Source organism: Xenopus tropicalis, chromosome 4, assembly GCF_000004195.4.
Source record: "Xenopus tropicalis strain Nigerian chromosome 4, UCB_Xtro_10.0, whole genome shotgun sequence".
Classification (NCBI taxonomy): Eukaryota; Metazoa; Chordata; class Amphibia; order Anura; family Pipidae; genus Xenopus; species Xenopus tropicalis.
The window spans coordinates 40,070,788-40,142,876 of NC_030680.2; the positions used below are offsets into that span (position 1 = coordinate 40,070,788).

General features: G+C 38.7%; 2 protein-coding genes across 3 annotated transcripts in view; one reads left to right on the forward strand and one right to left on the reverse strand.

Annotated features, from left to right (window-relative positions):
* Positions 1-11,213: 11,213 nt before the first annotated feature.
* Positions 11,214-31,494, reverse strand: sf3b2 (splicing factor 3b subunit 2). The gene is made up of 21 exons (XM_002935353.4): positions 30,894-31,494; positions 23,077-23,114; positions 22,245-22,292; positions 21,921-22,070; positions 21,190-21,244; positions 20,856-20,947; positions 20,581-20,686; positions 18,087-18,172; positions 17,519-17,722; positions 17,071-17,196; positions 16,680-16,760; positions 15,986-16,213; positions 15,563-15,712; positions 15,209-15,298; positions 14,739-14,846; positions 14,508-14,615; positions 13,753-13,895; positions 13,150-13,251; positions 12,722-12,821; positions 12,272-12,457; positions 11,214-11,356 (listed from the first exon to the last, which is right to left on the reverse strand). Exons 1-21 carry the CDS (start codon positions 30,910-30,912, stop codon positions 11,285-11,287), a joined length of 2,292 nt encoding a protein of 763 aa, XP_002935399.1. The 5' UTR covers positions 30,913-31,494; the 3' UTR covers positions 11,214-11,284.
* A 7,430-nt stretch (positions 31,495-38,924) lies between these two features.
* Positions 38,925-72,089, forward strand: part of cnih2 (cornichon family AMPA receptor auxiliary protein 2) — a 36,908-nt gene continuing 3,743 nt past the window's right edge. Inside the window, exons 1-4 of one of the 2 annotated variants that reach the window (XM_012961290.3) lie at positions 38,925-39,987; positions 54,694-54,762; positions 55,589-55,636; positions 70,597-70,709. In XM_012961290.3, the coding sequence (XP_012816744.1) occupies positions 39,907-39,987; positions 54,694-54,762; positions 55,589-55,636; positions 70,597-70,709 (311 nt within the window). In that variant the 5' untranslated portion in view covers positions 38,925-39,906. The remainder of the gene's footprint in view (positions 39,988-54,693; positions 54,763-55,588; positions 55,637-70,596; positions 70,710-72,089) is intronic. The other variant, NM_001078751.1, reaches the window with a different exon arrangement.

Below are 72,089 nucleotides of genomic sequence, written 5' to 3' on the forward strand. Positions count from 1 at the left end.
CCACTATACATGGTCGGCTGTTTGCGTAGAAGGGTGGGAGGGGTAGAAACACCCGTTTGTTTAGAGGGGCAGTTGTTTGTTTGTGTAGTGGGGTGGGCGTTGATTGTAAAGATAGGTGTGTAGTTTGTGCACAGGATTGGGTTTGTGTCTGTAAACATAGGTAGATGTTTATGTAAAGAGTTTTGTGGGGTGTTGTGTAAAAGGGTGGGTGGTTGTTGAGAGAGTTGGTAGGTTTTTGATTGGGAAGCATAGGTGTCATTTGAAGAGGTCTAATATACCCATTACGGAGACGGGGGAGGGCAATGGCAGCAGAGTGCCTTGAACTCTCTTCTAGTGGAGCGCTGAAAAAAAAAGAGAAAGCAGAGGAAATTTAGAAATTGTTGAAATAAGAATAAATTACAGACAAATACGTGTTTTTTTATGAAATACAAGGTTTAGCCTGGGTCTACAGCATCAGTTACCGGGAATGGCACCTTTAATTTTTGTTTCACACTGGAAACTAGATTGGTGCCAATCTAATTGCTCTGCCTGATTTTCTGTTGTTTGATAATTTGGGCAGACCTCACAAATAACTGAAATGGCACTAGGTGATGTGGAACTGAAAAAAAAGGGATTGGCAGAAAAAAGATATATTACCCAAATCTGTTGGATGAATTTTCTAAACCTTGCACTCCGTGTTTGGCTAGCCACTTCTACAGCTGGAGCTGCCTCTTTGGAGGTCATTTCCTCCTCTGCAGCAGGAGGTTCTTCTAGAGTTGTAAATTCTTCCTCTGGAGCAGAAGTTTCTGTGCTGGCCATTTCCTCCTCTGCAGCAGGAGATTCTTCTAGAGTTGTAAATTCTTCCTCTGGAGCAGAAGTTTCTGTGCTGGCCATTTCCTCCTCTGCAGCAGGAGGTTCTTCTAGAGTTGTAAATTCTTCCTCTGGAGCAGAAGTTTCTGTGCTGGCCATTTCCTCCTCTGCAGCAGGAGGTTCTTCTAGAGTTGTAAATTCTTCCTCTGGAGCAGAAGGTTCTGTGCTGGCCATTTCCTCCTCTGCAGCAGGAGGTTCTTCTAGAGTTGTAAATTCTTCCTCTGGAGCAGAAGGTTCTTTGCTGGCCATTTCCTCCTCTGCAGCAGGATGTTCTTCTAGAGGTGTGATTTCTTCTTCTGCAGCAGAAGGTTCTGTGCTGGTCATTTCCTCCTCTGCTGCAGGATGTTCTTCTAGAGGTGTGATTTCTTCTTCTGCAGCAGAAGGTTCTGTGCTGGTCATTTCCTCCTCTGCTGCAGGATGTTCTTCTAGAGGTGTGGTTTCTTCTTCTGGAGTAGAAGGTTCTGTGCTGGTCATTTCCTCTGCAGCAGGAGGGTTTTCCTGAAGTTCACTGGTCCTGAAGGGATAAAATATGAGTTAATACTGTAATTTGCTTCCAAAGCATTGAGACTACAGCTATGGTCACTGGAGGAATAATATTCCTTGAGTACTTGCTACAAACCTGCCCACTGTAACAAATGTGGGCTTTTCCTGAGCTAAGTAGGCTATAGGCTATAGCTATAGGTATAGGCTTCACCCCAATAAGGGTGGAGCTTCCAAGTTTGGAAAATACCTACTGTCCCTTTGAATGGGTGGGCGTGGTGTGGGCTTTGGGTATATAGTATGGGAAAAGGGATGTGGTTATTTGTGCAAGATGCTTCAATTTATGCTCCACCTGTGCATCCCCCTTAGTATGCATATAATCTAGATATTTTCTTTTTGCTTTTCCCTTAATATGTTCATAAGTAGAATAAAACAATGTATTGTTGGCAACAACTGAGATGAATGCTATGGCTGTTATTACCTAAAAAAGGTAATTCATAAAGATTGAATGGTTGTTATTATCTATCTGACCAAAGCTCCCATACTTCTTATAACGCACAAAAAAGACATATTTGATATATTGATCTTGTGCTATAGTAACTTAACTGAATTGATTTGTGTGAAGTGTGATTTGCAAAATACATACCCAGGAACTTCCTGCAACTCCATTTCCTTCTCCCAGATCTTGCGTGTTAGATGAAGAAGGTTTGATCTCACCACCTGTGAGTGCAGGGGGAGGCACACGGATAGGAGTGAAGGGAAAAGAAAGGATGATTATGATTATGCATATATAGATTGTGCCAATAGTTCCTTTATATAGTGAGGGTAAGGAATTCCCTGCTGGGTAATTTATAAACACTGACATATGACGCAGTGTTGTGATGGCAGATTCTATTAATGCCTGTAAGAATGGCTTGGTTGACTTCCTGGACAAGTAAAATAGTAGTAGATACTTATCTTGGCTACAAAAATAGACAATTCTGATTATTTACTGATAATTGTCTCTGTGTGTTTTAGTATTGTATATGGCAGGGTATTTTCTGGTATCTATTAGCTGTGACAACTAGCTGCTACAAAGTAGCTCTGACCCAAAGCTAATTATTAAGTGGCTACTAGGGGTCAATGTATTATCTCTATATATTTCATTAAATATTTGGATCTAATCCTAATGGACAGAATACAAATTTTTTAGCAATGACATATTGGCACAAACCCACAATACAGGTAAATGTCCCCTATAGTCTAAAAAACACTGAGTGTATCCTGCAGAATTTGCCAATACATATACCCAAAAAAGCACCAGGGACAGTGATCAGGGAACTTACATTTTGGATTCGCAGATATGCCAAATGCCGCCTCCGTATCAGATGCTGTGTATTCTGTGGGAGAAGAGACTCAGTGTTAAGCATTGCTTTGTACCAATGACTATGTGGCCCCTTATAACAAAAATCTATATGTCTGTGCATAACCCATTGCATTGCAACAGTTTTGGTAAACAGTTGGTAAAAATTGTGGGTGACTTTAGAAGCTCCCCAGGGAAGCAAGAGATACAGTGAATTATAATGTTCCTAAATATTATAAAGACGCACATTATAGAGACTCTCCTATAAGAATAATGACAACACTTACAAGACTCAGAGACAATTCACTGCAGAGGATGGAATGTTCCCTCTCCAGCACTTCTAGGTCTTCCTGTAACATTTAAAGAAAGTAGCGGCGTGAGAAAGGAATCTACAGATCAGTGCTATTCCATCTTGTAACCACGACTGCCTCCTATTGGCTCATTTACAATGAAAGTGCAGCAGCAATATTATGTCAGTGGTAGCTGTGAAGCAGAAATATGAGGCTGCGCCCCTGTACAATCACCATTCAGCTGCAGTTTTCCTATAGGCCACTTCATTATTCCCAATGTATTTTAGGCCCATGCATTGTAGTCTTCCCAGTTCCTTTTGTAGCCACAAGAACTCTATATCATATATTCCCTATTAATCTAAACATAATTTTTCAATTCCTTACCAGGTAGCTGAGCATTATTAAGTAGTGGGCCATGTTGTTCTTGTCGGTGCTCCTATAGTCAGCCGCATACCAAAAAACGAAGTGTTCACTGTAAACAAATTAAATTTGCATTAATAAAGTTGCAATTTTCCCCCTTACTGCTCTTGTACTTACCACTATGGTAATGGCAAACAATTCCCGACATGTAATTAGACAATATTTGTTTAACTTACAGGTCGATCATCTTCCCATAGCGGCCCCGGTAGTGATGTTCTGCAGGGGAAAAATAAATTTCCATTTAAAAAGAAGAAAAATAATTCATTTGTATATAATAAACTAATGCTGCACCCTTTGCCAATTTTGAACACCATGTTTGCACTTTCTCATCTGTTTTGGGCTATGGTGCCATGTTTTGTAGATTACATGCCAATAATGGGGTTGTACTGGAGCTTACAGAAGATGGACAGTCTAAAACCCTTCTGATCCAAGCTGGGTATATAGGCAGTCAGGTACCAGGAAAGTGCCTTGGGTGGATCAAGGTGCAGCAAAATAAAGCAACTGTCCAATTGCCTTTTTGGAGCCAGGAAGGATTTTTTTCCCCCTCTGTGGCAAATTAGAGAGGCTTCAGAAGGGTTTTTTCCTTTCTCATTTTTCAACTTAACTTACTATGTTATTATTATTAACACTTATTTATAAAACACTGCGGTTCCACCAATGCATAATGCATTTCCCTACATTTTCCCTGATTTTACACCATTTTTTTTTAATCCCTAAAAAACATAAAACGGGCTTCTTCTTATATAAGATTTTACCATAATAAGTGAAAAGGGCATCAAAGTTGGTATTGTCCGCCTGGAAGTCCTCAAGGACAGCAAAAAGCAGCTGTAAGTGAAAGGAAAGAGCATTAGAAAATTTCACTCACAATCTGTTATGCTTTAAGGAAATAACAGGCCAAAAAGGAGCACCGACCCCAAGAAAAAACAAAAAGATTGGATTTGCTGGGTGGGTGCCTAAAATATTGTCTCTCGCTATCTCAGTAAATTAGCCTTTACTTATACTTTAATGCAATTCTATATCTGCAAAGAGGAAAAAGAAATGGCAGATTCCACCTATAGGTATAAAAGAAAGCAGTGACGGAAGTAGGATGCTGTGCAGACAGAGAGCTGCTTAAGGAGAGTTTACATAGAATAGTAAAAAGTTCAGATGAGGCGAGAGTATTTTGTACAAAAGAAACAGTGACTGCATTCTCGTCACGCTCAGTGACCTAAAGGCACAAATACAATTGGGCATTATATTAGGAACATCAATAAAAGAAATTTCAATTTATTCTATAATAATACAAGAGAAATTATTGCTTGCAGTCGCAGTATTTACTATCCCAAGAGCAGCTCAGGAAAGGGGTCAATGACTCTCAAAATATTGAAATTAATTCATTAGTTCATCTATTTCTCAACTTATGTGCTACCGAGCAACAGGCCTAAGCTTTATTGTTATCAGCTGTTACACTGATATATTAGTTGCTGATATTACTCAGATGTGCCGTTAATATGTCACCTACTGTAGCAAAGTGGAACAGTTTAGTGTGATGCCCAGGGTAGTGTTGTGCAGGGCGGGCTGCCAACATCTTCCCCCAGATTCCTATCATCCCCTGCACCCCTTCAAGTGTGGCACACGTGCAATAAGAACCTATTTGGAAAACCAAGTGTGACTAACGCACAGGGGATGCTGGGAAGCTTGGGAAGATGGCGGCAGTCTGAGCTGAACATAGCTACCCTGGGCTGCATGCTAAGATGTTGCACTATTCTACATTAGGTACTTCAGACAGAAGGGGAATGTGGTTTATGAAGATGAGTGCAGACTTGGGAAAGATATTTAACAAATTGGCAACCCCAGTGAATTTAGGGCAATTTTCTGTTAATTAAATCATGAACTAAATCAATAGATTTGCAAGATTACCTCTTAAAAGAAGCACGAGAGATGTTTGTTAAAGAACCAAAAGCCTCAGATGTTGTGGCTTTTGGCCTAAAAAGAGGGCCCGGCACAAGGCCGGGGGACCCCCAAGGGGTTTCCCTCAGAAAACTCTGGCTCTCCTTAACAGTGGTTCAAAAAGGAATGGATTAATTGAACTGTGGAGAAGCCAGAAAAATATCCAGGTAAAAAAGCCTGTAGCGCTCTGAATCACACCGATCAGCCAAGCACCGCAGCGATATCTGTAAAGAGAAGATAAAGAAAGAAAAAGGACAAGTCAGCTGCAGGGATACTGTATTTAGCACTTAACATTTCCTTTAAAATACAGAGAAAGGCAGAGATCTGAATATTTTACCCTAAAGTTTAGCTATGCATCACTTCCAGCTGGTACTGACCCTCAGTTTATACAATACTGTACATTTGCTCACAGTAGCCAATGCGAAGTGAGCATTGGTACAGTCAGAATTAGGCCATTTTATACTGGTTCCATTTACTCCATGTTAGTAAGAAAGGCCCAGTTACACCCATTGGGTAAAAGACGTGCAGCACTTATTGAAACCCATAACAAATTGTTTTCATTAGTCTGGAGCAAGTTACTATTTGAGTGCAATGGGTAACAAAACTTTTGTACTTATGTCAACAAGTCATTCTTGTCCCATCTGTATCACAATAGCCTTGGATATTCTGCTTGTTCAAAAACTTATCCAGGCCCCTCTTAAAGGCAGGTTAGGTTTTTAAGCCCAACATAAGTAAATGCAAAAGTGCTAGTAACAACAAGAGCTAGTAACAACTGTGATAGGAAACATTTAATGCAGAGTAGCAATTAAACATTGTTTTAGTCAATTCTGGACATGCTATTTGCCCCACAGCCAGGGCATTTGAAGGTGCATGAGATTTACTAATACATTTTCCAAAAATTCTGTAACAGAAAAAAGTATTGGCATTTATTCAGTTATATGTTAAGGTTGTTACATAAAAACAGGGCAGATACCTAGGGGTAAAGGGGCAAAATTTGAAGGAGCCTGTCAATACTCAAACTAAAATTTAGTTTTTTATGGCGTGGCACAGGGATCTGCAAATGTAAACCCCAGTGTATATTTGATGGCAGTGCTGCATAAGAGCCAAATCCTGGGTCTGTGTCTCCCAACCAGCGCTTAAACATTAAAGGAAAATTCTCCAAACTCACTAAAATCAGTGAAAGGTGCAATATCCACTAGCCTGGGGGCATCACTGAACTATTTCTCCTCATTTTTTCACTAAAATAAGGGATATTTGGCAATATGGCCTATGGAGTCAGTGAAGTTACTGTGCTGCCATAAGTATTGGAAAGATTCATTAGTCAAGGCTTCAGTCCCTGCTGCTGTTTCTAAGTCTGGTGTAAAATGGGATGGGGTCCTTAGCTTGTAGGCTGTCCCTTCCTTAACCTGGTGGGTTGAGATGGGGTTACACTCAGCCTCAGCAATAGGAAGGGCTCTGTCCTTAGTTGGTGAAACGGTATATGCAAGGTATGTATGGGGGGCCGGTTACTTCTAACAAGGGGCAGATGGGTGGGGGGCAGCTGCACAAATCATTCATTACTCGGGCACTGAGCAGGCTGCTTGACTGCTGGGTCCCGATGATTAAAATGAGCAGGGCAAGCTGGAACCCTACTTGTTTGTGTTGTGATGGCGTCCCATAGACAAAACAGCAGTTTTGGTGGTGGTGCTGATGTTCCCTGGATACCTGGCATGGTATTACTAGAGTCACACAAATGTAAAATAGGAACTACACACACAGCTTGACTTGAATTTTGTCTCATTAGCAGGTTCAAGCAAGAAGTTAAATGTTGGGGCCTGGGGACTCAATATCCAGCAGTCTTCCAAGTGAACCCAGAAATGGAGTAGCATGATTGGCCTCCTCATTTTCATTGATTTTATCAAGAGGCTGGATGTTCAGATCCACTTTCTGCAAACTGCAGAGGTAAAGAAGAGAGAGCTGTCAGATGGCTGCCTGTGTGGTACATTTAGATTGGATAATGTTATATAGAAAACTATGTACTACGGTGGAAACAGCAACATATTGTTCCTTATTATGACTGAATGTACAGAGATTCTGGAACTACAGGTACAGGGCCTGTCATTCAGGGTTTTCTGGGTAAGGGTCTACAAAAAATTAATTTAAACATATTAAAAACCCAATAAGATTGCATTGCCTCCAGTAAGGATTAATTCTATCTTCGGTAGCATTCAGTAGATTCAGACATACATGGCACTGTTTTATTAATACTGAGAAAAAAAAAAAAACTGTAAAAAAGATTTGTATTATTTGGACTCTGTATGAGATGGCCTTCAGGATATAAATGCTTTAACCTGAAGAGGTGATGCAGTATGGTACATGCTATTTGATCTCTCCTATGGTTGATGATGGAAACTGCTCTATTAATATAAGCAAAGATATTGGTAAAATCTGCTTTTTTATCAGTGACTCATAACAAGTCAGGGCTTTTGATCTCCTTGTCCATTCTGGATTACATTGGCTTACTGATCCTGGAAGCATATTATCTATGGAAGGCTTTGTGCAATAATGACTGGCTGTGCTTAATGGAAAATTTCTTGATGATTACAGTGGCATTAGAAAATTTGTTTAGCAATGGTGCTAAAATGAAATATGGATATTTACTATTCTGGTGTGTGTGGGGAGCTTTCTCTTGCACCAGATCAATATGAACCTTCCAATTATGTAAGGAATTAAACTCTCACCTATTATCAGACGCAGATCCCTGGTAAGATGCCCTGTGGGTTACCACAGTGTGTGCCTTGTGGCAGGGGGTCAGAATCATTCCAGTAGATATCCTTTTCCATAGGAGGGTCATCTTGGTGCATCTCATCCACAGCATATCATAGTCCTGCATGCAGAGTACAATCAAGTGTCTAGCAGGTTCTCTGGACCTGTCAAGTCTATATTCCTTCCAGTAATATGCCTATTATAGGGAACCAATAAATCCAAGTTCAATAAATTGGGTCTTACAAATCATTTTGAAGCTATCTAAGGGAAGAACTTCAAGTCTCCAAATTCCTAAGGTTGTTGTGGAATGGAGGGGACAAAAAAAGGCACAATGGGTGCATTTTCTCTGTAGAAAGGAAATACAATACAATGTAATTCCAATTTAGGAAGTTTAATCTGGCCATACCATTTTAAGGAAGCTAATTATGTTATCTCCCAGCATCCTCTGAGGCTCTCAGGCAGGGAATGCCAGGACTTTAACTTTGTAGGCCAGAGAACAGCAGAAAGAAACAATTAATTTTAAATATAATTGTCATTTCTTTCCTTTTTCATGTTCATTACTTGTAATGTTAGAGCATGTACCCACAGGTACAAGCATAGTACATTCTAGAGAGGGTAACTGAACCTGTAATGAGCAGTGAGTAAGGGGTGGATGGTGGGTGTTATATCCTACCCACAGTACCTGCACCCCTTGTGATAACATGGCAAGCTGCATTTCCTATAATGATAGTGCTGAATTCCCTTTCTAAAGATCTATCAGGCAAACCTAAAGGGGCTTAAAGGCAAAGAGGAATTACATAAAAGGCTATTCAGTGAGAAGGACCCAACAAGAGAAAGATGGTTCTTTGATGAACTGGATAAATGTACCAAGTGAAAACGTTAAGACATTTGATTGGATCCCTGCCACTACTGTCTCATCAGCCATGTTTGTTACTATGCAGAGTAGAAGCTGGCATATTCTGGCAAGTATAACTATAAGGCTCATTTTAGCTGGTGGAGAAGCACCTGGGCCTGCCCATGCAGCTTGTCATTTACTTGAACGGAACCCACCTGCCACCACTACTGGTTCATTTGGTATCTTACGTGGTTATATACCAGTGGGACACAATTGTAGTCAAAGCCATACAGCCAGTTACAGTGTGTTCTCAAAACTCCTCAAAAAGCAAACAAAGTTCACACAGCGTTAAAGGGGTAGTTCACTTTTTAATTATTAATATTCTGCCTATTTGCAGCCTGCAACTGAAAATGCTGTCTGGTTGTTGGGGGTTTAACATTATTCTTATTTTTTGTTTATCCATTTCGGGCCCTCTACTTTTCATGTTATAAAATGTTGCTGGTGTACATCTCCTTCCACGCTTTAACTCTTTATAATATGTTGGGATATACTGGAAGTTGATGTTGAACTAAAGTGAAAGACCCTGCAATTACTTGGGTCTCACTGCTAACCAATTTCACAAAAGATGTCTTATTCACAAATTTTGGGGGGGCCTGTAACCTTGAGTAACACCATGGGTTGAAAGTTGCACTCCAGATACATTTGGGTGGAGCAAAATGTTTGTGGAAAGTTTATATTCTTTTAAAACCAGAGTGTTTTATAAACCTGCAGTGTTGTTCAGAACCATAAAAAGTCAGATGTGGAATTTGGAGGCTGCAAGTAATCTTCATTGTACAAATAATTTACCTCTTCTTGCTCCACCCATACCCAACAACCCCCCTAAGCATGGCTTCTCTTACTTTGAGTATAAGCCGGAGCACAAGAACGGCAGGAACATTTCTGTACTCTGTTGAGAGAGATGCAAGCATTGGTACTTTCCCGTACTAACCACACTCCACCAGGAAGAGTCCCCCCTATGTTTGATCGTATCTGTACAGAGTGGTACTCTGAAAGTCATCAGAGATATTCCCCTTTACTAACTGCAATGCAGAAGGAACAGCCTCCTGGAATTATTCATATCCTATACAAAGATACACCATAAAACTATGCTAGCATAGTTATTCCCTTGTACTAAACAGAATTCAGCAAGAATGTTTGCTCATAGCCTATAAAGAGAGATACCATTAATCTGCTCAGCACAATTCAGCACTAACAACCCCTAAATTTAAATGTAGCCTATACATAAACATATCTCACTGTCCTAAGCTCAATTCAGCAGGAAAAGCTATCTAAGTTTGCTCATAGCCTATACAGAGGTACACTAAAAGTAATCATAGATATTGCCCTATACGAACTGCAATTCAAAAGGAACACCTTCCCAGATTTACCCATTAAAGGGGTGGTTTGCCTTTATTAAACTTTAAGTATGTTAAAGAATGATCGGTCCTAAGCTACTTTTGAATTGGTCTTATTTATTTCTTATAGTTTCAGAATGATTTGCCTTTTTTTTCAAACTCTTTGTAGTTTTCAAATGGAAGTCACTGACCCCGGCAGCCAAAAAACTATTGCTCTGTGGAATCCCCCACTGGATTCCCAGGATATATTCGTACATTTCCTTTTAAGCAGGCTATCTGTCAGTAATAACCTCCTTACAACTGATTGGCAGAACCCACAGGTTTTGTACATAGGTAAAAGAGCAGAAGGTAATGTCCCTACATTACCTTCATTAACTATGCTAGTATGGTGTTGACAATTTCCTGCCCCACGCATCACTTGTGCCAATATCAATAAAATGGATCATAGCATTATATGGCTATATATGGCTTACTTGTGAGCCACAGTCAAATGTAGAAAGACTTGGGAGAGCAACACAAGCACCATAAAAGTTAATGGAGGAGCCAAATAAAGGCTAAGATTGGCTATTAGGCAGCCTCTATGCACACTATCAGCTTACAGGGGCTTTATTTGGTAGTAAATCTTGTTTTTATTCAACCAAAACTTGCCACCAAGTCAGGAATTCAAATATAACTACCTGGTTTGGGGGCACTGAGAGCAACATCTAAGGGGTTGGTTAGCAACATGTTGCCCCCGAGCCACTGGTTGGGAATCACTGCTATGATGGACACCAGCATGGAAACTAAATTACAATGAACACCCCTAGCAATTTATCTTACCTCCTACAGTTACACCGCCATTAAATATTAAAATTTATTTAAAATTAATTCCTAAACAAACAATTACACCTATATAATAAATGTGAAAATAAAGAAAAGACCAAACCCAGTTAATTTAACAGTTTTATTAGAAATAAAAGAATGTAAAAGGAACAGAGAAAAAACTGGGTGTGGAATAGACTCAGAACTTGAACTCTTTGTATTTCTTGCCACCTGCTCGGGAATCCTGTGGTTGCCCCTTCCGCTTCTTTTGCTGGTTGTACAACGGATAAGAAAAGAGAAATAAAATGAATATATTTTATAGGTGTAACAAAGGAATGCATATATTATTATGTATATCCATAAAAATAATACAAATAAGGACACTTCACTTGCTGTGGAGTGAATATTGTAACCGAGTGGTTCCTTAACCATCGAACAGCATGAGGTTGCAGTGCTTTCATTTCATGTAACTGCTTAGTGAAGCCTAATGTACTTTATTTTTAAAAATAGTTGCATTATATCTCAATATATAGCAGGTTTGTTACACGAAATGTCAAGAGGTATGATATACAGGGAGAAAAGGAGCTGTGTTGTGTGTCTGGGAAGCATAAATGAGGACCAGCTCCTTCTCTGAAATATTTTGTTTATATTGAAGCCAGGAGTTTGGGTCCATCTTTCTAATCAGTGGTGAAAATGCTACGGATTATCTGCCCTATGGCAAGAAAATGCTACTGATTATCTGCCCTATGGCAGGAAAATGCTACCTGTCTGGACTCGTAAAGTTTATTGTAAAGGAGAAATAAAGGTTTGGGGCTGTACTCCATAGCTTGGGCTAGGGCCCCTAGTTCCCATGAAAGCAAACCTTAACACTATAGCATATTATGACATTTTAGACAATGCCAAGATTCCAGGAGTTTGGGAAAGGCTTTAATACTGTTTTAGCCCAATGATGCACTAAGCACAACTTTTGTTCAACCCAGAACTCATTTGCTGAGATGGGAGTAAAGGAACTTAAACGGTCTGAACAGTGTCCTGACCTCAAGCTAACAGAATACCTGTGGGATGAAGCAGACTGTAACATAGGTCTAATAGTCACTAATGTTTTGGGATAATCTCTTACTTGTAAAAACTAACACTACAGATGCATATACATATATTTATTTTGGGTTGTACAATTTCAACATACCTTTTGTTTCGCTGCATGCTCTGCCACCATGTCACTAAAGTCTTCTTTCTGTACCTGCTCCTGAGCTTCCCTTACACGTTCCTCATATTTCTGAGTCATTGCCGACGGATCCAATTCCAATTCTTCAGGGGCCAGAGCAATTTCTACGCCCTGTGGCTCAGTGGCGGTACCTCTGCGAGACATGGCCTGTAGAAGATTTAAAAATACATTAATATCTCTTTGCCCAGAGCTAGAAGAGACTTGGTTAAATTATGTCTCCCTGTTGTTTGTTATAAGCTCACTGTTTATCCCACCCAAAATATAACCTTGTAAGTAAATCATTCCAATCTGTTCTGTACAACCACCAACTGCCTCTCAGGCGTTAATTTTTGTCCTTCCTCTAAAACTATTTTCTTTTCTCCTGTCTCCTCTGCTAATAAGATTTTGACAACATCGGGATTCCCTTCTCACCGTGGCCATATCGTAGATGTGGGTGGAGCCCATCATAGCTCCACCCACAGTAGCAGTCCTCTTTTCTGGAAGTACTGTAAAGAGTTGTGGCGTCTCCGTTCTAAGAGAAAACATTTTAAGTGAGGATTAAAAAAAAATTAAACACACAACAGGACATTTTTTGGAAAAAACACAATGTAATAGGCCATATTGCCTTTATCTATAGCTTTACAGAGAAATACAAAAAGTAAAGCTTCTTAGTGTAGGCAGCTTTGAATTACTTTACATTTCAACACCTTACACAAAAATCCTTTTGGTAATGTAGGTACTGTACCTAGTTCCATCACTCCCACGCACAAAATTACTGCTTAAATTTAGCAAAGTAATAAAAATTGTTTTTGAGTGTGGAAGACAAAAATAATAGATTTATCAGATTCAACAATTCTTACCCATCCATGGCTTCCTCAATCTTCTTTTTCCTCAGCTCAATCAGCTCAGGCGTCTCCATGCCGGCAGGGACAGAAGAAAAGCCTCCCGGGGTAATTAAACCACTGCCAGAATTAACAAAACAATAATACTTTAAAATATTAAATTAATTAAAAAAATATTAACTAAAGACTGAGCAGTTGTGACAAAAATCTCTAGTACTGTTTATATAGCTAACTACTATGTCGCTGCTTAGCTATGGGGGTTGCTAATGGTCAATAGAGCTGTAGGGCTAGTTTTTGCAAACCAGATTAGTTTTTCAGAATACTATTGGTTTTATTACCCAAATGCTAATTTAAAAAGAAAAAAAAAAGTCAAGCATCCATTGTTCTCTATGCACACATAGAACAAAAACCTCTCTCATACTGCCAATACACACTATATTGGCTGATGGTGAATAGATATAGTTATATTAGATATTGTTAAATGTTCAATTGCTGGTAGAACCTTTAAGGATTTAACAAAGATCTCAGTTTGAATACAGCCAAGAAAAGGATGACCAGAAAGACCCAAAAATTCTACTTGTACATAGCATCTATGTAAAAATATGAAAGCTAGCAGCGCACCTGTCTGCTGGGGTAATAAATCCAGTTTCATCAGGTTTATCTTCATCACTCTCATCCTCTTCTTCCTCTGAAGATGATTCATCATCGGATAGTTCCAGCTCTCCCCACGGGGTTCTGTCTATATCTTCTTCTTCATTCTTGCTCTATAGAAGCAGAAAAAAAAGTGAGAGCTGGTTTTGTATTCATGGATCTGGAGGACTTGTACAGAAATTAACACTGGCCAAAGAATACAGATTAACCCTCTGAAGGTTATGGCAGCAATTCAACATCTTTCTGCATCAAAAATTTGAATGGGGGCAAAATAAACACCCATATAAAGTATAAGCCCAATTAATAGGCCTTATGTTATATATACCCCTGAGCTACCTTTGTACTGAATGGAAGGTTTTTTTGTTCATTTTTGTTTTTGGATCTGGAATAGTACATTTTTATAGAATGCTCTCTTCGTTACCATTGCTAGGGGAATGCTCCTTTCCTAGCATTTCATTCAGGAATACATTTCTTTTTATATGCTCCCTTCAACAGAAACAATATCCATTTTGATTGTTAAACAGGAGTGTGTACTGGACCATTAAACTGAAATTTACATTTTCATTTATTTAAATTTGTTGTGAAGTAAATGATTTGCATGAAAGTAGTAGCATATTTCCACATGAAAATTGGACCCATATGATGCAAATCCAGATAAGAGAATATGTTTGGAAAAGGAAGCTGTGGAAGAAGAAGCCATAAAAGGGCAATAGATAAATACATACCTGGAAATCTGAGGCATTGGTCCCAAACACATCACCATAAAGAGGTTTTCCCATTTCATCCACAGGGGGTTTTCCCCAACCTCCAGCATGATATCCAAAGGAACAGCCCTGTGGGAATGAATTAAAAAAAAAGTGAATAGTGAGAAAGGATGTGGAAAAAAGGTAGAAACAACAAAAACAGTAGAAAAGGAAAAAGACGCATACAGCTGAGTGAGAAAAGAAATGACTTACCTCTGGTATGGGGGAGTTAAGCCCTGGTATTTTAAGGTTGGGGTAAGAGGGGGGTGGTCCATATCTTTGCATTGCAATAAGCCAGGGAGGGGGCACTTTATGGGCATTCTGAGGAACAAAAAAGAAAACTGAGTACTGTTTTATGCATATTACTATCCCATACAATAAATATTAACCCCATGGACAAGAATGTTTTGAAATATAAGTATACTTAACTATCTTATCTATATTGTAAATGGCACATAAAATGAACAAGGATGTTATCAGCATGGACACTATATATACATACCAGCCACTCAAACAGCCCTAAATGAATGCATGGTGAAATGAAACATGTAGCATGAGAGCACTATGGCAATGAGTATGAGAATATGTTTTTTCAAATTAAAGCTACTTTATTGTCTATATTACTAAACCTTGGCATTTCTCATTATGGCACAAAAAAAATGTCAGGGATAAATTGAACTCACTGGACCCACAGGCATTCCTAGCGTAATCCTTAGCTCATCAGAGAGATCACCTGGTTTTTTCTCCTTCAGGCGGGTCTCAAACTCCTTCCCCTGTGAGTTAGTAAAAAAAAAAAAAAAAAAAAAAAAAAAGAAACAAAAACACGTGGAATGTTGATTAAGACTGCTCGCTGTATACACAGCATAATAAAATTTTGTATGATAGAATTTTACACACATTTATGGTATTTCCTATGAAAAAAATTAGCACACCATTTACACCCAATATCTTACCAGCTAGTTTAACGAGTATCAGTGAGTATCAGTGGGTATCAGTGGGTATCAGTCCCCCCCCCCCCACAAACACACACAACTTACCTCATAATATAAATCTCCATGAATAGTAAGCTTGGGTTTGCTCTGCCATTTGAAAAACGCATCATGCAACTTTTGATAGTCAATGTCAATTTTTCCCATCTTCGGCCTCACCTTCTCCCTCATTTTAGATTTCATGGTTTTTTGCTCTTCCTAGGGCGAAAAAAATATAAAACAATGTAATACATAAATACGTAATAGGATGCAGTTCTAAATGTGCTGCTTTGCTGAAGGTGACCTAGCTATCTTACTGTAACTGCTACCCACTTATTATTTAGTAATACCATTGCTAAATGATTTTTAAATGTCAAAATACAAACAATTTTATTAAGTAGAGTGGTCTGTTCACTTAACTACCTTTACCATAAACACCACCAAAAAGTTACCTAATTTGCTGTTTTTTTTTTTTTTTTTACCATTTCCTACCTTTTCCTGTAGTGCTTCCCTCATCTCCTGTATGCCTGTTCTCTTGATGAAATCAGGGAGTTGGAAAGGAGGTTTTTCAATACCCCTTTTTCCTTGAAGATATTTTCGTTTGAAACACCAGTGACGTGGAACAGGGACCGAATTTCGAGTTCCTTTTAGATGAACTAGTAGTTTGGGATCTGGAGCAGTGACATCGTGCATTTCTACCACATCTGGTCGTGATACCAACTGATATGAGAAAGATGGATTAGTGAGGAAGATACCAGAGGGCACTAAGAAATTCACACAGGCAACAATTTTAATGTTGAAAAAATGTTCCTGGGATAAACTAATTTTCCCTTTTTACAAATGTTTCATACAAAACAGCAAATATACCAAATCTATCAAGACAAGGTATCATGTTGTATGATAAACATAGTGGTTCATTAATGCATAATACATTATATAGACGTTATTGTGCCAGGATCTGGTGTTTGCTCTTCCCCACAGCTACTTTTCTTGGTTTTTGAATTTAACAGAGCAGATTTAATAAGGGTGGAGCTGCTATCAATTGTCTTATACCACAATTACAGAACTGAGTGAACTTTTCTTCAGTAATGCAGAAACTAACTAATTAAAAGCACTAAATTGAAATAACAGTTTGTTTTGAAATTCCATGCATTCATTATCCCTCCTTACACCCATCAGCCCTTACCTGTTTTAGTTCGGCTACTGTAAATCTGTTCATTCTTCTCAATTTTTTTTTAGACAATTTGGGAGCATCTTGCTTTTTATCCTAGTAATACAATTAGAAAAAGTGTGTTACACATCATAGGAAACCATAATATGAGCAACACAAGATTTAAGCACAATCTGAACAGGAAGCAGTTAAGCAAATACAGGTGTTTCTAAGATAGAGCAAGGCTATTCTGTATGTGAGAATAATAACAGTTCTTCATGTTTGCAAAACTGTATAAACAGTTTTCTAATCTGTAATCTGTTATGTTAGCTATACCCATTTATATCAATTATAGCTAAAAAACAGGATTAGTATAAGCACTTGCTAAGAACTGTACACATATTAACATAAAGAGTGCAATTTTCACCTCTTCATCACTGTCGCTGTCATTGTCCATCTGTTCCTCCTCAAATCGTTTTCTCGGAGCTGCTGGTTCAATTTTCTCCACCTTTTCAGGCTCCTTCTCTTTCTCCCGTTTCACATCATCTGTCAGCTGTATAATTTAAAAATGTTAGTAACTGGAGGACTGCGTGCCCCAAGCCTTCAGGGCTTTTATATAGTGGCTCAAATAAGCTAGATAGTCATAGGTAACATAAAAAGGAACCCACCAAAGTGGGTCCTACATGAACAAGCACACCATGGTAGAAGCTTTGCAAGACCTATAAGTGAAATAATTACCCTTTCATTAATTCAGTTAATAAACTCCCTGAAATTATGGAATATGACCTGTAAAGACATATTCTTACATTCAAACCATCAGCCATAAGGTTAGAATGTGCCTGAAAGATGTCTGGCCACAAACACCTTGCATTTACCTTAAAGGCCTGGAATATTCTCTTGAAGAAGATAAAGTTGGGATCATAGATATCAGGTTCTTCTGTCACATATTCTATCTCCAGTTTTCCACCTGCAAGATCAGGTTCGGCAGCTTCATTAAGCTCATCAACTACTGCAGATTCTGAGCCAACCATTCTCTTACGTGTTCGCTTCTTTCGGTTTCTCCTTCTTCGATTTTTTTTCTTTAGACACAAATCAACAAATATATATATATAAAACCTTCTGCAAACATAATTAATTTGAAAAACACAAACATGGAAACAGACACTGCAGCAGCAAATTCTGCCTTTCTGTAAACAAAAACCTTACAGGTCACTCTTTTGCATATCAGTCTTAAAAAAACTACAAGAGTGAACAGTATTATGAATACACAATAATAACATATAGGAAGTTCAGGCTACTACTATTGCCTGTGTGTGAATCATGCCCTCAGAGGCTTTATGGTAAATTCTTACCAAAACAAATAAAAATTATTTATAATGTTAACAAAACAATATAAATTATACAATATACAAAGACATGTTTGATTTCAGAATAATGTCTGACCTCTTTTTTACTTAGGACATTATTATCCTCTTCTGCCTCTGAAGCTGTATTAACGTAACGGGAGTCTGCATCAATGTCTTCCTCCTCTGAAAAAAAGAAACCAAGTGGTTGAAAAGCAATACCGAAACTACATGCATGTGAATATATAAAGGGAAATTATATATTTTTTATAGTTGAGAATTGCTTGTCTTCTTTTTCTGCCTCTCTCTGGCTTTTGGATGGGGTTCACTGACCTCAGCAGCCTAAAAGCTATTGATTTGTAAGGCTAAAGTTTTATTGTAGTTACTTTTAATTACTTGTCTTTCTATTCATGCCTTCTTCTATTTATCTTCAAGCCTATCACTTACTCCACTGCCTGGTTGCTACGGTTAACCGGACCCTAGCGACCAGATAGCTGGTAAAATTAAAAACTGGAAAGCTGCAGAACTATAAGCTAAAGAATTCAAAAGCCACAAAAAATAAACAAAGATAAATCTCAGATTATTACTGCGTACATCATAGCATATAGCATAGCATGTTCAGCAATACTCTAAGCAGCATCACAAAACAGAACTTTTTGGACTGGCAACAAATCAACTAACAGTTGTTTTACCTAGTAAACCATATCATTTTTGGTAGTAAAGCAATCAAAGCCCGCCAGAAAAAAAAAAAAAAAAAAAGCAGTAGGTTCACTATCTGCATATTTTTTAAAAGCCTCACTCTTTAGGCCAAGGGCACACTGGGATGATTCTCAACACGGGAATAAATGCAGACTGAGAATCAGTACTCTTCTATGCTTGCACCTAGAACCACTGCTTCTGCCTGAGTCCAGGCACAGAAGAGTGCTGATTTAAGGGTAAGAGCTGATTCTCTGCCAGCATTTGTCTATAGGCTGAGCCTTACATAAAGGGGAATGTAGAGATAAAATATTAGGAGATATTTAAAATGAAATGGTCAAACTGTTGGTATGAAAGAAGAGTACACTCACAACCTAACATTAAAGGCCTTACTGGGTGTTGTCTGTTTGGTTCTTAACGATTTAGCATATACAGCTAAAAAAGGAGGAGGCTGCTATTAGTGACAAAACTAGCATACATTTAAAGGACATGTAAAGCCTACATTTGCCTATATGCAAATATCAGTTGGGCATGTCTCCCCCACCCAAATGGCATCATTTGTACTGCATATATCCCCTCTGTTTGCCAGCACCATCACATTTTCCTAAAGAAAATAGAAGCTTTCACCTGGTGGCCATTTTTCCTCTGATACATAATCAGTTACATTTAAATCTGCAAACAGCATACACACACACACACACAAAGACCTTTATTCAGCATACATTTCAGCTAAGGGAGGAGGTTAGAAAAAAAACCTGAAGCAGACAGCTAGAGCTGAGTTTCTATGGAAACCAGCAATGCCATCTCTTCACTGGCTGCTAGACTGGAGGGCATGTTTAGTAATCTGAGTTTAGAACAACTGAGCATGCCCACAAGCCAACAGCCAAAGCAAATTCCTGAGGGAGGGGGACAAGTGGGTAACAGGAGGAGAAGGCAATCTAACTGATTAAGGGGATGCTGCAGCCTTACTATTAACCTCTGGACAACCAGTGTGGCAGGTATTGAAAGATTTCAAAGAGGCTGTTCACTGATTACATTTTTTCGTGTGGGGTTTACATGTCCTTTAAGGGTCCTTAATGTTTTAAGAAGCAAAAGCATTTATAATTTGTCGGAAAATGGCTGACAGGTATAGATCAGTATAGAAGAGTAATAATTCAACACATTTCAGTTACATATTTCAGCTCAGATGAGCTGAAGGTGGATTGTCATCTGAATAAGCACTTCTCGTTTCTCTTAAAGGGGTAGTATATACCTATATACAGCTCTGATAAACATAACCACAATGAATATGACCTGTCTATTCTTTAATGATAAAAATGCATATTTTCCTAATATTTTTGTAGAACTCAACCTGTCTCCTGTAAACAATTTAAGTTGTTCAAAGGGAGCTCTCTATAAACAATTTTTTTTGTTTAATGCAAGAAACAATTTATATTTCTCACTTAAAACAATAGGAAAAATATATGTTCAGCACAAGCCCTATTACTTGACTTTATTATGAAAGAGAGTATATACTTCCCTGTTAAATGCAGATATTCTAGAAAGTTTACTGTAGTTCTTTTTGCAGATTGTGCTGCAGTTGTTAAATGTAGACCTGGATAATTGCCGTCATAGAAACAAACTCAGGCACACATATATCAAAGTAAAAATGCCATAAACTGAATATGCTTTCAGTGGCATCTAAATGACATGAGCAATCAGGGAGTAAATTAACATGCATTCAAAGGTTATTTTTGAAGTGAGGATTCAAACAGGCATATAAGGGGAATGCATAGGTGCATATACTGGGTTTTGTATTAGGTCCTCTAATAAGAAACCATGACAAGAGGACCAAATAGTTATTTGGTAACAGCAATAATTACTTCCTGGGCACTGTTATAAGTTTTAGGAGAGATTACCAGTAGTTGCTGGCAAAGATACAAGCTCTTCTTGCCGGAGCTCCTTAAGCTGAAGAATCTTTTCAAGGACCTGAGGGATTTTAGGTCCTGTTGAGCTGTCATCTGCCTGTTTTAAGAAAAACAGAAACAATCAGAACATGATAAAAAGGTTGCAGTGCAGAAAATATGCAGCACATAAAATAATAAACAAAAGAGGAAAACTGAGGAAAATGGAAAGAGACAATGCCATGAACAAAACGTAAAAAGCAAATAAATTAGCAAAAATTTGGACTTACTTCCTTGGAATCCTCTCCAGAAGGTTGTGATTGGACTCGAGGGCGGCTTGTGGAGGACATCAATGGTGGGATTGAGCTTATGGGGAGGGTACCTACAATTAAGATATACTTCAATACATATAGCAGGTACTCACAGATCCCACGAGCAGGCAAGAGTAGAAAAAATCAAAGAAGCTTTATTGTAGACAATTAGACCACATAATAGCTTTACTCATTTCGTGCACTTGACACTTAATCATAGGCTAGCTTTACCTACTTTTTGATTGCGAATGTACACCAATTTCCCCCCCAGAGGACAGAAATTATTCTAGTGTAGAAATATATAAATATTTACCTCTAGGAAGAAGGGGTGACCGTGTCGTGGAGACTTCCTGATCGATAAGTGTCACCTAGAAGAACAACAATGTAAATATATGGTTGTGTTAAGTGAAACATTTCAAAAGGCAATACATACACCATTTAGACAGTTAACTTTAATTTTTTTCCCCCTTACTAATATTTACTAAAACATATGGGCCAGAGTTATTTAGAGCCATTAATTTATATTCTGTGTTAGTTATGCATTCATCCTTTCCTCTCTATGTATTTATCCGCTATGTCCCCAATTATACCCCCACCTCAGCCTTTATACTTGTACAAGACAACTTCCCATACAGTTTCTCAATAGCCCCGAGTCAGAACATAAAATACATTTTCTCTAATTGCCTCTTGCTCCTAGTAAGGAAGCAGAGAGAATATACCAAATCTAGTACTGAATATAAAACCTGGGCTTCACATGAAGATGAACCAAAATCCAGGGGTCACAGTGTTCTTTTCTCTTCTCCAACCCTGCTATATCTCTCCAATGGGACACAGCAGCATTTGTATTAAAGACTTCAAAATTTGGTTTCATTAAGTATGGTGTTGTGATACTACCTGACATAATAAAAATATCCCTGGAACCCTGTGGCTAACAAATCACTCAGTTTTGCACATAAAGACTTGCAGAATCATTTGCGAGACTGATACTTAAATAAATGACACATTTTTGAGTCTGATCATTTAGGACAGGAAATACATTTTTACCTTTGGCTGCAGTGAAAGAGTTGGACCTTGTGACTGCTTTACCCCATCAGTGTCAGTAGTTATGCGAGGAGGCAAACCTATTGGAAAACCTCTTCCGAGACCAGGAGGTGGGGGAGGAGCCTGAAGTGTGGGTAGAGGCATCCCAGCCATCTATAAAAAGGACAAGAAAGCACTTATTTAGGGTGAATAAGACAAATAGAATTAGTATGGTCAGGCAGAGTAGACTGAGTAACAGAAAAAAAAAGACTCAATAAGCAAGAAGGCAAAGTTTATAAAAAGTAAAAATACTGTTTTATTTGATCCTAATTTAGCCAGCACACCCACCTGTGCCAATCTAACAGCAGTAGAGGATATTTCAGCATCATCTCGAACCTAAAATAAAAGAAAACATAGATACAATAAAGCTTTTATATAAAACAGGGTTATCTGCAAAAGAAACTATGTCTGGCCCACTGATCTGTGCAAATAGGGTTCTTTACTCAACAGGAAGGAATCATATTAGCATTTTCAAATCACTTGACCAGCACATTCAAATACCTATCTCAGTATAAACAAAAAATCAAAGATGCCCACTCACTGAAGATTGCCTTGCCCATGAGAAAAATAATGGATTTTGCTAAAGTAAACGTATGAAAAGGGTTTTTCATAGAGATTTCATAGAGAGCTTTTGCTTAAAATTTGAATGAAGCAAAGCAGAAAAAGCTGGGTTCTGGTGATCCTAAAGACTTAAAGGCTCATTTACTAACATAGTTGCTAAATTACACAAAAATGCAGTTGCCAACAGCAAACAATCAGCAAATAACTTGAAAATGAAAGCAAAGACATGACTGGTTGCTATCAGTACCTACACTAATGTAATCTAGCACCCATGTGTGTAAAGCCCATAACTGTATGGGAGTTATGGGACTTCTTAGTAAAGCTATTGCCACATGGGACTGATTCTTTTCATGTGTATAAACACTGCCTGAGAATCAACTGATCCTCTATCCTCTTGCTCCTTGGTGTACTTAGTGCCTGTGAGTGCAAACACAGAGTGGATTATAAATGCCCTGTTATTGGGTCAGTTAACCAGTCTGTAAAGTGAAAATTAAAAAAAGGGGTAAGGATTGACTGTAAGACATTCCAGACAAATATATAGTAACACACAGTAAATTACCTGTGGAGAAGCAAGATCCATAATATCCTCTCTGCTTCCTGTGGGAAAGAGACATTATTAATAAGATGTACTAGTAACTCAATATTACATAGAATACACTTTCTGAAAAGTACTATGCTCTACAATTTAAGGAGGAAATATCCTTCATAATACTTCACAGGAATAACACCTTCCAGCAAAAGACCTTGTGGAGAATAATTATTTACAAACACTTTCTTTTTAATAAAGTATACTGTAACCACTCAGGAAATATACAAGAGGCTGATTCTATATCCAGCCTTACCACATGATACCTTTGCATCCCTTCTGTACTCCTTGCCAGTCAACATGTGGTCATTGCTGCCTTTTATATCACAAAAAGGTGCTGTGAAATGTTGCCAACAAGTTTTCAGTTTTCCAGTTGTTAAGTTCTATATCATTGTGTATCTCTGGTCCTAAGAATGTCATTATAAAAATACTTAAACTAATAACAGAAAACTAGAAGAAAATCCCCTAGCCCTGATATGGAGTTACACAAAGCATAATCAGATTTCAATTCCAACTCTCATAAAGGACAGGGTTTTGGAAAAGAAAATTCTAAGGAAAAAGTTCACCCTGTTTCTAGAATGGTCTTGATAGAGGCAGGTTTGAGACCAGCAATACAGCTGATGAAAAAATTGCTGTAGTTTTCTGGCAACACACATAGTCTAATGTGATGGTGCACAAATTTCTACCTACCCCTGTTAAATTAATTTGTCATATAGGGCAGTGCTGTCCAACTGGCGGCCCGCGACCCCCCTCTGTGTGAGTAAGCATTAAATGGTATCAGTACTGAGATTAACTGGCCCCCTGCATGGTTCTCACCTCAGATTCAGGCTGTAATCCCTCTGTATTGTTTAAAAATGTAGTTCCCTGTGTTTTTCACACCTTTTAATACCTGCATTGTTCACCCCCAGCAGTGTTCACACCTCAGGCTCAGACTGTAATCACTCCAATTGTTTACTTCTTCACACCTCAGACATAGGTACTGTAGGCAGAGTATGGCACATACAGCCAGCATAGGGCAGGTAGAGTATGGCACATACAGTCACGGTAGGGCAGGCAGAGTATGGCATACACAGGCAGGGTAGGGCAGGCAGAGTATGGCACACACAGTCAGGGTAGGGCAGGCAGAGTATGGCACACACAGTCAGGGTAGGGCAGGCAGGAAATGGCACACACAGGAAGGGTAGGGCAGGCAGAGTATGGCACACACAGTCAGGGTAGGGCAGGCAGAGTATGGCACACACAGTCAGGGTAGGGCAGGCAGAGTACGGCACACACAGTCAGGGTAGGGCAGGCAGAGTATGGCACACACAGTCAGGGTAGGGCAGGCAGAGTATGGCACACACAGTCAGGGTAGGGCAGGCAGAGTATGGCACACAGAGGCAGCATAGGGAAGGCAGAGTATGGCACACACAGGCAGGGTATGGCACACACAGAAAGCATAGGACAGGCAGAGTGCTGCCTGTGTGTGCCATACTCTGCTTGCCCTATGCTGCTTGTGGGAGGTGAACCTGGCAGGGGTTTGTTGTGGGAGTTTGTTAGCAGTTGGAAATAGCCATTAAATCGTTCCTAAGGTGTGTAATTATGTACTGGGGGTTGCTCTGCTATCCACAGGGGAGGAGGAGGCATATGGAATTTAAGGGTATATCTTAATATGACATAATTCTTTCACATATGAATGATGGTTGATATCCCCACAGTAAGGACCAAGCATTTGGGATTTTGCTGTGCTACCACCATTGTGATAAAATAGGTGTGGTTTGAAGTGGGTGTGGTTTCAAAAAGGGGAGTGGTCAAAACTGGCTACAATTAGCGGCCCTCCACCATGTATGCTAGAGAAATTCCGGCCCTCGGCACCGTAGAAGTTGGACAGCACTGATATAGGGGAATGCTAGTATTTGTGCATTATGTAAGGGGGTCAATTCTTTCATTTAAAGCCAGATGTGCATGCTGCATGGCTAATTAGCAATTCACCCTGATGTGTGAAATAGTTTATACATCAACCTAAAAGGCTGGTAACTCCATCTCTTTAGGGTATATGCCTATCATGGGGCTGTACTGGTTTTTATACAACCTGGCAGACACAAGGGCGCAGACTTTGAGCCTTCAACAAAATGTGGGTAGATTAGATGTATAGAAACCTTCAATGAGATACCTGTGCAGGCTGCAGTACAAATCTCTGCAAATTTCTAAAGCTGGCTATACACAAGCCGACAAAAGCTGCTGACAATTATCCGTCCGTGTACGTGACCCCAAGACAATTCTTCTGATACTAATTGCACTGGTTTTAGAGCTGCCATGCTGTAATCTGTATTTACTAATCAGCCTGCTCAAGCCGGCCAGCTTAAAGGACAAGGAAAGGCTAAGTCACTCAGGGGTGCTAAAATGTTAGGCACCCCCAAGTGGCTTTAATCGCTTACCTTGTACCCCGGGCTGGTGCCCCTGTTAGGAGAAAACAGCACCAGCCCGGGGTACCTGTAGCAAGCGCTTCCTCCTTCCTGCATCGTTTTGCCGGACCCCACGACCGGCGCATGAGCAGTAACCTAACATTTTGGCACCCCAAGTGACTTTGCCTTTCCTTGTCCTTTAAAGGAAAACTATACCCCCCAAACAATGTAGGTCTCTATAAAAATATATTGCATAAACAAGCTCATATGCAAAACCCTGATTCATCTAAATAAACCTTTTTTGATATAAATATACTTTTTTAGTAGTATGGGCTACTGGGTACTCCGAAATAGAAAATTGCCATTTTAAGAATAAAGAGTCGTCTCCTGCAAACACAGGATTCAGAGTGCACACAAACAAGCCAACACATACATGCTAGGCCCCATAAGCCAACTAATAGACATAGTTCTGCCTTTTGCGTCTATACTTCTTCCTGGTCATGTGATCTCTGAGGCAGCACACAGCCCATTACTAAATGGTGGATCAAGGGAAAAGATGTAAAAGGGCAATATTTATTTTCTCTATATTATTTGTTTGGCGAGATTCTTTAATAGGTCACTTAACATAATATAAACTATCTGTTGGTTAAGTATTCATTCTGGGGGTATAGTTTTCTTTTAAGTGACCTTATCATCCAGGCATTTATTTGAATGGAATGCCCTGCTAGGTGAAGTTGTAATGCAGATTCTATTAATGCCTTAGGGCTCTGGCACACGGGGAGATTAGTCGCCCGCGTCAAAACTCCCTGTTCGCGGGCGACTAATCTCCCCGAGTTGCTTTCACCTGCCATCCCACCGGCGACAATGTAAGTCACCGGTGGGATGGCACATGCGGCAGCGCGATTTCGGGAAATCGCCGAAAAAGACTTGCGAGGCTTTTCCGGTGATTTGCGCGAAATCACGCAGCCGCATATGCCATCCCACCGGCGATTTCCATTTTCGCCGGTGGTGATGGCAATCCGGTGAGATTAGTCACACGCGAACAGGGAGATTTGTCGTGGGCGACTAATCTCACCGTGTGCCAGAGCCCTTAGTAATGGCTATTTTGATCTTGTAATCTACAATTAGTAGGGATGCACTGAATTCAGGATTTGGTTTGTGATTTGGCCAAGGTTCTGCCTTGTTCAGCAGGATTCAGACAAATCCATGCCTCTGGCCAAACCGAATACTTGAAATCGTGACTTTTTGACACAAACACTGAATTTAAATTTTTTTTATGTGCTTCGCAAGTGGTTCTTTATCTTTTGTTTTTCCTAATTTACATTTCCCAATCATGGTTTGGATTCGATATCAGGCCAAATCTTTCACAAAGGATTCGGCGTTTGACCAGATCCTAAGATAGTGGATTCTGTGCATCCTTAACAGTTAGCATAGGCATTGCTATATATAAAATATATACATGTGAGTGTATAGATAGGTCTGTGTAAATGTATATTATGCACTTTGGTTAGTTTGGAAGCGTTGAACTTTATGAACTTTTTTCAACCCAATTTAACTATGTTAGACTTAGGAAGAGCGAGGTAAGATATGAAGTAAAAGTCCAGTATAAAATAAATAAAAAAGGTTTTCTGATGTGCCATTGATCCTTACAATGAGATAAGACATTTTAATGCCCAATAATACAACAAAAGCCATATACATAAAAATATAATTTACAACATACTGTACTCTTACAGATCCTTATACATTCAAACATACTAAGTATTGCTACCCCTCTCTTGTAAACACTGCGTGCTTCAGAGCCTCAAACAATATTTTGACATATACATACTACTTTGTAGCAGTAAATGTATTAATGTAAATCTTTTAGTCCTACTTTGTACAGTGCACCAATTTATGCAAAGTAGAATATGATTTAGTACTTAAATGCCAATGCAGAAGGGGTTAAATAAAATAACCTCTCTCACACAAATCAGACAATAAAAAAATGTATATAAAAACATTCAGTTTTGTTTTTGCCGTTACTGGCCCTTGATGTTTTACTTCAACAGTGATAGAATAAAACACAGTGCAACAACAAGGTTAGTTTAGTTCCTCTTGAAACACATAACCAGGTCATTTGATGCATACTTTTGCATTCCACATAAGTCTCCAAAATGGTCTACGTAATTTCCAGCCCACTGTTCAACTAGATATCAGTGTGCCAAGTGTCAATGGTCCTATGGCTTTTAGGATACTTGTTAAGCAATATAGAATAACCAAGAAAATGTTTTAGAAGAGCATAAGGGTGAAGACACACAGAACTACTAGTAGCAGCTACTTGTCGTGGCTACTAAAATAGACAATGCTGATCATTTACAGATAACTGTCTCTACATGTGTTTTAGCAGAGGCAATTCTCAGTATTGTTATGGCAGAGTATTTTCTGGAGTTTAGTAGCCATGACAAGTAGCTGCTACTAAATCAATCTGTGTCTTCACACAGACGAGGAGATTAGTTGCCGTGCAGCAAATCTACCTTGTCGCGGGCGACTAATCTCCCCGATATGCCATCCCACTGGCTAGAATGTAAAACGCCAGTGATTAGTCTAAGGCAGGGGTAGGGAACCTATGGCTCGGGAGCCAGATGTGGCTCTTTTGATGGCTGCATCTGGCTCGCTTCCAAATCTTTAATAAAAAAAATAACGGGGGGCGTGGCCTGCGCTTGGTGGATAGAAGACGTGTTCTAAGCCTTAGAACACGTCTTCTATCCACCGAGCGCGGGCCACGCCCTGCTCTGCATCGCATCAGGCATCCTTGGGACCCACCTTACCTTGCCCCAGCATCCGCGGCCAAACATATTGTATGGCTCTCACGGAATTACATTTTAAAATATGTGGTGTTTATGGCTCTCTCAGCCAAAAAGGTTCCCGACCCCTGGTCTAAGGGCTGTGGCACACGGGGAGATTAGTCGCTCACGACAAATCTCCCTGATATGACATCACACCGGCGAGAATGTAAAGGAGGATGGGAACGAAAAGATCGAAAATCAATGTGTGTATGGCCACCTTTAGGGCTGTGGCACACGGGGAGACCTCGAGGCAATCTCATTGATTTCGGCAAATCGCTGGCACCGCATATGCTATCCCACCAGCGATTTACATTCTCGTCGGAGGGATGTCATATCGGGGAGATTTGTTGCGGGCGACTAATCTCCCTGTGTGCCACAGCCCTTAGACTAATCAGTAATCAACCCTGATTAGAGGACTTTTAAATGTATGTGTCCATTTACAAAAGGCTATATTGCATAGACCTAAGCACTAAAAGGTTGCACCTAACCCTTTATGCTCTCCTAAAACTCCCTGCAGTTGACACAAAATTCAGTGTAAATCTCAGTACTGCCATGTGAAAATTAATTAAGTAATTAACACCAGTGAGCACAGTATTCTCTATCACCCATCTTATTTCTTAGCTATGGGCATTCCAGGGGACACTTGCTTGCTTAACATTTCCTGTATGCAGCATACAAAATAAGTCAGAGATGTTTGTTTTCCATGCAAACTCAGTTGGGGGCAAAATAAAGGCACCTGACAGATATACTTAAAACTAAACTCTTATTTAAAACTCCAGTCATCATAACTTACCTGTGCCAGATTTACAATGAAGCTGCAGCTGTAATGGCAGGCTCGGGGGCTGGGCAAATACACTGTTTATACTATACCACCAAGCCTGACAATACCCCAGCAAAAGACACACAAGAAGGCATTGTCTGACACAGATAAGTAAAGGAAAGTTGGAGGTCTAAGAAACTCCCAGAATCAATTTAATGCTATACTAACAAGCCAGTATTGAATTTACAATTACCGTATATACTCGAGTATAAGCCAATCCGAATATAAGCCGAGGTACCTAATTTTACCTAAGAAAACTGGAACAACTTATTGACTTGAGTATAAGCCTATAGGGTTGGAAATGCAGCGGCTATTGCTAAGTTTCAATAATCAAAATAAATACCAATACAATTACATTAAATGAGGCATCAGTGGGGTATATGTTCTTAAATATTTATTTAAAAGAAAAACAGTAAATTAGCTCTGTAAGTGGAGAAGAGGGTCAACAAAAACAATATGGTATCAATAATGATACCTTAAGAGTACTATCCCCCTTAGCTCAATCAGCAACCCAGCTAAAACACAAAGAGTTAAAATCATTCAAAACTAAGTATAGATTATATAGAATATAAAGTGCAATGTCTAGTGCAGAGTGGGACAGGTGAGAACGGTAGATGAAGATGAATTTGGGAGCAGGCGAGGGCACTGGAGAGTCTGGTTGCGGGTGGCCTAATTTGCACACAAAGGACAGAGGGTGCTAGTCTGGAGGGACCCATGGCACCCGACTCAGGTATAAGACGGGGGTGACTTTTTCAGCACATTTTGGGTGCTGAAAAACTAGGCTTATACTCGAGTATATACAGTAATACATTAGCACCATGGCCATTTGCCAAACTGATTCCCTCACTTTTTTTTTTTTTTTTTTTTTTTTTTTTTTTACTTTTTTTCCCTAGTGCCTTAGTTACTTTCTGCCAATACCTCTGCCAGACCCATACTCTTCTGAGGAGTGAGTTCTAGCACACAGCAACCCTGCCTGAGAGGAACTTTGCATTCCCTCCCTATAACATTTGTATAGCACTGTGAATAACGGTTTGTTGCAAAAGTATCTGAATTCTTTTCAAATTGTTACCTAAAATGTATAAAAACAAGTTTACTGTATTCCACCCAGTTTCTTAACATGTCATCCCAGATTTTGTTGCAATAAAACCCCAGCATGTGGAAACCTTTAACACATTTATTAATTCAGCACAACATATATCCATACTAGCCAAACAAGTCAATCTTGGAGAAAACCCAATTACATTATACAGCAATTTCGCCTCTTTCGCGCCTCCTGTCTCCCCCGTTTGTGCCCCTCCGCGTCCCACATGTGTGTGTGTGTATATATATTATATATATATATTATATATACGTGTATATACAACAGGTAGATTTGGGTCCCTTAAGCAGCAGGGCGAATATCCCTAGTCCTTGCCTTTACAACTCAGTGTCAGTGCAATTTCCTGCACATTTCTCTTGTTCAGACGCTTCCAACAGAAGCGAGCAAGTCCCGTTTGGAACATACATGCCATAAAACACACGGGGTTAAAGAAATATATAAGCCATTAAATCCCTTTGGAGGCCATGGGGCAGATACACACGCTAAACCTCACACTTGGTCCAAGTAAAGGAACCGCAGTTTTTTTTATTAAGGAAATCCCACATAGCCGGTCCCTCTATAACATTCATTTCAGCGTTACATATGCAAATCTTTATAAGCGGCGTAAGTAAACTTATCTTAATGTATAACCTGTTTCATTTAAAACAAAAAAAACTCACCATCTGCAGTTTCCGCCATGTTTGCGGTATATAAGCTGTGGAGGCCGCGGCTGATGTCGCAGGAAAAATGCGTCACAAGCTGACGCGTGTTACTGGGCGGAAGTGGCGTCACGGAGTAACAGGATGGCGCCAACAATCATTTTGTCGATTTTTTTTTCTAAGTTATTATTGTTTGTTGCTGCTATTTGTATTTTTACGAAATCTATACCTCTTAAAAGCCTAAATCAAAACGCCACGTATTTTTTTTTTATTAATAGTCCGGTACTCTGACATTTTTATAAGTTAAGAACAGTACAGAAAATAAGAGTTTGTACGTACGGTGTTTCTGTACTATAAGGATACTCTAAATTCAGGATTTAGAAGTCAGGGACATGTTTTTTTTTACAAATTAGGGTTTGAAATGATTAAAGCCTACCTGGTTCTTCGAGGCAGTATTAGGATTATAAAATTATATATAACACCCTCTGAAACGTATAAAACATGATTATACGCTAAAACAAAATCTGCAAACCCAGAGCCCAAACAGGTATTGTTTATGCAAGGATTACTTTGCATCATTTCTAACCACTGGAAAAGTGTTCCTCATGTGTTTGTTGCCAAATTTCCTCTCCTCTTTTTGCCTAGATTTACATGCTGTTTGATACGGTGTCACACAAATAAATGCTTTCTACATTAACATGTGTTGGTCTTAGTGAAGTCATTTGCACATGGATAGGAAACTGGCTACAGGATCGGGTACAGAGGGTGGTTGTTAATGGTACATTACTTGGAGTAAAGTTCTTGGAGGGGTCCCTCAGGGTTCTGTACTGGGTCCACTTTTATTTAACTTGTTTATTAATTTCTTAGGGAAAAGTATGGATTTTGACAAACTGGCAATCTGGGCGGCTAAGTGGCAGATAAGATTTAATGTGGATAAATGTAAGGTCAGGCACCTGGGATGTAAAAATATCCAAGCCCCGTATACCCTTAAAGGAACAGTAACACCAAAAAATGAAAGTGTATAAAAGTAACTAAAATATAATGTGCTGCTGCCCTGCACTGGTAAAAGTTGTGTGTTTACTTCAGAAAGTCTACTATAATTTATATAAATAAGCTGCTGTGTAGCCATGGAGGCAGCCATTCAAAGGAGAAAAGGCACATAGCAGATAACAGATAAAACACTATTGTATTCTACAGAGCTTATCTGTTATCTGCTATGTAACCTGTGCGTTTTCTCCTTTTTTCCATCTTAAATGGCTGCCCCCATGGCTACACAGCAGCTTATTATATAAATTATAGTAGTGTTACTGTAGCAAACACACCATTTTTACCAGTGCAGGGCAACAGTGCATTATATATTCATTACTTTAAAGCTCTTTCATTTTTTAGTGTTACTGTTCCTTTAATGGGACTGCACTAGGCAAATCCATAATGGAGAAGGACCTTGGAGTCCTTGTAGATAATAAACTTGGCTGTAGCAAGCAATGCCAGGCAGCCGCTGCAAGGGCAAAAAAGGTTTTGAGCTGTATTAAAAGGGGCATAGATTCACGGGAGGAGGGGGTTATTCTTCCCCTTTATAGAACGCTGGTAAGGCCCCATCTAGAATATGCTGTTCAGTTTTGGTCTCCAGTGCTCAAACGGGACATTATTGAGTTATAAATAAAGAATGGCTAAGTTGGAGCTTTTAACGCTGGAGGTGAGATGTTTAAGGGGTGATATTCAGGGCCAGATTTCTTGAAGCGGCGCCCCAAGGTCTCGCCACAAACCTGGGCTTGGTGATATGATAACTATGCATAAATATATAAGGGGATCATATAATAATCTCTCTAATGCTTAATTTATCAGTACGTCCTTCCAGCATACATAAGGCACCCATTCTGGTTCTGTTGGATAGGGTTTCTACAGTGAGAGCTGTGCAGTTGTGGAATTCTCTCCCTGAATCAGTTGTACTGGCAGATACATTAGATAACTTCAAGAAGGGGTTGGAAGGCTGTTTAGCAAATGAGTTAATACAGGGTTATAGAAGATAGCTCATAGCTGCAAGGGCAAACAAGGGTTATGGAAGATAGCTCAGGGACTGGTCTGATTGCCATCTTGGAGTCAGGATGGAATTTTTTCCCCTCCTCCTACGAATTAGAGAGGATTCAGAAGGGATTTTGCCTAACCTGGGATCTACTAGCAGTTAAGTAGGTTATATACAGGCATAAAATGTTGAACTTGATGGACATGTCTTTTTTTTCAACCTAACTTATTATGTATGTTACCTTTTCTTTTGGCAAACAGCGAATATGCAGTATGCAAACTGTACCATGCATGTGCTGGAAGCCGAAGGTCGCCAGTGTGGTCTGGTCCAAAATACAGCCCTATATGTGGTCTTGGGCACATATGGCACAGCAGTGCTGTTCAACTGGCTGCTGTGACTGCTTACCTTTGTGTAAACTTTAAATGGTAACAGTACTAAGATTAACTGGCCCCCTGCATGATTCACACCTCAGATTCAGGCTATAAACCCCTGTATTGTTTAAACATGTAATCCCCTGTACTGTTCACACCTTTTAATCCCTGCATTTTCACCCCTGCATTATTCACACCTCAGACTCGGACTGTAAGCCGCAAAGGCGAGGCTGAGTATGGCACACACAGGCAGCATAAGGCAGGCAGAGTTTGTCACAGGCATCACAGGGCAGGCAGAGTATGGCACACACAGGCAATGTAGGGCAGGCAGAGTATGGCACACACAGGCAATGTAGGGAAGGCAGAGTATGGCATGCACAGGCAAGGTAGGGCAGGCAGAGTATGGCATGCACAGGCAGCACGGCAGGCACACACAGGCAGCATTGGGCAGGCAGAGTTTGTCACAGGCAGCACAGGGAAGGCAGAGTATGGAACACAAAGGCAAAGTAGGACAGGCAGAGTATGGCACACACAGGCAAGGTAGGGCAGGGTATGGCACACACAGGCAAGGTAGGGCAGGCAGAGTATGGCACACACAGGCAGCAAAGGGCAGATAGAGTATGGTACACACAGGCAAGGTAGGGCAGGCAGAGTATGGCACACACAGGCAGCATAGGGCAGCTAGAGTATGGCACACACAGGCAGCACAGGGCAGGCAAAGTATGGCACACAGGCAGCATAGGACAGGCAGAGTATGGCACACACAGGCAAGGTAGGGCTGGCAGAGTATAGCACAAACAGGCAGCACAGGGCAGGCAGAGTATGACACACACAGGCAAGGTAGGGCAGGCAGAGTATGGCACAAACAGGCAGCATAGGGCAGCCAGAGTATGGCACACACAGGCAGCACAGGGCAGGCAGAGTATGGCACACAGGCAGCATAGGACAGGCAGAGTATGGCACACACAGGCAAGGTAGGGCAGGCAGAGTATAGCACACACAGGCAGCACAGGGCAGGCAGAGTTTGACACACACAGGCAGGGTAGGGCAGGCAGAGCAAAAAACTGCATGGCATATTCTAGATGGGGCCTTACCAACGCTCTGTAAAGGGTGTTTTTAAATCCCAGGTGCATGACCTTACATTTATCAACACTGAATCTCATCTGCCACTTTGCCGCCTAGATTGCCAGATTGTCTTTATCCTGCTGCAAGGATGCCACATCCTGAATGGAATTAATTGGGCTGCATAGTTTTTTGTTATCTGTAAACAGTGATACAACCAGGCCTGGATTTGTGGCGAGGACACAAAGGCCCGGGCTTATGCCACCCAGCCGCACCAGAATAGTTTGCCCGCATGCAGAGTAATGGGGGGGAGGACGCACAGAAACTTTAGTGCGTCCTCTCCCCATGGCTCTGAATGAATAAAGTGGCGCGCATGCGCGGCGGGGTGGGGGGTTTGGGCTTGGGTGCCGAGATGGGTGGCCTCGGGGAGCCCTATTGAGAAATCCGGCCCTGGATACAACCCCGTGGGACCCCAGTAAGAACTGTACTCCACGTAGAGAATGTATCATTGACAACCACCACCCGTGCACGAACCTGTAGCCAGTTTCCTATCCATGTTAAACCAACATATCTAAGACCAACAGACCTTAGTTTAGAGAGCAGTCATTTGTAAGACACTGTATTAAATTCTTTGTCAAAATCCAAATAGATGAAATCTACTGCAACCCTGCTGTCCAGCTTCTTACTAACCTAATCATAAAAAATCAATTACATTTGTCTGACATGACTTATGCTTTATAAAGCCATGCTTTTTACTGCTCATAATGCCATTCTCTAAAACATAATTTTGAATGTTATCCCTTAACAAGCCTTCAAATAACTTGCCCACCATAGTTGTCAAATTTACTGGCCTATAATTGCCAGGCTTAGATTGCAATTCCTTTTAAAATATAGAAATTACATCAACTTAAACTGAAGTAAGCGCTCTCAGTACCCTAGGTTAAACTGTCCTATCTTAGAACTATGTAGTATACATACTATATATTTAGATTGAAAAAATACAACTGTCCATTGTTACCAAAGTGCATCCCTTACCATCAGTGACCCATATTACAAAAAACCTTTTTCTATTAGGATAAAAAAAAAAGGGTAGCAAGCCACCAAAAATAGTTTCCCTCAGAGCCCATATTGCAGATAGAAGCTATTAGTATTTTTTGAAAAAAAAAAAACCCTTGTACATGCTCTGTCCCACACAGGAGGCAAACTCATGCTATTAGGCTAATGCCACACCATGTTTATATTTTCAGCAAGCCAAAAAACGATTGCCGAAAATACGTACGTACGCTCCTACCTGTGCCTGCACCCGAATCACTGGAATACACTTGGGTGCAAGCACATGTAACTGATATCCGCATAAAAATACGAGACTTCATTCTGCATTCTCTTGCATTTTTTATTCCATTCATTCGGGCGCAGGCACAGGTAGGAGCATATGGCGCATATTTTCGGCAATTGTTTTTCGGCTTGCTGAAAATATACGCCATACGCATGGTGTTGAATTAGCCTAAATGGATGACTGTCCCAGCTTGCTTATGCACATGCATACCATGTAAGGAAATTCTGTTGTTTCCCCCAGAGTTTGGTCTGTGTTAGCCAACACCTCTGGTGGGGGAAATCATTTATAGGTGATAGGGGCCCTTTAATATTATAGAAGTTATTTAAAGGGATTCTGTCATGATTTTTATGGGGTACTATTTATTTCTAAATTACACATTTACATAGCAAATAATTCACTCTACCATTTAAAATGTTATTCTTTTTACCTGTAATATTGGTGTGTAGGCATCTCAGTGCATTGTGCCTGACTCTGAGCTTTCAGAAGGAGCCAGTGCTACACATTAGAACTACTTTCAGATAACCTATTGTTTCTCCTACTCCCATGTAACTAGAGGAGGGTGAAAGGGAGAGCAGTGATACCACTCCAACTTGCAGCGCAGCAGTAAAGTGTGTCTGAAGTTTATCAGAGCACAGGTAACATGGCTGTGGCACCCTGGGAAATGAAGAATATGGCTAGCCCCATGTGAAATTTCAAAATTAAAATAATTAAATCTGTTTGCGGTTTTAAAAAATGGATTTCAATTCAGGAATCTGCTGGAGAAACTTTATTAACTTATGTGTTTTGCAAAAAAAACATGTTTTCCCATGACAGTATTCCTTTAAGTCTGCAACTGCAGTGTGCAATTTCACACACAAATTGCAATGGTTGTAATACGTAATGCTGCTTTCAAAAGCTGAGTAGTCTCCAACACAGTTACTCCTGATACATCAAAATGAATGCAACTGCACTTGTGTTTTGATGCTAATAGTGTGCAAGTTGTGGCTAAAATATTCTTAGTGGAGATGGCATTTCTTCCTGCACCCAGCATCAAAATACTGTTAGAGTTAAAATCTTTAGCTCTGGTACCAAGCACAACTATACAAAAGGGCAAAGAGCATGCTTGGATGCAAGTAACGACAAGAAATGGTTTTAGTGCACAGCCTTGCATCCGTCTGGGCTCAGAGGCACTTGCGGTCATGAATGAGCCCTAATATTTGTATAAAGTTTATGCTGTGGTCACCTTGTTGTTTTCATTTTTCAATCAGTATTGTTCCATTTTACCTTTGCTTTTGTGTAATTCCTGCCCTTTGCAGCACGTTTCATGTTCTTTTGTGTACTTTTATCAACACATATAAAAAACACTAGCACATTATAACACAAGTTTTTAATCTAAATGAGACCTGGGTGCTTATATTGCCTTGTGTTACAAAAAAGAACAGTATTAAGCTAATACACTTGCCAGATGTGATGAGACTGGTATCATGTGAAATAGAGTCAGTCTAGGGAATGGCCAAGCATTTGCCTCCCTGTGGAGAAAACTGATTGGCGTCAACTGTGTCATCAGAATAACCATTTGATTCCACTGGGCACAGCAGTGCTCTAAATAAACCTCCAGTTCTCTTTCTTGTATTGATCACTTTTTGTTTGCAGGCATCCAGGGAGCTGAGCAGTGTCATATACACTTACTCTGTAGACTTCAAATGTGGTCATGAATCTGCAGCAAATCATCTACACATGTTGCTGCATATCAGAACTCTCCAGTAATTCACAAAATTGCTATTGGTGCTTGAGATTCTGACTAAATTGTATAAATGAGATGAGTGCAATTAAATGTATAGTTAATTTTATAATTAAAGAAAAAAGGACCCTTTAATTGTATATATTTGGATAATGTAAAGCTATGAAGGTTACTGTATGAGTTTATGACTGCAGTCTCTAAATTCAAATTCTGCTACACTGTATGGTTTAGAACAAACTGTCTGGGAATGCCACCTACACCGTCACAGACTTTGAAGCATTGGTTTTACCTATGTGCTAGAATCCATTTTTAGATTCTGCTTCTTCAGGAAAGAATTCAGTGCCAGGGGGCATGAACATGACATTTTCACAAATCTAATGTGCATTAGCACATGGGCAAAAGACAGAGTATTTATAATAAGCTCATTACAGTTATGTCATTACTTTCTATAAAAATAGATTTCAAGATTTGCAAGGTTTGCAGTTATAAGATGGATTTTTGGTTGCAAAAAGTACCCAGGGTTATAAATATAGGGGTAGGCCTGATTCATATAACTGAAGATAACTGATTTACATTTTAGGAACAGAAATGAATCGTTTTTTCCACTGTATGGCAAAGGTGCATTATTTTTATGGCACTTACAGTTCACCCATAGCATCCCCAGTTATAAGTAAAAAAAACATTTTGGGACTACATTCAAGATATGATTGAACACTACATGCCAGAAGCAAATAAGACCCAGGCACATGTAGATTTGGGCATTGCAGTGCTACTGTGCTATTTTTGAGTGGCATTTTTTCCTGCGTATTGTGCTTTTACTTTTGTTCTTCATTTTCTTGTTTTTTTGGGGGTGGGGTGATCATTTAAAAATTCACTATGATGTTTTTGTTTATGATAAGGCAATACTCCTGCTGTGCTTGGGGTGCTTCCTGTAGCTATCAGTATTAAATACGGAGAAGGAAATCTTCCCTTGCTCTATGTAGGAAACATATTGAATAACATTCTGTTATTCTGATCTGTCATTTCATTTGTCAATGTCCAGTGCAGTACCTAAACGTTGTCACTAGATGTCAACACATTCTGAGCCACAGCTGAAGTAGCTAATTACCTGAATACAATGCAAATTTATACAGTTGTATTTAAATCAATTGCATTCAACAACAAATTAGACTATATTATCTGGTATATACAATCGATTTATTCCATAGATTTTTTGGTTATATCTAGATACATGTGTGTGAGTCTGTATGTGAGTACTTTTTATGTGTGTGGCAGATAGAGAACTATGGGTAAAATATATAAATCTGGAAAAAATATAAATGAAAAATAATAATGAACAAAAATAATAATGCAACAGAAAATAATGTGAAACACTGGCAAACAGACAGTGGAAGTTGCTAGAAAAAATCTGAAAGTAATATGCTTATAGGAATGAGAGAGGGAATCGGAGTGGAGGAGGAGGTGTAATAAAGGGAGGGAGAGAATTAACTTGAGAGGGAGGGTGAAGCAAAGCAGCGAGAGGAGTGCAAGGTAGAGGGAGAATATCAGATAGAAAGAAATCAAGAGGGAGAGAGAAGCACAGGATTACAGCTCTGCAATTTCAGCTGTGCTTATAGACAGATTTCTCCTCCTACTCCACAACACATAAAGGGGTGCATATAGAGAGAGAGAGAGGCAAGAGACAAAGAAAAGAAGAAAAGGCACACTGAGAGGTGCTGGCAGATATAGGAAAAATAGAAAAAGATTAACAAAAGAATGTAAGACAGTGTGCAGGAGAAGATAGATAAAGGAGGGTCCAGAAAAGAAAGGGCCACATAAGGGTACAAATAATCAAAGAATTGGAGGAAGGAAAGCTATATGCAAACAGTACACACAAAATACCACTAATAGAAATGCCAGTACCAAACAATGAGACACACAGGGATCACAGTGGGAAGCCTTTTCTGCTTTAGACTGAGGTAGCTCATGGGAAGCAGTCCTGTAGGCCGCATGATTTGTATACTTCTTTAGGCATAAGGGCTTTTGATGGGCTGTATCAGCAGTGCTCCAGCCGTCTTCCTTTTTGGTAGGCTGTCCTCTAACACTGTTATTTCTGCACTCTCGCAGTATTTCATCTATAATGCGAAACACCCTCGGCTGTCTCATTAGCAGCTTCTCTGCTACAAATACTTTGTAAGAATAATATGGGAACTGTCTCAGAGTAGCCTCTTAGCAATATATGGGCAATCACACAACAAGCATATCACTGTGCCAGCAGTCTCCTTAAATGAGACTTCTTTTTTTTTTAACATTTTTTGCTACACTTTTTCATCACAATCTTTGCACCCCTGAAACTGTGAAGTCTTTTTAGCAGCCTCTTTTAGGAATCTGTCTAGAAGCTCTGCTATTGCTCTCTTTTGACACATTCAAGGACCAGCCTCTGTCATCTGTTTTAAGGAGTTGCCTCTCTGAGTGGGTTTACCGGTGGCCTTTTGAAAAGCAGCCTCTCAGGAAGGTCTCTCTCAGCAGTCTCTTTTGCAGCCATGGCGTTCACCTTTGCAGCGTTCTGCTACATGCTGACACTCGTCCTCTGTGCATCTCTTATTTTCTTCATCATCTGGCACGTGAGTCTCACAACCTCAGTCTAACAACTGTACCAAAAAGGGTAGTAAGGGAGGGGGCATTGTAAGTAATAAAATCATTGTAAATGTAAATACTGTTCTAATGGAACACATTATACTGACAATATGCTCAGTATATTATATGCCAACTTAGGGACAGTTAGTTGGGATATATTAAAACACCAAGGCAGAGGTTACTGCTGGGTAAATAATGTACTGGGTAAAGCAAGACAGATGGATATTTGTTGATCTAAAGCAACAAGGCAGGAAATGTGGGGGCCTGTGGCACAAAGAAAACGCCTTTAACATGTTATAAAGTGGGTGTAATAACCTAGTTATTATAGCACAGATACCAAAGTTTAAAAGACCAGAGGGATGAACAGCAAGAAACAAATACAATTTACAAACAGCTTTGGCTTCACTGTTTCTGACAATACCTATTGTTATTTGTTTCATTGCTGAAAATGTCAGTGCCAAATGAATTCTAATAACAAAAATCCTGTATATGTAACATCATATCTATCTACCTATACACATACACCCTTAGGCAGGACTCAGGTGCACCTCTCTTCACATCAGTGGCTGGGTCTCAGCTGTTTTTGTGCTCTAAACATTCATTACACTGTCCAGCACACAATGTTCAAATGCATATGACTGTGGAATGTTTTTGCTCTTCCAGAATGTAATTTATGCCACAATGTGCATGTAACAGACATGTTCTATGATGATACATGTGGCTATGTTACTACATGTGACTGTATCTCTGTGCATTTATATCTTAGAAATACAAGATGGTGATCATTTATTAAGAATGATGTTGCTAATGTCATAGATTGCATCTGTACCTTTGATAGTTTGAAAGCAGTGATGCCCATGGCATCCTTCCCTTTATGCATCCCACATAATTGGTATTTAACAGAGGATAACTGTGGCCATATTATACCTTCTAGACTAACTGCAATGGCTTTTTGTTTGCAACAAAACAAATACTTCATTTAATTCCCCATATACATATAGATATTGTAAATATAACTAAATAGGTAATAATTTAGCAACAGTGTAGCAAAGTTTGTTTAGTATATAAAATAGGGCTGTCAAACAAATGCTCCTGGATATGTTGGACTCTTTAACTCCCAGCAAGCCTCTAAAGCTTCCAGCTTCTCAGGAATGCTAGGAATTGTATTTTTCTATAGCTGGAGGGCCACAGTGACGCCTGCTATATGAAAAGTATTTTATATTCTGCAGTACATTGTGGAGGCGAGCACAATTGCAGAAACCTTATCAGCTGTCAATCAAAACATTGCTTTCATACATTAGACCAATTAAACCTTACTGCTGATTGGTTGCTATGGGTTACAGCACTTATTGTACCTGTGCTGGAAAACGAATCCTACTGTGCAGTGACTAATCTAGATTTGCAAGAATGCAACAATGTATTCTGTTATAGAAGATCATTGTGTAGCTTGTAATGTTTGGATATTGCCATGGTATATGCTTGGGTTTATTGTCATTACAGGTACCTGGAATTCCTAGTTGTGTCAAGCATTAGAAAACCCAGTGTTTAATATGTTGCTTTCTACCTTATACCTTACATGCTCTATTTATAAGACAGTATTCAAGGTCTGAACATTTTTTGAGGTATTATTCTTTGTAGATTTCTGTGTTCTAAAAGCATATTAGAGTCACTACATACTTCTTGTCATGTTGCATCTGTTTGCGTACATGAGTTTTTCTGTATGTTAGTATGTGTGTGTGTCACACTGAACCCCATGTAATTCACATTGTACAAGGGAGTGAGTCACACTGCACCCTGCCTGTGTGCCTCATTGCAGCTTGCACATCACAGATCGAAAATATGAATAGCAGTGTGTGTATATATCATTATCTATCTATTAGGAGTATCATTACAAAAAAATGTGACTACATTTGTCATACAGCTTCCCCTCCCCATTTCCACCTTTGTATGTCCCATTCTTTGTGTTTCTGCATCTCTCTGTTGCTGTGGAGACTGATCTGGTAGCTATGGAAACTGCATATGTTTATAAAGTGGTACCCAGAAAAAGCTACACCCTTTCCAAACCACACCTTCTAAATTAGACAATCCCATCACACCCACACGTATTTCCTTTTCTTCTATATTTCAGTAATACTGCCCTTATTGTCTTAATAAGAATGATCTTAAACATAATCATTTACTTATAGAGTGCCAGCAAATTCCACTGCGTTTTGCTAATAGTACTATAACTAACATGGATCTTAAATTAACAAGGGTTACAGGATTACAAGAACCTCCATTCAGGAGCTTTAATTCTTTGGTTTTTTTTTTTTTTGTCTGTTGCTTAATTTTATTTTTTTGCCCTTCATGTTACTATTGCTTCCTTCCTTTTATAATTTTTTCCCATTTCTTCATACTTCTTAACTTCTGTGTTGTTCTCTCTCTATGAGGTCAATGTATAATAACTGTCTCTCCTCTGGGTATTTCTGCACAATTAGTTCAGTGTCATCTTGCAATGTTAGCGTGTCTGCCAGCAGCGGGAGCCTCTACAAGAACTGTCGATCTGAAGATCTTATGCTTTATCTGGCCAACAAGCTGCTTGCCTGTATGTTTCAAGTTAGATACACGCATTTAGAAATAGCCACAGAATAAAGGTGCAGGTTCATGTCTTGGGATCTGAGCGCAAAACATATTGTAGAAGCTGAAACTGTACACTCTTTACAATTGCAATATTTATTTTAAAGCCTGAAAGTGCTAAAATGCATGCATTTCACTGTATTTTGAACAATGAAATAAATATTAAACTGTTTAACAACCATAAACATAATTAAATGGAATAACAGTAAAAGTTTAAAAAAATGACAGGACAGATATAAAGTAATTATGTGGTTTAAAATACATGCATACAAACCACTTCTTTATTACAAGAATCAGCGAGGCAGTAAATAGAGAGAATGTGGAGGTCTCAGCTGCAACTTGGCCAGGGACCTAAGGGGTCAAAAAGAATTAGATCAGATATAGATTAATTGGAAACTGAAGCCCAAAGGAGACACACATGTTTACATAAAGAGGTTGACTGTTAATAATAGAGGGCGTTTAATTAAGAAAGGGATAATGTTTGGGGACAGTTTGCATGGCTAGAAGAGGATGTTCTGCCATTGTTTAGCAGTTACTGCAATTTATCTTAAGCACTGATAATGAAAAAATAATTTAAAACGAGCATCTGGACAAATGGCTGAAATTTAGTACAAAGACCCCAGACATATGTATTGTCAAATTGCCTTAATCCAACAGATGAGCCCATCGCCTTAGTGATCACATTACTTTGTAAAGTGTGAATTCATTCAGTCCTGGGTCAGTCTGATTTAGATTATTAGTTGCCACCAGTTTTCGCTGACCACAGCTGTAGGTGCAGAGCCCCCTGTTGCAGATACATGAGTATCAATCATTTCTGTTAGAACTTGATTGAATTGTATGAAATATTTGTGCTTGTATAGCTAGCATTACATTAGAGGGGCAGTATACCACGAAGGGGTGCTGCTGCTATAAGGCAAGTTGAAAAAAAACTCAGGTGGCAGTGCCACCCAAGTGACCAGGGGCGGCAAAAATCTGCTCCTGCTAATTTTTAGAGCCAAATTTTTGGCGCAGAGAGCACAATTATGCTGCACTAGTAATGCAACACCCCCTTGAGCAGGGCTGAAGTTCCAACTGGGGGCAGCATCGGATAGTCGACCTCATGATGGCTAGGGGAACAAAATCTCCCCTGTATACCCTGTTCTACATAAAAAATATTGCTTGTGCTAAACATTCTTTTTGCCTACTGTTTTAATCACAAACAATCTATGGTTATTGAACTAAACAGGACAAACATGAATAAAATGTTTGATTCTTTCAATTAAAATTTCTTGATACTAGCAGTTTTATATTGCTAATATCATACATTTAGGACAGGAGTGCTCCTGCTATTAGGCCTAATCAGCAAGAATATCAAAGCTGAAGTTACTGATGCAGTAGACATCAAGTTTTTAGCCTTACTGGGTACTAAGTTATAATGGGTCCAGCTTATCCTCCCTGTGAGAGACAACAAGAGCGGCTACAGGTATAGCTACGAGAGTGTTTAACCCTAATTTCATCCCAACTTCTTCCTGCCAATTTCCTGACCCCCACCCCGATAATTTGTGAATCACTTTTCTACATGCAATTAGCATGTAACAATTCCACCATAATATGACAAGAGAAGATTGGTTCTAGAAATGTATGTGCCACAACTCTGATATCTATTACAGAAAAAGGGGAATAGGGAAAGAAGAAGTTCTCTTATCCAATAAATTTTCTCCAAAACTAGTGTTTTCTTGGGGGTATAAAATATGAAATCTAAGATAAAGAAGAAAAAGATAACCCCTTAATTTATTAGGGGGTTATCTTTTTCTTCTTTATCTTAGACAACTCTGATATTTACTATATAGAGATAAAAATGTTTTTATAACTGGAAAGCTGTTGTGGTCTTGAAAGGCTGGGCATACTTTTAAATATGAGAATACTGGGAGCTGTTGTTTGCTTTATTCAATTTTAGAAAACAGCTCACAATTATATACAGTGTGGGATAAAGACATATCCGGCAAGGGAAAAAATATGTTGTGCCTCTAAACCCTGCCCCATTGTCAATGATGTATTGGAAAACTTTTTACAAAAGCTGGTAGGACTATGCTTTTCTGCAAATACAGCTCATGGTGACTAATTAGGCATTCTAATAAGGCGGCAGGAGCAGAGCTGGGCAGATTAAAAAAGGGAAGCGGGGGGGCTGGTTGGAGAGAACACAACACAGAGGAATATATTTAATAGACCCTTAACTCATCCTGTTTCCTTTCCACCTCTTGCCTCAAATATCCTGGAATGTATTGTATTCTCCCTTATCACTAACTTTCTACACGCCCATAATCTGTTAATCCCAATCCAGCCTGAGACTGCATTGTGCAGCCTTACAAATGATCTTCAGGTTACCAAACACAAATGTCACTTCTCCAGTCTTATCTTTCTTTACCAGCTGCATTTCATATGGTTGACCACTCCCTCCTAATGCAGATTTGGTATTTGCTTGGTCCATAATCAGGATGCATCCTGGCTCTTTCTTATCTTTCTGACTGATCAGTCACTATCTCTTATGCTCACAAATCCTCATCTCCTGTTCCACTTAATGTAGGGGTGCCACATGGTCTGTTGTTATTCTCTCTACACAGTCTGTCTTTGGGAGATCTAATATATTTATTGACCCCTTCAATTAGCTAAACAGCTAAAAATGAGAATTAAATCTTATAACTGCTTCCTAGCAATCTCCAACTGAATGAACCAACGCCACCTTAAACAAAACCTAACAAAAACTGAACTTGTCAAATTTCAATCAAAGCCTGGTCATAGTCCCTTTTTTACTATCTCTATGGATGGCATGTTGATTAACCCTGTCAGCTGGGCATGTGGTCTTGGGGTAATCTTTAACTCCTTTATCTCTTCCTCTGATGATATTAACACCGCTGCCAAAACCTGGTAACTTTTTCTTAAGCAATATCTGTCCCTTTCTGTCAAAAGCAACAGCTAAGACAACGCTCATGCATGCTCTTATCCTTTACTGCTCAGAGTGCTGTAACCTGCTATTAACTGGACTTCCTAACTCCCATCTCTCCTCCCTACAGTCTGTATTAAATACTGCTGCCAGAATTCTCCTCCTCATTCTCTGCTGCTGAAGTCCTTATTATACTATAAAGCAAAGAACTCATAAACTCCTCACTATATCTCTTCTCTCGTGTCTCCGTGTTCCTGGCCGTCTCCTCCGCTCCTCTCAGAGTAACCACTTGTTTCCCACCCGCCCCACTACTACCATCCTGCTCCTTTCATTTGGAATGTTATCCCTTTATAAAGGTAGATTTATCAAAATGTGAGTTTAGAGCTTAATACATAAAACTCACATATGTTCCATTTATTCCTATTTATTTTTTAGAAGTGTATTTTATAAATGGTGAACTCTAGCTTTCACCCATTAATAAATACTCTTCTAAAAATTCCATAGGATTTTTTTATGTATTAAGTTCTAAACTCACAGTTGATAAATCTGCCCCTAAGAGTTACACCTTCACTTAGATTGTAAGTTCCATAAGCAAGGAACTTATTTCCTTTGTCTCTTTGACACTTAGCTTGTAATATTTGGTGAAATCTTTAGTTGGCCATGCATGGGTTTCCAACTTGGCCCCTACGAACTAAATTAACAAGGTCGTCTCCTGACAGGTTTGCAGGTTTGCATATAGCCAATTTGGCTACCCTCTAATATATGTTTAGCTAAGGGATAGTTCACCTTTAATTTAACTTAATATGTTATAAAATGCCATATTACTAGCAAGTTTGCAGGTCCTCATAATTTTATTTTTTTTTTATAGTTTTTGAATTATTTGTCTTCCTCTTTTACAGCTTTCCAGGTTTCAAATAGGGGTCACTGACTCCAGCAGCTAAAAAAACTATTGCCCTGTGATCTTACAATCTTATTATTGTTACTTTTTACAAATGATCTTCGTATTCAGGCCCCTTTCTATTTATTTTCCCATCTCTCATTTAAACCAATGCCTGGTTGCTAAGGTAAACAAGACCCTAGCAACCAGACAGCTGCTGAAGGTAAACAAGACCATAGCAAACAGACAGCCGCTGAAATACCAAACTGTAGAGCTGCTGAACAAAAGGCTAAATAACTGAAAAACCACAAAAAATAAAACATGAAAACCAATGGCAAACTGTCTCATCATCTTATTGCATCTGACTTCTATCTGCATGTTTTATTCATTCTAAATGAACAGGGCCAGAACTAGAAGTAGGCAGAAGGGCACAACAGTAGGGGGACGCTGGACATTTTGCTTGCCTTCCCCTAGTTTCAGACCATCTGAAGTCTGGATTGTACAATTGATTTGGTGCGCGTGCATGATGAGTTGTCTGAGTAATGGGCAGGGGTGCTTGCCTTGGGTATCCCCAACCGTAGGCCTGGCACTGAACTATACGTTTAACATATATAAACTAATCGGACTTCAAAGATAAACTAGCGACTGATTTATTATCTTTTACATATACATTTTCATTGTTAAACTCTTTGATTATCATCCTCTTTAAGGTTTATAATAAACCAGTTATTTTTGTACAAACTTATATGAATAAATGAACAGGTAAGGCATCTATTATCTGGAATGCTTGGGACCAGGGAAAAGGTGTTTATGTAAAAGTAGTATTTTCACCAAAATTGAAAATTGCAAATGCACAAAAAGAACATTCATATCTTCACCAGTTAATTTTCTCCAGTTTAAAATGGTAAATATTCGTTAATTAACCAAGAACACAAGTATGAATTTTGGCAAACTGGAAATTCTCCAGGTTTAGGGCAGTGGCACACAGGGAGATTAGTTGCCTCGCGACAAATCTTCCTTGCCATGGGCGACTAACCTCCCTGCAATGCCATCCCACCAGCAAGAATGTAAATCGGCAGTGGGATAGCATACAGGTCATTACGATTTCCCGAAGTCGACTCTCAAGGAAACTTCGGGCGACTTTGAGAAATTGTAGCAACGCGTATGCCATTCCACCAGCAATTTACATTCTTGCCGGTGGGATGGCATTGTGGAGAGATTAATCGGCTGCAGCAGCAAAGTTTTGTCGTGGGGCAACTAATCTCCCCATGTGCCACTGCTCTTAGGCTGGCAAACTACCATTATAATGATAGAGCAGCCACTTTTGCATCTTATTATCCCCTCCATGCTAATATCCCACATGCAGTATATCTACAATTGTATGGGGAAAATACACTGGTAAAAATACCCCACATTACCCATGAAACATATTACATTGGGTATTTATTATATATAAGCACATACGCCTGAGAAAATCACACTTTAATAATTATGCTCCCTAGTGTGATATAGCCCAAACAACTTTTTCTACAGCTTTTTATTTTAGTAAGCAGACTTATCTTATTGAATAGGCAGTGAAATGATTAAATTCAGGGAGGAATGTCCAATGCAGTCAACCACAGCAATATAAAGGCTGATCATGCATTACATAGCAAAAATCAGAGATGTCGACAGCAAGTGTAGTCCCATCGCTCAGTACCAGTCAAGTACTGAATGCAATTAAAATCTTAGCATGGCCACAATTTGTATAGCAATGTGTTTTACATATATTTGACTGAAATGCGGGTATGGAACCTGTTATCTATAATGGCTTGGAACCTGGGCTTTTACGGATAAGTGTTTTTTCTGTAACTTAAATCTTCATGCTTTAAGTCTACTAAAAATTATTTACACATTAAGAAAACCCAGTAGGATTTTTTTTGCCTCCAAAAGGACCTTAGTTAGGATCATTTAAAGAGAAAAAGAAAATATGTTTTTAGAATTTTTTGCCTAAAATATGGGAGTCTACGGAGATGACTTTCCCATAATTCTGAATTTTTGGCTAACAGGTTTCTAGTTCACAGAACCCATACCCCTACTGAAATGCATTGATGGTTACTAGAAAAAATATGAAACACAGGGATGAGCTTAATTTATATTTGACCTACTAACCTAATATTAGAATAATAGTTAGCCAAAAAATCCTCATATAAATAAATGTCTCCCGAGAAAGTGAAACCACTACCTGCTAAAATGCTACTAACCGAATATTAGAATAATAGTTAACCAAAAAATCCTTTATAAAAATAAATGTCTCCCGAGAAAGTGAAACTACTACCTGCTAAAATGCTACTAACCGAATATTAGAATAATAGTTAGCCAAAAAATCCTCATATAAATAAATGTCTCCCGAGAAAGTGAAACCACTACCTGCTAAAATGCTACTAACCGAATATTAGAATAATAGTTAACCAAAAAATCCTTTATAAAAATAAATGTCTCCCGAGAAAGTGAAACCACTACCTGCTAAAATGCTACTAACCGAATATTAGAATAATAGTTAACCAAAAAATCCTTTATAAAAATAAATGTCTCCCGAGAAAGTGAAACCACTACCTGCTAAAATGCTACTAACCGAATATTAGAATAATAGTTAACCAAAAAATCCTTTATAAAAATAAATGTCTCACAAAAAAGGGAAATCACTACCTGCTAAAATGCTTATACAAATAACTTGAAAAACGATATCTTTATCACCACAAAACTGACAATTGCTAGGACTTAGCAACTTCTTTTAGTATATAGTCAAAAGCTAAGTTAAACTGGTTCTTTATCACAGAGAAACAAACTAGTTTTGTAAGGTACATTTTGTGAGATCTGAGAGCCTTGGATAACATATATGTTTCCAGACATAATATATACCCTACCCTCTTTTCAATGTAGGTTGGAGAGTTTGGCAAGAACTGTTTTGTGAGCTGTCTAGAATCACATTTTCTCTCATAGTTTGCTAATTTTTACCTACTTCCTCTATTTAACAATAGTAACTATACATAACTGATGTGGGTTTACAAATACACAATTTACTTTCTCGTCACCTTCTTTAACATGGAGGAGCCCCTAATGCTTCTGTTAATATCTCTCGTTTGTTATATATATATATATTGACTGTTACCACCACTTTCAGAGGTGGTTATGGTAGCTCCAATAGACAAACTTGCACCTAATTTGGAACAGAAGGCAGAAGCAGTGCAGAAAGAGTGCAACTACATAGAAGTGCAATGACCGCCTTTTGACATAAGGACCCTTAATGAATGGGATTTTTCAACCAGCTGACTGCACTTGTAAATGAGCCCTAGAGTCCCAGTTGATGTTAGGCTAGTAAGGTATTTGTAAAGACTTAAACCATCGAGTATTACAAAAAATAACAAGACACAGCATTTAGGATTGGTCAGTGCAACATAAAAGTTAAACCCTGGTTTGAGTAAGGTTACAGATCTATACTTTTTATGCAAATTGATAAAAACACCCACCAGGCAGATCAGTACTTCCTGTCAGTGCCTTTGTGGGCAATTTTTTCTTTATTTGACTCAGTGGCACTTTCTGGCTGTTCAGTAAAAAATAGAAACTAAGAAAGTTGGTACAGTGGCATTATGGAGTAGACAAAACACCTCTGTAGTTTAGAGCAATTCCACAAACCATTGTTTGGAAAAGATTATTCAAGCAAAAGATGATCCCTTGCGGAATAATATCTGCAACTGTTATTTCCCTTTACCCTAAGCTTGAATATACAGTAGATTATAATCAGCAAAGTAACTAAATTAGCAGATTCAGTGATGATAAATTGTATGCTTATGCATTTGGGACCTAAAAGTAGAATCCTTCATGTTGCGTGTGATGAACCATTACTGGCGTAAACTAGCATCAACTTTTTATTATGAGGCATTATCTTAATGTTCAAAAAGTTTTTTCCCATTGAGAGCTGGTTCAGTTGCCCTCTGGGAGTCAGGAAGGATTTTTTTCCCTCCTGTGGCAGGTTGGGGGCAGCTTCTAATCATCAGGAGGTTGGGTAAGATTTACTTAGGTGAAAAGTTCGACTCGATGGATGTTTGTATTGTTTCAACCTCAATTACTATATAGCTTTGTAACTACGATTCTTAGTAATATGTTCTATAGATACAGAGAAACTGTATTCATGTCTACTGTCATATTTGTTATGCATCAGCCAAAGGATAAACACTTATGCATCTTTAAATGATGACAATTGTTACTAAACAAAGCTTTACCAATTCTAAGACACCATTCAAATTAACACCATTATGTAAAATTGGTTTTATTGAGCATGACTACGTTTTTATGCTTTACTTTATCTTCTTGCCTGACATAGATTGTAAAATTTATATGTGGATGAAAGACCACAGATCATAAATTTTAGAATCTGGCAGCAAAACTCTGCACTGGCTCTTAAAGGCAGCCCAGCATTTTTGCTCTGTTCCCCCACCCAAGGCAATAAGCAGATTGGTAGGAAAGAAAGGCACCATTGCGGCCCTCTAATGGATCGAGTAACCCTTTAGCATCTGCCCACACATAGGTAAGTCTCACACATACAAAAACATATTTTATTGCCCATTGTGACTAGCATGAGAGCTTATTTAACGGTGTAATTAGTTTTTTACTTTTATTTTGTTTTAGTTTTATTGAGTACGTTTTCATGTTTCACTTTTTCTTGTTGCCTGACACAGATAGTAAAATTTATGATATGTGGATAAAAGGCTTTGCATACTACAGATCATTAATTTTAGAATCTGCTGCAAAACTCTGCACTGGCTCTAATAGGGAGCTAGGCATTTTCACTCAGTTCCCCCCACCCAAGGCAACAAGCTGATTGGGGGAAAGAGTGGCAAGTTGGCGGCCCTCTGTTGGGTCAGTATCCCTCTAGCCTCTCCTGCCCACACCTAGGTAAGTCTCACATATACAAAAACATACTTTATTGTACAGTGTGACTAGCATGAGTGCTTATCAAACTGTGTAATTAGTTTTTTGACTTTTATTTTGTAGTATTATTGGATTGTTACCATTTTCTTTTTTTTCATCTTGTTATTTCATTTTCACATTGCTGTTGACTGCTTTGGTTTGCCTATAAAACAATCAGCAACATTAGCAGAACTTGGATTCTGACCACTAATCGTTTTGCAGTGTTTTTTTATTATTTTGTTTGATTTTATTGAATTCTTAGCTGTATTTTACATTGTTCTAAATCACTTGTAAACATTTTGTGTTCACTACTTACATTTTGTGGTCTCTACATGCCACATACTTAATCCTATTCACGTTGGGTATCAAACTGTTTCAAAGTCCCCTGGCATACAAATTTATAATGTTTTATTGTAACCCTTAGGACAAGTAAGAGATTTGCTGTTAAAATGCAAGCTTTGAAGCAATTTTCAGACATCTACTAAAAACCACTATCTTTAGCAAAGCTTTCTGTTTGATAGTTTGGAGCAGAAATACTTATTTTCCAATTTCGAATGTCAGAATGTGGGCATTTCACAAATATATCATTTTCTGGGGCCAGCTTACTTTTAGGGGCTTTTACAATATATAAAGCACAGGTGGTGCTTATTTTGCATTATCCAATTTGAATGCACAATTTTCAATAAGGTGTCTCTACATTCCAGATACATTGGAAATCCTATGCATTCAGGCATCAAACTGTTCTAAAGTCCTCTGGCATATAATTTTAGAATGTATTATCTTAGTAATGAGGACATGTGGGATGCTATAAATGCAACCTTTAAAGCAACTGTCAAAATTGTAATTAAAAACACTAAGGGGCACATTTACTAACCCACGAACGGGCCGAATGCGTCCGATTGCGTTTTTTTCATAATGATCGGTAATTTTGCGATTTTTTTCGGCGTCTTTACGATTTTTGCGTAAAAACGCAAGTTTTTCGTAGCCATTACGAAAGTTGCGCAAAGTCGCGATTTTTTCGTAGCGTTAAAACTTGCGCGAAACGTCGCGCCTTTTAAATTTTAACGCTACGAAAAAGGCGCGACTTTGCGCGCAAGTGTTAACGCTACGAAAAAATCGCGACTTTGCGCAACTTTCGTAATGGCTACGAAAAACTTGCGTTTTTACGCAAAAATCGTAAAGACGCCGAAAAACTCGCGTTTCTACGCAAAAATCGTAAAGACGCCGGAAAAATCGCAAAATGTTCGTTTCCAATCGGAATTTTTCCAATTCGGATTCGAAATCGTGTCTTAGTAAATCAGCCCCTAAATTTAGCAAAGCATTTTTGGTAGTTTAAAGTAGGAAAGACATATATACCAATTTTGGTTTTGTCAGAATGTGTACTTTTCTGGGATCAAGTTATTTCCTTGCATAAAAAGTAGGTAGTGTAGTGTTGCAATAGTTGAAGTGTCAGCCTAGAAATATCTACATTTGCTACTTACTTTTGAAATCGTAGCCATACTGGTCATCAAATGATTAGAAGACCACAAGGACTTACATGTAATAAATCCAATAAATGGGGTGCCAGGCCCCTACTTCTATCTTCACCCCTTATTTTGACCCTTACAAACAATCCCCCCATAGTAAAGTGTTCTGTAACGATATAAAGAGAATATGTATAATTTGTATGCTTTGCGTTGCCAACACACTGTTTCCAATCTTTGTCTTTCCACTTTGTTATTTTCTTTCATGTATAAAAAGTTAAATAAAGAAAGATTTCAAAATGATTAGAAGACCACTGGCTTTCATATTAGTTATATTTTTTCTTTTCATCTAAGGGCAGGGGTGTGATAAGATGATGTAAATTGCAAAGTGAGGTTTAGCAAATCTTTGCAGTTTGGCAAATAGTGGCCTTTTTGCAAGTCAGGAGCTGCCTTGAAGAATTTGAGAATTTAAGAGTGGATCGACAGTCCTATCAGTGTTGAAAACCAAGTGCAATAGTGTTGCTAGTAAAAGGCCTGAATATGAAACCAATAGAGAGCAACACTTGAAGGTAGACAGGGTTTGTATTGTTTGGATATTGTGCTTCTTTATTTAATGGAGAAACTGACTTTGGAATGGCCCTCATGGATGAAAAATCGCCTTTTCCAAGACCTAAGTCACAGAGCCGTTCTAGTATTAACCAATAAAGCTAGAGATCTAAAGCCCATGTGGTTTAAGGTTCACTTGATTAGAAATGCAGCTTGGAGCTAGAGATCAGAAAGGCCCTTCACAATTTCTTCTCTCTCTGCTGTTTTTCAGGGTATCCTATTTCTTATAACTAAAAATCCATAGCTTTGCCCTCTGAGGAGCTGGTTTAGTTGGTTCCTTTGTGGGGGGTATATTGTCTTTCTGTTAACTTTTCTTTAAAGTATGAGTAGGTGATTTTGTTTATTTACATTATTTAGAGTCATATATCTTTGCTACAGAAGTAGAATAAAGGACCTAAGCAAACATAAAAATTCACAGCTTTTCAAAAATAGGTGTTCATATAAGGACATGGGCACACGGAGTGGTTTGTCCGCCTCTCAGCCTGCGATCTTCCTTCAGGCTGAAAGTGGATCCGCTTCCATATGAGGCAGAAGCTGTAGTTTTCAGTTCAGACACTTGGAGCAGCATATGGATTTACTTTTTTCAGCCTGACAGAAAAACACAGGCTGAGAGAAGCGGATATAGCGTTCCATATGCCCATGCCCTAAACCTCTCTGCAATACAAGAGTTACTTAAGATAGGCCTTTTTCAGACACTGAAATATAGTGACATTAAAGGTTCATATTACAGAGTAGGTAGAAAGATCTTTGATAACTGTTGAGCCACAAACATGCTGGTTATGGCCGGAACTCTTAAAAGAGGAAAGCAAATTATTTAGAAATTCATTATGAAAATTTTCATCTGTGTAAATACTGTAGAGATTTAAAGTGAGGCTGCAACTTGTTACCGTGGAATTCATTTAGTTTTGCCTTTATCTTTAGTCTGGTGCTTTATTTATCAAGATATGAACCGAACACTGCTGCCTCGTGGTATCCTTTCCTGGTTTCTGCTTATCTCAGGCAGGAGATACAGATGACAGCATTTTTAATAACCATGGCATCCAACTGTCCTGCTTTTCCGGGGCTAGTGGTTATTGATGAAACCGGGAACAGCACAGTCAGATTAGGGTATGGCTTGGGCAGGTTAAAAATGCTCTGAATTTTATTTTGGGGATGATGGTGGATATAAATAATTGGTAACGAGACAGCAAATTTAAAGCACGATTCTAGAGGTGATCCTACGCCTGTACTAAAACTTAGCAACACTCCTTCTCTTTTACAGATCATTGCTTTTGATGAATTACGGACAGACTTTAAGAATCCCATTGAACAGGGAAATCCCTCCAGAGCAGTAAGTGATATTATTTTTAAAGCTCATGGCAAATTATTACTCTAACCTCTCCCTTGCAAAGCATCTCTCCTGTTTTTGATGTACTTTGTTTAATAAAAGTTAAGTGACCTAAATTAAACCGGTCATCCTCATATAAATACCTCAAGCTAAATTTAAGAATCAATATATATATTTAGAGCTGGTATTGCATTAATACATTCCCAAAAAAAACTAAATTCCATTGCCCAGGTGCATCCAGTGAAACTATATCCATATATTGAAAATTAGAGCACTCATGGGACATATAAATGAATGAAATTATTTATTGATAATTAACAAGAAAACCACCAATAATTAATTCATTTTTAAGTCCTATGAGTTCTCCGATTGTTACTATATGGATACATTTTTATTTATATATATATCTTCCCCCAACCCTCAAAGTAATGCTATGTGGCTTAAATATAGGTATAGTATAGGTAAATCAGCTTATTTGGTTTTACATAGGGCAGAAATAATGTGTACATTTATGTACTTTTTCTGGTCATAATTTGTGTTCCTATCAGGGAGATGCTTTGCAGTTCTCTTGAACAGTAACTAATCTTTTTTATCTCTCTGCATGTTTTGTCCAATGTCTCTCTTACCTCTCTTGCTCCCCTATTCCACCCTGTTATTTCACTACAATTCTCTCTTGCCTCTCTTGCTTTGTCTAATCCCTGACATTATCCTATGTCATTTTGATCACTCCCTTTCTATCATTCTTTCCACCTCATATTACATTCTGGTATCCCACTTCACTTTTCTTTCCTTGTCTATATCATCCTCCCTATCACCCCTTCTTTTACAGAGAGAAAGGGTTAAGAACGTGGAAAGGATTTGCTGTTTGCTCAGAAAGGTTAGCAACAAAACCTGTGTGTCACTGTTTGTTCTATTTCAGGATTTTTTATTTAAACAAGCGCCTTCGTATTTTTGTTCTTTATGTCTTGTTAAAATGTATTCATTTGTCTTTTCTTTTATTGTGCGTAATGCTTTGCAAAATGAAATGTGCTCCACCATTGTGAACGGTCTGTGTTTGTTTATTAATAAAAGCAATGAATTCCACAACGCTGGTTATAAGGGTGCATAACTGATGCACAAAACCAAAAGAATTTTCAAACTCTCGCGTTTTTATGCGTATTTACGCTACATGTGCCTGCACCTGAGCGTATTCTATTCATTCGGTGGCAGCACAAGTCGGAGGCGTAGAAGGCAGAATTTTCAGCAAGCGTTTTTCCGCCAAAAATATCTGCCCTACGCCTTGTCTGACATCAGCCTAAAGGCTAATCTGTTATTGTGGGAATAAAGGACTCTTTAATGGGAGGTACTAGGGGTTAATCAGCTTGAAACTGCTTAGAAGAGGAATGTGTGATGTTGTGTGATACTTAATTCTACAGGTAGGGAACTGCTCTATAGATATGCATGTGAGATGGTTAATAGGGCGGAGGAAAGTCTAATATCATTGCAGAACAAGGTGGGTGAATTGGAAAGTACCTGAAGATTAGGTTTGAATCGTAAGGTAGGGTACTATTACTGTTTCTGGAATAAAAGTAACCTATGGAAAAGTGTAGCTCCACAGAGACATTGGAAACCTCTAATTTTAGGGTTTGCACATCTACTCGCAAACAAAATGCTGACAGGCTGCTTCTCAATAAAGCAGTTTAGTAACAATTGATAGAATACATCATAATAAATAGCATATTTATTTGATTGGAAAGGGCTACCCATACTCCTTAGTTCCATCACCAGATTTCGTAGCGGGTTGAGGACTTTTTTTTTCTCTAGATAGGCATCTGAGATTTACTAAACAGTCTCAAAAATAAAGGGAATTAACTGGATATCAGAGAGATTTGGAAATAATTAAATCAGGTTAATTATCTGTGAATGGTATAAAACTGTTGTACATAACACTAGCATTGTATTTATGTCATTAAACAATGCTGATTTTCCAATAAAGCTAACTTTTACTTCAAATATGGACAGTAAATTTACTCTTGACCCTTTACTATCAATTCTGCAGTGTAACTTAAATGTGAATGTGTTATGCAGTTAAAGGGTAAACAAACAAAACTAATATTGGTTAGTGCACCTAAACCCTAGAAACATTCATGGACACCTTCATTTCATAGTCTAGTTATACTGCATCCATGGAAAAAGTTGCAGCAGAGAAATGTAAATTCCATGTTATATCTTTCTAATATTGTACAAAAATCACATAGACTTTTTGGTAAAAAAAAATAACATCTTGAGTCCAGTGTAAATTTAGTGCAAAAATACAAAAATAGGGTGTGTTTTATATGAGTAGCAACATCATCATTTTACTCATAATATATCATTAGCTGCCTTCAGTTCCCCAGCCCCTGCAGTCAAAAAACAACTCCTGCATTTGCCAACTTCAGTTCCTCAGCTATCAATCTCTGTCTCTTTATTTCCAAATAAAAAAGCCTCTACACCTCTGGCCTTCATTTAATTAGCTATGCCCTTTATCCCATAATGCATCATCTGCTGTCTTCTCTCTTCCCAAATATATTAGCCTTTTCCTCTCTTCACAGTCCACTGGCATTTGCCTCTTTTCTCTGAAATGCTCCTTACGTATTTAGTAGGAAATCCCCGCTTATATTGAAATAAACCTTTGTATTCCTTCAATTATTGCTGCCCTTTGAATTCTCTCAAAGTATACTTGGTTAAATAAATAGCTTGGCAACCATATTAGAGTAATTAGCAATTAATTCAGATGCGTAGTACACGACTGTGAAGAAATTAAATCTGTCTTGAGCTTCTAAACAGCTGTACAACATATGGATTTTATATAGAATGAACCAACAATGGTAGTTTGATCTAACTAAACACTCAGATGGCTGGATGATGACAATTACTTTGGCAGACTGCAATTGACTTCTGTGCAACCAAATAAAATACACATATTTATTATGCTATGTGAAAAATGGCAAGAAAATTCGGCACACATCGTCAGGCTTCGCTGTGTTAAAAACGGCGTAAAATCGGCGTACTTTTTCTCCTGCCGTAATTATGTAAAATAACAGTGTAAAATCTGGCAGAAGACGATCTTCTCCGTTTATTTTACACAGTTTTTTACACCGATTTAGTTTTACACAGCATAATAAATATGCCCCTTGATGTAAACAGAGCCAAGAAACCCTAAGATTAGGGTCCCTTCCCTGAACCACTTCTGTGTTACAATACAGGCCAGTCCCCTTTTATAGTCCCCGATTTTTTGTTATGTTATGTTAAACATACCAAATATCTGTGTATCCAAAAGGAGCCAATTGATATTTGCTTTATAACATCAATGTAGTAAATGCCACCAACTGATTCTTTGCTAGAACTGAAATAAACTAAGCATACATTCTAAAATTACCCCCTATATATTAGGCAGCATTTGTGCCAGTGTAAAAGAATCCTCAAAAACCTTCACATTTAAAATAGGGAGTAAAAGCTGATTAACTGATGAATTATAACAGAATACAAATCTTGAATCAATGGAGAAAAAAAAGTAATTGCATAGCAAAATGCAGTGGCTCAGTGGGTAGCTCAGAACCTTGCAGCACTGGGGTCCTGATTTCAGTCTCAGCCAGGGCACTATTTGCCAGAATTATGTATGTTCTTCTTGTGTCTGCATGGGTCTCCTCCCACACAGGTTACTTGTCTTCTCATTAAATTTACCATAGTGTGTGTGTGTGTGAATGTGATAGGGACCTTAGATTGTAAGCTCCTGTGGGGCAGGGACTGATGTGAATGATTTATAATCTCTGTGGAAATGCATCAGTGCAATAAAAATAACTAAATAAATAAAAAAGAATGTAGTAAGTAGAATGTTAGTACTTGTATGAACGTTGCTTGTCTCACTCATTAGTTAAACGCAGAAGTAAAAAGTCCTTAAAAAAGAAAAATATGTTTCCATCTGTCATCAAAAGTTTTTGGGCTGCATATCAGACCTAGACAATATATGATCAGAGGAAAGCTGTGCAGAGTACTTTCAGGGCTCTGGGACACGGGGAGATTAGTCGCCCGCGACAACTCTCCCTGTTCGTGGGCGACTAATCTCCCCAAGTTGCCATCCCATGCCATCCCAGCGGCGACAATGTAAGTCGCCCGTGGGATGGCACACGCGGCGGCGTGATTTTGGCAAATCGCCGGAAATGCCTCGCGAGGCAACTTCGGTGATTTGCCGAAATCGCCTGTGCAGCGTGTGCCATCTCACCGGCGACTTACTTTGTCGCCGGTGGGATGGCAATTGGGGAAGATTAGTCGCCCGCGAACAGGGAGATGTAAATAGACTAAGATGAAATCACAGAGTGCTGCATAATAAATCTTAGCAGTTATATATTAAATTTAACAAATCTTACCCTCTTGAAGAGGGGTTTGAGCTTTTGCCCTACTATCAAATTAGACAAGTTTAAATTTTATAAGGACCTGTTCCTCTGCTGAAGAAACTCCTGCTTAAAAAGGTTTTTAAATAAAATGAATCTCATACAAGTATGATCTGATATTGAGCTTAAAGCACTTCAGGATTTACATGATTTATTGAAAGAGATTGTTACAGGAAAAATCCTCAATGCTGCTGCATCTTTGAAAAAAACATCCACCTTCATCCCCCCAAGTAAAATTTGTCCCAGTGTTCAGGTAAACATAGATAGCAGTAATGCAGAAGGTTATTCTGTATATACAGTACTAATAAATAACAACTTATCAGAAGCGGAATGAAAATGATGTAATTGCCAAGCCGACAAAGGGAAGAATGTGGTTATTTAACCCATAGATTTGTAGCTACCATCAAGAAAAAATCCCCAGTCAGACCCTTTGTCTCCGTAGACTGTGAAATTCAGCATATGGTGGCAGATGTTCCTTACATCAAAGACACTAAGGATAATCTTTCTAAGTTTGATTCCCTTCCTATTGATTCGGATTGCCTACTTGCAACTTGTTATGTTGAATCACTATATACAGCAATACCACACAAGAAGGTCTAACTATAGATCATCCTCTGTGTGAGAAATCTAACCAGTTGAAAGGAGGTGCTTTGTGATAATATTAATAATTAGCATTATTATTATAACTTTTTCACTTTTCAAGATTATTTCTTCTTCTATTTGCATCTGCCATGGGAACCTCCTGTGCTTACTCTTATGCCAGTCTTTATTTGGATTGGTGGGAAGAACAGGAGGTTTTCCATGACAAGAATACAAAATATACTGAACATATTCTTCTATGGTACACTATACTGATGGCCAGTATATTCTATGGAAAGGTGGCCAACATAATGCCAAAGAAGAATTTTTTTTAACTGAAAAATAAGAGAGGTAAAATGATTGTATTAGCACCGACATATACTGTACAGAAAGCAAACATCTAAAAATAGTGTATTACACTTCTCTAGTCATCACCCTGGTCATATGAAGAGAAATATTCCATATCCTGAATTGTGATAATGTTGAAACATATTAATCATTAATTAAGGGAGATTAAAATGACAAAGGGATTCAAAACAGTATATAAAATGTGCTTATAACAGAGGCCCAATAGAATTTACTTCATGGCTCTCACGGGAGAAATCAAATACAGAAGAATGAAAGTCTGTTTTATGGGAACTTATCACTGTTTCTGTCGTACAACAAAACATAAAAAAATAATAAATAAGTACATGTATTTACTTACAGGTGATCAAGATTTGAATATGATTATAGGTAAAAATATATCACCTTTAGATGATCACCCAGATTAGGGGATAAAAATGGACATAGCTTTTTCCTCTGTAGGAAAGGGAAGAAATCTACGTTAAAGGGATCCTTTCCAGGTGGCCATCGTGTTGCCTACAACAGTATTATTGTTATTATGACTTTGGGCTTGTGAAAATTATTTTTTTTTGTTTTTTTTTGTTAGGCAACCTCTGAAATATAGTATATTGTCTAATGTGTCCTTGTGGCAAGCAATATATAGGCAAAATTATATGTACAATGAAAACTAGAATTAGTGAACATAAAAAGTCAATTGACAATTGGAAGGTAATAGTACAACTAAAGAAAAAATCAAGCATAGCCTGTCAAAATGGAAAATCTTCAACTCTTTTGGAATTGAAAGATCATTCTGTATAATGGAAGAGATGCAGATGCAGTCGTCTTTTTTAGGCTAGGCACCCTATGGGGGGACCAGTATTAAGCAATGCATTATTGTAGTATCGTTGGACTTGTTCCTCTCATTTGGTATGTATGGCATAAATAAAAGCGATTAAAGATGCAATCATTTTTAGTACATGAATAGAGATATATATCTGAGTAGCTATACCTTATAAGCAGTGGAATGTTAATAAAGGTACTGGAATTAGACAGGAACTTAGATTTGAGAAGACTTTGGGAAGTGAGAATGATCTCAATACAAGAGAGGCAATGGCATTTAGATGTGAAATAAAGCTTTGTTTCTTAACCACTTCCATTGGTGTTTGGAGTGCGCACTCATCTGAGAAATTCTGGCACAAAGAGGCTGTCTGAGTATTTGTTTTTAATATTACTAGCAGTCAGTCAGCTGCTTATCAACTGTTGTCCCTGAGGGGCGGGGTTGTTTCTCCGTGCTACATTATCTAGTACTTCAGGCTTGTTTTGCAGCTGCATCTAATGTTACTATGTGTCTATATTAAGAAACTTCATGGTGCACAACCCAGTATTTACTAATTTTGTCATGGCCCAGAAACTTGTTTTTTCCAGTATGTTTTGAAAAAATGAAATAATAATAAAATTATATTTTTTTAGGAAATCACTAAAGGTTTAGTTTTATGAGGGAACCATTTTTACATGTCACACACCTGAAGGGTATATTTAAGGATTGCCTATGGGTTTTTCCTTTTTGAGTATTTTTTGTAAATAACCTGAATACAGTTGGCTATAAAAGGGACAGTGACATTTCTCATGTCTTACTAGAACTGTATTCTTCATCAAAATGTGCTTACATGTCCTTCAGACCATTTTCCTTAATTTGACCTTCTTTTTTGTAAATTAGACATAGATTACTTCTGCTTTAGGAGCGTGTCGGATTCTAACATGCTATTATGGTCCCTTGAGCCTTATCAGTCAGGGGTTGCAAGGTGGAACTGGTTTTACTGACAAGAAGAATTTGGCACCGCTGTTGTGGGCTTATACAAGATGACCAGTGATTATATTGTTCATGCAGTAAAGGCAAGCAGGTTGGTAGGCATGCAAGGGACACACATAAAAAATTAAGTAAGGAGGAATATGTTAAAAAAAAAAAAGAGCAGCACAGAGTAGTACTAGGAGGAGTTTTCAAAATGAAGGAGTTTTAGGGTATGACACAAGAAAGGCTGAAAGGAAAAATGTCAGCAATATACAGTATTTTACTGTATTCTGGTGGGTTTATGTTAGTGATTTTGTGATTAATAGTTATTATTGCTGTCAAAAAATATTTAATCACAAAACCACAAAGGTGTCACTATTACTTTACATAGTTACATAGGGTTGAAAAAAGACCAGAGTCCATCAAGTTCAACCCATCCAAGTAAACCCAGCACACACAACCTTTACTTACCAATCTATACACTCACATACATAAACTATATATACAACCACTAATACTAACTGTAGATTTTAGTATCACAATAGCCTTGGATACTATGCTTGTTCAAGAACTCATCCAGGCCCCTCTTAAAGGCAAATTCACAATAATTCACATTAATTCACATTAGAGTCTGTTTTCTAGATCACAAACCCATAGGAATTTAAATACACAAAGCAAAAAATAATCATCATGTTAGAGTTAAACACGGGCCTCACGGTTCATAGCAATATAATATTTTTTGTTGAAGATATCATAGCTATCACAGCAGTCAGAACATCATATCTGAAATAAGTCTTGGCTTTACAACAGAGTTTAGTGGAACAGTGTGACACTTTAGCCTATTAAATTGATAAATATGAATTATGAGATTTAGTTGTGGAGGAGAATTGCATTCTTAGAAGACATTTTATACTTTTTTGTATTGATTTAGGACTAGAGATTGAGAATTCAGTATTTCCTCAGTACTATAACTTGCCTTGTAAGATGTAGTTACTTCTAAAATGAAACACATTAGTTTATTTTGTGGCATTTTTGTGGCGTCATTTCTGGTGTTTGATGTATAAGTGACTGTTGTGCCCGATTCTTTATGTGCCTATGTGTGAGCGACTCATGTGCCCGATTCTTTATGTACCTATGTGTGAGTGACTGCTGTGCCTGATTCTTTATGTACCTATGTGTGAGTGACTGTTGTGCCTGATTCTTTATGTACCTATGTGTGAGTGACTGTTGTGCCCGATTCTTTATGTACCTATGTGTGAGTGACTGTTGTGCCCGATTCTTTATGTACCTATGTGTGAGCGACTGATGTGCCCGATTCTTTATGTACCTATGTGTGAGTGACTGCTGTGCCTGATTCTTTATGTACCTATGTGTGAGTGACTGTTGTGCCTGATTCTTTATGTACCTATGTGTGAGTGACTGTTATGCCCGATTCTTTATGTACCTATGTGTGAGTGACTGTTGTGCCCGATTCTTTATGTACCTATGTGTGAGCGACTGATGTGCCCGATTCTTTATGTACCTATGTGTGAGTGACTGTTGTGCCCGATTCTTTATGTGCCTATTTAGGCAGGGGGGCAAAGCGAACCCTGGCTCTACTGGTCCAGAGGTGGCGGTAGCTCAAGGGTTCTCCTGCATTAATAGGACAAAAATAAGACAAAACTAAAAAATAAGCTTTGAATTTTTTAGTATTGCTTACCATATCATGCACAGTTGTAATTTGCTGGGCTTGACAATCAGCTTCCAAAATGGTTTTATATCTTTTCAGCTCTTTGTTTTGCCAAATTAAATAAAAAACCGGTTGCCATAAATGACTTAATTTATACCTGAATATTTCATTTATCTGAGGTCTTCTGTTCATTTGTGGCCATTGACTGCAATGCAAGCTGATAATATAGGCTAGAAGCTTTTATTTATATTTATTTATAGTATTACTTTGCCACATGTCAATGGTTTCTGTCAATATTGTTATTGTCTATAAGGCAAAGTCAGAAAGTAGTAATTGTTGATGTATTAAGTTTGGAATACCATTATTTCCCTGCTATCAAAGACTAAAGGTGGCCATACACGGGCCGACTATAGCTGCCGATATCGGCAGCTAATCAGCCCGTGTATGGGCAGGGCAGAGCGGCCTGGCCGACCGATATCTGGCCTGAAATTGGCCAGATCTCGATCGGCCAGGTTAGAAAATCCGGTCGGATCGGGGACCGCATCGGCTCGTTGATGCGGTCCCCGATCCGACTGCCCCATTGCCGCCCACATAATCCGATCGTTTGGCCCCAGGGCCAAACGATCGGATTATTTTTTTTTTTATCTAAATGCTCCCCGATATCGCCCACCCGTAGGTGGGGATATCGGGGAAAGATCCGCTCGCTTGGCGACATCGCCAAGCGAGCGGATCTGCTGGTGTATGGCCACCTTAAGACCAGATTAGCTGCAGGTAGTAAAACAGTGGCGGCTCCTTTCTCTTTGACATATAGGGGCTGATTTACTAACCCACGAATCCGACCCGAATTGGAAAAGTTCCGACTTGAAAACGAACATTTTGCGATTTTTTCGTATGTTTTGCGATTTTTTCGGATTCTGTACGAATTTTTCGTTACCAATACGATTTTTGCGTAAAAACGCGAGTTTTTCGTATCCATTACGAAAGTTGCGTAAAAAGTTGCGCATTTTTCGTAGCGTTAAAACTTACGCGAAAAGTTGCGCATTTTTCGCGTAAGTTTTAACGCTACGAAAAATGCGCAACTTTTTACGCAACTTTCGTAATGGATAGGAAAACTCGCGTTTTTACGCAAAAATCGTATTGGTAACGAAAAATTCGTAAAGAATCCGAAAAAATCGCAAAACATACGAAAAAATCGCAAAATACCGATCATTACGAAAAAAACGCAATCGGACTCCATTCGACCCGTTCGTGGGTAAGTAAATCAGCCCCATAGATGTGAAATAATAGCACCGCACTAGAACTAAGGAGAACAGATTTCCACAACATTCTGATCAAACACTTATTTATATTCATATTTACCCTGCAACAACAAACAAAACCTCTGCATAAAATGTGTAAAGGTGTTAAATAAATTAAAATATTCAAAGCAGTAAGTGGCCAGTGCTAGAGATTCAAAGGGAGATGATATAAAGATGATAGGGGTATGGAACCTGTTTTCCAGAATGCTCAGGAACTGGGGTTTTCTGGATAAGGGGTCTTTCTGTAATTTGGAACTCCATACTTTCAGTCTACTAAAAATTAATTTAAACATATATTAAACCCAATAGGACTGTTTTGCCCCAGAAATAAATAATACAAACAAATAATATTTATTGAAATATGGAAAAAAACAGATAGCATTTTTTGAGAGGCTGTTTGCAAATAACTGCCCCTTTGCTGAACAGCTGTCTGCCAGTAGACCTCTAGAATTAAGTAAGAAATGTACTGTAGCATTCTGATTTAACTATTTTTTGCCTTTCTGTAGTTATGTTTAACTTCATATTTTAATGACAAGTAACTGTGACCGTTGCTTACTGTATATGACTATACTTGATGTTTAACTATTTGTTTTGTACATTTACACTGCAAATATGTTAAAATGTGTATATCAATATTCTAACAATTTTGTGAAATTAACTGTAGAGTTAAATACTTTAGAAATTGTTGTAAACATAAAAAATGAATATCCATTTGCAATTAAAAAACATTTAATTTAGTGTTCTGTAATGTAATCACCAAAACAAGCCCATGACAGCATTAAGTGAATTATTATGTTTGTGCTACTTGTGTTTAAGCATCAGGGCTTACGCTGCCTTTGTAGTTGGCCCCCAATAAATCCATTTATTTTGTGAGATGCGCAATTGTGTGTAAGCTCCCTTAAGTCATTTAGCTTCCCAGCTTTGATATATAATCTAATTTTAAGATTGCATTTCCTTGTTACCATGGCTACTTGAATGCTGTCATTTATTTAGGCTTGACAGCTTATGTTGAATTGTAATATATATATCTTCAAGCTGGCTCATTTATAACTGATTGTGGAAATATATACACAGCCTAAAATCACTGACATAGGAAAATAAAGCAATATATTAAGATATGGTCATGAAGGGAAAAATATCTGTAAATAACTAATGAGAGAAATAATATTTTTTCAAGTGAGGAATTGCTATGTGCCAATGTGGAATTGGCTTATTGCCCTAGACTTCCATCTAGTTTACACGAGATGCAAATTTGTGTTTATGCACTGCAAATTGTTTAGATATGATAAAATATCCAATTATCAAGGAACAAACAGAATTATGTTGGCAGAGGACACAAAAGTGTTGCAGGGACCTGTCTGACCTGTGGAAATAGTACCTATACCTTGTACCCCCAATTGGGGGAGGGGGAACAGATTACTTTAACCAGGGTCAGACTGGGCTGGCGGGACACCAGGAAAAAACCCGGTGGGCCCTACCAGCCCAGAACCGATCCCTGCTGGGTGCTCTGGAACCTGCAGGTCCCCCTCTGCCAACCTGTGGGAGGGGGTTGTGTGTGGGGACCATGGCAAAGCCCCTGCAGTGGCAGCCCCAGTGGGTCCTGCACCCCCCAGTCCAACCGTGACTACTCTAATCTTATTATGATCTATTGTGGTGCCTTAAACCTCTTCCCAAAATATCTTACTAAAGTGGGCACCTTCTTCCACATATTTCAGAAGTTCCCTGGTGTTTAAGGATTCTAAAGGGAACACTTAAAAACTGCTGAGTTTTTAAACTCTTTAAACATAGTGTACTCTCTCCCTATTTGTGTATTTGGCACTGCTGGTAACATAAATATGTTCTCCAACACTATTCTGCTATGCCAAAAAATCAATTCTGCTATATTGGCAACAACTTAACAATTCCCTGGATCTAGTCTCAAAAATCAGTTTAATAATCTGCAGGTTAAACTGCCTACAGTTGCAAATTTGTCCAGTGTTCATAAATTAGCCCCACTTGTTCTTCATCATCACGTTTATGTAAGTCATGTTGATACTAGATTGTTACCATGAAATATATTAGCTTTACTAAGCAGTTTAAAATCTAAACTCTAAAAAAGTATTGTATACTCAGCACTTTTATATACTACAGCTAAAGAGGATCTCCACCAAGTGTTTTCTTATTTTTGCATAATGACAGAATTGTAATTCTAGGCAATTTCCACTATGCATTATTTAAAAATTTTACAAATTTTAGAAATAAACACATTACAAATAAACACCTAAAGCATTAAAAAAAAAAACACATTAAAAAAAGTATTGCCTTTTCTGAAAATCCACTAATTTGCAAACAGTGGTCTGGCAACTGTTAAAGGTGGTATGGTTAACATAGGGAGTAATATTTTTTCATAATAAGGCATAGTTTTATTTGTTGTGCCCTTACCTTATGCAGTATATATATATATACATATATATATATATACATATGAATAAAATGGAACTGTACTCCATTCAAGATGGCTAGCATTCTAGCCTTTCTGAAAGTGATACAAACAACAGAATAATTGCCTCATAAACCCTTAGTGGCGGGAAGGTAAGGTGAGTGACTAGCGATGGGGAAATTTTTTCGCCAGGCATGGATTCGCAGCGAAATTACCTGTTTCGCCATTGGCAATTTTTTTTTGCGAAACTGCTGCAAAAATTCAACATGACAAAAATGTAGTGATAGAGAGAAAAAGTCACAGTCGTGTCAAAAAGTCACGGTCATGTTAGATTCGCTCATCACTATAAGGCTGTCATCACAGGTCACTGCAGTGGGACTCAGTGTGAATATAATCAAATAAAACAGTGAAAATAACAAAAAGGAAATAAAGCGGTCGGCTACAACAGGGGTTGGGAACCTTTTTGGCTGAGAGAGCCATATACACCACATATTTTAAAATGTAATTCCGTGGGAGCCATACAATATGTTTGGCCGTGGATGCTGCAGGGCAAGGTAGGGTGGGTCCCAAGCATGCCAGATGCGATGCAGAGGAGGGCGTGGCCTGCGCTCGGCGGATAGAAGACGTGTTCTAAGGCTTAGAACGCGTCTTCTATCCGCCGAGAGCAGGGGCAAGGTAGGGTGGGTGCCAAGGATGCCGGATGCGATGCAGAGGAGGGCGTGGCCTGCGCTCGGTGGATAGAAGAAGCGTTCTAAGGCTTAGAACACGTCTTCTATCCGCCAAGCTCAGGCCACACCCCCCGTCATTTTTTTTATTAAAGATTTGGCAGCGAGCCAGATGCAGCCATCAAAAGAGCCACATCTGGCTCCCGAGCCATAGGTTCCCTACCCCTGGGCTACAATAATGTAACAATGTCGCAGACACATTTGTCATTCGTACACAATGATACATGCACAAGTGTCAGTCTTTATGTTAAACCTAAATAGTATTCAGACGATGCAGAACTAGTACAAACACATCAAAAGAGCAATTGATGCATGTTGTAGAAGCAGGAGAAACATTATATTTAATCATAACGGGCAAATGCATACAGTAAAAACATTCATACTTACAGGAATAGATAAAGGAGAATGCGTGCAATGCATATCAAATCAATCGAAACTTTTTTTAGCCCATAAATCAGCAGGGATTTTTTTTGCTGTTTTGCAAGGGCGAACATTTGGCGGTTTTAACCCTGAAAGCAATTAAATTGCAGGTAAAACTCCCTTTGTTACATGTATTTTGAAGCAGCAGAATTCATAATGAATCAGCTGAAGTTTCAGTAAATTGCAATATATAGACAAACAATCCCTGTTTGCCTAAAAGAGGAGGGCATTTTTTGGTAGCTTAATGTTCTACGTATATTGATTGAGAAGGGTAAGTGCAGAGGATCTATTGTTGTTGTCTATATAAATATATATGTACAAAGTAAGTAAAGGGTGTAGAGACTCTTTTAATTTCCTTTTACACAAAATATGAACTAAAAAGGTCTATAGAAATTTAAATGTGTTGTTTTTCAATTATGGCTCACTGATACCAGTTCTAATGTTCAACCATTGTTGCATGTATATGATATTGCAAATCATAGTAAGAGATAAATACACTAATGAATATAAAGGTATTGTTATTAATAACAATGCAAATTTTGGTTAGAGCAAGAGATAAATACTCTAATGCAGTTGAACTGAAGAAGCTGCTCGGATGAGTAGTGAAACGTCTTCAATGATTACTAAACAAGTCCAGTTGCTTCAAATTAATTTATACTAGATCTAATGCAGTCCTGTCCAACCGGCGGCCCACAACCCCCCTCTGTGTGGCCCCTCACAAGTCTGGCTGCTTTGATGGCTTACCTTTGTGTAAGATTTAAATGGTATCAGTACTGAGATTAACTGCCCCCCTGCATTGCTCACACCTCAGAATCAGGCTTTAATCCCCCTGTATTGTTTTAAAATGTAATCCCCTGTACAGTTCACACCTTTTAATCTCTGCATTGTTCACACCTCAGGCTCAGGCTGTAATCACCCAAATTGTTCACTTCTTCACACCTCAGACTTTAGGAACCGTGCCAGCATTGTGTCACTGTATATACTGTGTATGGCACACACAGGCAGCATAGGGCAGACAGAGCATGGCACACACAGGCAACATAGGGCAGACAGAGCATGGCACATACAGGCAGCTACTGGCTGGTAGAGTATGGCACATACAGGCAGCATAGGGCAGGCAGAGTATGGCACACACAGGCAGCATAGGGCAGGCAGAGTATGGTACACACAGGCAGCATAGGGGAGGCAGAGTATGGTACACACAGGCAGAATAGGGCAGAGTATTTCACACACAAGCAGGGTAGGACAGGCAGAGTATGGCACACACAGGCAGCAAAGGGCAGGCAGAGTGCTGCCTGTGTGTGCCATACTCTGCCTGCCCTATGCTGCCTGTGTGTGCCATAATCTACTTGCCCTATGCTGCCTGTGTGTGCCATAATCTACTTGCTCTATGCTGCCTGTAGGTGGTGAACCTGGCAGGGATTTGTTCTGGGAGTTTAGCAGTTGGAAATAGCCATTAAATGGTCCCTAAGGTGTGTAATTATGTGCTATCCACAGGGGAGGAGGAGGCATATGGATTTAAGGGTGTGTCTTAATAAGACATAATATAATTCTTTGACATATGAATGATGGTTAATATCCCGCAGTGAGCACCAACCATTTGGGTTTTTGCTGCGCTACCACCATTAATGTGGGAATGGTCTTGTGATAACATGGGTGTAGTTTGAAGTGGGTGCGGTTTAAAAAAGGGACAAAACTGGCTTCCATTAGCGGCCCTCCACTATATATGCCAGAGAAATCCGGGCCCTCTGCACCACAGAAGTTGGACAGCACTGATCTGATGAATATACAGGTATTGTTATTAATAACGATGCAAATTTTGGTTAACATAAACCACTAATGGACATGTTTGCTAAAAATTTAAACTGGTTTTATCCCAAAGGATTAGCAGCTCAAATTTCATACCATTTACTAAACACTTTACTGATAAGTTTTAAACTCTTGAGAAGTTCATAGGTAACATCTGAAAATAATGTCTTTGCAAAATTTTATCGTATCCAAACTATTTTGCTTTTTGTTGTTTAATATTTGTTTATTACTTAAAATATGACTGTTCTTTTTATGGGTGGAGATTATCCTTTTGCTGTTCTGCCCCTATTCTTTTCCTCGCTTTCATTTTATCTGTACAGTTCTTTCTCTAATCTGTGTCTTATTATGTCCTTTTAAAACCTCACAAATCCTTACTGCCACTTTCTTCTTCCTCAGCTGGTAGTACCTGAGTATTGTATCCATGGCTTGTTCTGCTTGATGTTTATGTGTGCTGCTGAGTGGGTTACTTTGGGCCTCAATATACCTCTTCTATTTTACCATCTTTGGAGGTAAGTTCCTCCATATATATACTGCACCATGCTCATCTCTCCTTTTTCATTCTTTTATATCTGTATTCTCCACCTTTTGGGTGCCTTGAGTAGCAAGGGGCTCACCCAAATCCATTATGGATTGTGTGAGTTCTCTCTGAAGGTAATTTAGGCATTTGCATTGTTATTTAATCTTTGGCTCACAAAGGCATAGATATGTGTTATAAGTGGTAGTCTGTATAGTGAATAGACATCAGTCTTTAAAAAATATCCTTTTCTATACTTTCATGGGGAATCATTGATTTTAAGCCGGTTTGAGTGAGTGAACCCTTACTATAAGAGGCAGCATAGTTGGTATAGTAAATAACACTGCTGCTGTACAGCACTGGGGTTCTATATGGCTTCCTTTGAATTTAACCCTAATATGGACCTGTGCACCTCTGTAGGAAATTAAATTGTAAATATCACTGGACAGGGACCGATATGAAGGTTTAAATGATCTTTAAAAGGTGCTCTTCTAAGCACTATTCCTGTTAAACTTTTAAATGATACAAAAAAGGACAATAAAGAATAAAATTAAGCTGTTTGCATTATACCTAAATGGAAAAAATGTCCTTCCTGGCATCTGTATTGCAGTTATTCCAGTGGCTGATATTTATTTTTACAAGAAATCGTTCTCCCCACTCCAACCCCCATTACCATCACCTGTGGCAGAGGGGAGGGGCAGAAACAGATAGGTTGGCATACCTTTTATTATAGTGCTCCATCATATAGTGTTTTTACCTGATATGTCAGTGTCTGACATGGCTGCTATGTAAATGAAGGGGTCAGGGTTTTGGTTTTAGAAACTATATAGTACACAGTCTTACAAAGATTTTTAAAGTGATAGTGGCACATTCCTTTACAAACCCAGAACATGTCTGTATTACAGTTGCTAATCAGTGGAATTATTATTATTTACAAAGTGCCAACATATTCTGCATGACTGTACAGTCTGCATACAAAAACACAGTTGATAATTGATACAATAGGTAAATGGGCCCTGCACTAAACAGCTTACAGTTTCTTATGCATATCTGAAATACATACACATATTTGTACATAAAAATTCTCATTCAAACAAATCATATGGTATTGGCCATTTTTTTAAGAGCAGAGGGATTCAGTTACATATGTTTAAGTTGGCTTTGACCCTGGGAACCTGAGAGTGTAAGCACACTAAGGAGCCGATTTATCAAAATTCAAGTTTTTTTAACGATTCGAAAAAAAAAAGTGAACACAAATATACTGCAGGATATTCTTAAGAACCACGAATAGTCGTATTTATTAAAGAACTCTGCGAAAAGTCACCAGAAAGTAAAAGCTGGCAAGATTCAATAGAAGTCAATGGTACTTGTCTCC

What these genes read in the sequence shown, in the direction of transcription:
- sf3b2 (XM_002935353.4), bottom strand. An exon ending in ATCTTTGCCAGCAACTACTG is followed by an intron (nt 18,173 to 20,580) that starts GTAATCTCTCCT and finishes TCTTTTTTTCAG; the next exon opens with AGGAGGAAGACATTGATGCA. An exon ending in ATGGAGATTTATATTATGAG is followed by an intron (nt 15,299 to 15,562) that starts GTAAGTTGTGTG and finishes ACTAACTCACAG; the next exon opens with GGGAAGGAGTTTGAGACCCG.